This window comes from Physcomitrium patens, chromosome 26, assembly GCF_059467195.1.
Source record: "Physcomitrium patens ecotype Gransden chromosome 26, ASM5946719v1, whole genome shotgun sequence".
NCBI lineage: Eukaryota > Viridiplantae > Streptophyta > Bryopsida > Funariales > Funariaceae > Physcomitrium > Physcomitrium patens.
Window position 1 is genome coordinate 8,823,560 of NC_143435.1, and position 70,851 is coordinate 8,894,410.

Sequence of the window (70,851 nt, forward strand, 5' to 3'; positions counted from 1 at the left end):
AGTGTTTAATGAATTATAAATTTAATTTATTTGATGTAAAAAAAAATTATCTATTTTGAGAGAAAATATATTTATACTTGATAGTTGAGCTATGTGGAGAAATAAAGATAGATATAGATATAGAATTTTGAATTAGTATAATGAGTGATAATTTTATTAATTTTTAAATATTATTTTATGAAAAATTAAAAATTTCAAGTCTTTGGTAATAAATAAATGTGATAAATATCACTTGGTATAGCAAATGTAGATATTGATGTTATAATTAGTAAATATAATACATATAATTTACAAGTTAAAATTTTAGATGATAAAATAATATAAGAGTATAGATGAAATAAAGTGAAATGGATAAATAAATTTTATTTATGATATAATTGGTAGAACATAAAAGTTGCAAAGAATGTAGGATGGTTATAAGATATTCTTCGTAGAATTTGTACCAAGAGATTTTATTTAGTTGGTTAGTTATATAAAAGATATTATTTGATTAGATGATTTTTAGATCGTGAGGTGGTTTTTTTATATAATCAAAAGGTGGATGCATTTAAAAAAAAAATTATATTATGATTGTAAATATTTATTGAATAAAAAAAAATATATTAATTTATCCAAAAATATTTTAAATGTTATAAGAATTTTTGACCACTTCAAGACTTGCACCAATAGTGGATTGAAGTTTGAGAATTTATTGAGTGAGTTATTTTTCATACTAAAAAAATATTATTATCTAGTAGCAAGTTGTGAAAAAACAAATTGGTATAAAGAAGCTATCTAATTGAATAAAAAAGAGACTTTTAGAGAATTAGATTTGGACTTAAAATTATGTTGTGATATAGCAAAAAAATATTTTTTTAAAGTATTATTCCAGCAAAGTTGAAGACAATTCTTTTGCTACTTTTACTGCTACAACATGTAATAAAGTAAAAGAGGATGTTGAATTAGTACAAAAGAAGTTGATTTATACTATTAAAATAGAAGATTTTGAACATTGTCAATTAGCAAAGCATCTACTATAAAAAAATGGGAGATTTTCTTTGCATAGAGGGTGGAAAATTAGATGGTCTAAAACTAATGTCAAACATAAAGCATCTTGAAACCAAAAAAATACTCAAGTAAAAGAGCTTATGGTGAAGTATATGAATCAAAGTGGTTGGAACTAAAAAGATAAATTTTGCTTATAATAAGTTTTTTAAAAGAGAGGTGAGCATTCTAACAAATTTAAGCCGTTCCAATTTTATGATATATTATTTTATAATAAAAAATAGTGTCAATGGAAGTATTAAATCTTTTGAAGTAAAATTCAAAAAAAAAAAAAACATACATATATTGAAGTAGAATTGATGGAAAAGAACTTGAGCTATATGTTAGAAGGAAAAAGAGAAGTATCTTATGTTTTTTTTATTGACATTATGCATCAAATTACAAAAGGTGTGTATTACTTACATAACATGCAGATTACACAGTGTGGTCTAAAGTCTAAGAATATTTTGGTTAATAATATGGAATCAAAGATTAAAGATAAGATTATTTGATATGTTATTGTAAAATTGATTGACTTTGGAATATTGAAGATTGAAGTTGAAAGAAATCTAAAAGTTACAAAGAATAATTATCTTCATAGTAGTCTCAAATATATGGCTTTAGAGGCATTGAAAAATAAATGTCAAAGAATTAAAATACATCCTTTTGAACCTGATGATTATTCATTTGTAATGATATGTTCTAAGATTCTTTCAAAGAAAGATCTATTTGATAATGATATAGTAATAGAAAAGTGATTGAAACAAATTAAAAAGATAAAAGTTCAAAATAGCCATCAAATTGTAATAACTTAAATGAGCTAATTCAAGAATATTAAAAGTTGAATCCTTTATATTGATCAAAGTTTGCAAATATTTGTGAAATATTGAACCTACTAAAAGAAAAGTCTATAATTGGAATTGATATAGCAAATATACCATATTTTGGAGCATCAAGAATCAATTATCAATAAAATATAGAATTTCATCAAATACATAATAGATTACCATTGATAAGACTTACACTAAAGATTATATAGAGTATATAATAAATTAATTTTATTAATTATATTAATTATATTTTATACTTTTATACACTTTACTATGCTACAATAATGCTTAGATATATCTTTGTTGATATATGGATCAATATGCTTATTATAAGGGGATATATTTGAGAAATAAATATTTTGTAGAGCACAATATTTATCACAAATAAGTCAACAATGTGCAAATAAAATAAAGGCATTGTATCTTATTGGAATAGGTAGAATAGGCAAGACCACAATAGTAAAGTCACATTGAATAATGTCAAGCATATGTACAAGGCCTCATGCTTTATTGAGTGCATTCAAAGTGGTCATAATTGCCATGCAATTTTTTACAATATTTTAGAGTAATTTAAAGTTTAAAAAAACCAAGAGATTTAAAGGAAGGTCAACAAATGTTGAAACTATTTTTGATAAAGAATAAAACTATCTTAGTCTTTGATAATGTAAAGAATTAAAGTCAAATTTAAAATGTTTTATCTTTAAATAACATATTTGCAATAAGAGTATGTTGATTGCAACAACTTAAGATTCAAAAATCATAGAGTATTGTGGAAAGAATACTTATGTAGTAAATTTTGAAGAATTTGATAAAGGAACAAGTATAAAGTTTTTTATCACTTATTCCTAAGTATTACCAATTTGGATATAGATGTACTTTCTTGTAATTCAAGTCCTTCAAAAGAAGACTTAATTAGACCTTGATGGTATAGAAATTGTGAAAGATAGGCAATTCTTGGATAGCATGCATTCACATAGTTGACTTTGATGTCTATTGTATTGAGTGTGGTACTTGGTCAAAGCTCAGATGACAAATTTTTTATGACCTAAATAATGAATAATGTAAAAACAAACCTTATGGTCTTGCACAAGCTTCACCAAAAGAAATTTCTTTCAATTATTTGTGCTATAGAAAGAAAGAGGATTAGTCACCAAATAACAAGGTTTTCTTAGAAAAAAATTATCATTTTGTGTATTGTCTGATAGAATTAGGCACATAATTCCAAAGAAAAATAAAAGAGCTTTCTTGATACAATAAATATATAAACAGCTTAGACATTTTGGAATATGCATAATATATTTTATTTAGTTGATTCAATCTTTTACAAATATTTGTACAATCAATATTTTTGGATTGACATGTATCAATAAGTTGTCACATATATTTTACAGTGAGAAGCATGTCATCAAATCAAGTCATGTTTTAATACTTTATTATCTTAATACAAGCCTTTATCAATCACAGATTTAAGCTACCATTGGTCTTTGGACTTTGCAAGGCCACTTCTTAGCACCTCACATGGAGCTAAATACATGTTGGTGATGGTAAATCATTTTAGTGAGTACATTGAATTAGTGGCTTTGCTACAAAATTCTTCAAACTTAGCAACTATGGCTTTTTTTTATTATATATTAGTATACTTTGAAGCACTTGTTAAAATCTTAATAAATTAATAGAAGAAATTCTTAAAGATTTTTGAAGTTTTGTATACTAAAGCTTTAATAGATCATTGCACCACTTTTAGAAATCATCATGATATAGATTACTTAACTGAATTATTTGTTTAGGCTATTAAACTTATTAAGTTATTAAAAGTATAAATTATTTCATTGTAACCTTTGTAATTGAAACTTGATATTATTATAGATTATGATTGTTTATTGCTTTAGTAGATAGGCATATTTGACATCTTATAGTTCTTATCAATTGTTGTATGGAAAAAAGTCATTCCTATCAAGCTCATTAAGTAAGAAGCTTAAATTGTGGACTTAGATGACCTTGATATTTGGGCTTAATGTCTACATAATCAAGAAAAATTCTTTAAAAAGGCCATGTCCATGGCTATGGAAAACTTATCTATTATTCAAAATTGTGATACTTTAGTATATGCTTGCATTTGTAGTAGAACTTATCAATCTCAAGTGTGGAAATTTTGTAAGAAAGATAATGTATATTTGCAACATGAAGTGCTTACAAAACTTGATGTTAAGGCAAGGCACATAAATCTTTGTATGAAGGATGTATTGCTTGGTAGTATTTTGCTACTTGAAAGCAAAGATTGATAAGAATATTGAGAGCATTTAAAGAATTATGATCCTTATCATTTTTATATTAATGATATATATATATATATATATATATATATATATATTAAAATAGATGTTGTATAAGATAGATCTTCTTGTATTGTATGTGGTAATGAAAAAGGAATTGCTATTATGATATTGTGTAATTAATGCCAATGTAAGTTACATATGGCATGCTTGACACCACCTCTTTTGACTATTTTTTCAAAAAATTGGATTTGTTCATATTATATGAAGTCTTTTAGCCATGCCTCATATATTAATAATAATTGAAGATTCCTTCCTTTGAATTTGCCTTATATTTTTGGTCATCTAGCTACTAGAATATTGGATTGGTTGTATATAATTTTGCATCAACATCATTATCGCATTCTTCTCCAACCATGTTTGTATTGTATTCCTAATTGAGTAAAGTAGGTACTTAAGTGTGTATTGATTGTGCATTTGTATTTGGTTTAGATTGTATACTCTATGATTGATTTATGGCACTCGATCTATTTTTTATGACATTCTTTATATACACAACAACTATCATGTGATGTGCGATTAAATACCAAATCTTGTTAGATGTATGTAATTTAGTTTAATTTAGTAGTTTTTCATCTACATAGTTTTTTTGTTAGTTAACTTTATTAATGCCAACTAGAGTTTAAAGACTTAGGTGGAAAAATTCTCTTGACTTAATATTTTTGTCACAATAAGTCTAATGAGTGGTTTTGAGAGAGAATGCTAATGTTGTAAGGTTTGGCCTAGCTATGGAAATTTAGTCATTTAGTAAAGCTAAAGAATTTTTCTTTATTTAAACTTGCATCCTTGAATACCTTCTTTGTGGTGTAAGATGTAGCTTGACTTAATTGTGCATAGATTTATCATCTTTCCTTAAGAGTATGTTGGTTGTGCATTTTTATTTGATTTAGATTACATATTTTATGATTGATTTATGGCACTTAATATGTTGAGTATAAAAATCTTTATTTACATAAAACATACCTATAAATTGTCCAAATGATCAAGCTCTAAAGAATTTACCAAGTTAAATAAATAAATAAAAGATAATCACTTGGTTGTTTCCATGCTTTGATAACATGACATCTTATATTTAATTTTGTAGCAGCTAGATAAAGATTTTCTACCAAGAAAACTATTGAGCATGTTAATGGACTTTGTACAGAGGTGTTTTTGAAGCATTTGTATATATATTGGTGCATTGAATAAATATATTATGCATTGTTGGTTGTAATTTTTAAATTACTTTGTTTAGTGTTTTATTCACTTCCAACTAGTCTTTACAAAAAAAAAAAAAAAAAAAACTTTTGGCCTTGAGTTCATATGATGTCAATATATTCCAATCTATTCTCTAATATTAAAGATTAAATATCCATGTCTAAGAGACATTACTCATTCAATCAATATACTTTTGAAAATATCATGTAAACAATATTTTTCTTCTTTGATGATTTAAAATTTATATTTGGCTATATTCTAAGATACAAATACTTTTAAGAAAAAATTCTATAAATTTTTTATTTTACTTAATTCATTCCTATCAACTTCATTAGCCAATTTATATAAAATGGTGTATTTCGTAATCTTAATGTACTATTTAGCTAAAATAGGTGATAGAACATTGAATAGAAAGTATGTAGATGCTAGTGTTTTAGATCTTTTGCTATGTTTATCAAAGTTGTGATAGTCCTTTTGTCAAACATATTCCAAATTTTGTTCTAGATTTAATTATCCAATGGATATTTAGATGCTATTTGTATTTATTTTTTATAAATTAAATTTAATGCATTTTATATCTAAGCAAGGTGTACAAGTTGAAATATTGGACATGATATTTTTTTTAACATCTATTATGTTAAAAAATCATTAAGTGTTACTTCTAAGTCAAGCAAATTTAATCTTCTATTCTAAATGCATTAACTAACAATTATTTATAATATTCTTATTTGTATATTAGCTTATCAATAGGAAATCGTTTGAAATGTATCTAATACTTTCTATGCCTTTGAATGAATCATTTCACAATTCAATAATAATAAAAATTATAATTTTTAAGATAATATATTTAATCTCTAAAATTATTCTTGCTAAAGTTGGTTTTTACATATATATATATATATATATATATATATATATTCTTTAATCTAAGAATCAACAATAGCCTCTTAATCCTTCTTGTAGTCTACAACTTTGCAAACTTCTACCTTAGCCTATTGCTAATTAAATTTTCTCAATCATAGAATTTATTCTTTTTGGATCATCCTAAAGTTGCAAAGTTATCCTAATTTCTTTTGAATTCTAATGTCTTGTTGAAGATATATAAATTAGCAATAAGTGAGTCAATTTTCTATTTTATCTTCAATAAATATGACCAAAATTATACTCATATTAATTAATAGTTAACTACTCTAAGTTTTTTGGTTGATATAGATATATATATATATATATATATATCTTTTAATTAGTGTTGATTGATGGCATATTTGAGATTAAAATTGAAGAATTTATTAATAATAAAAAATAAATATTGAGTAGAGAACACACTTAGGATATTTCTTATTGAACTTAGAATTTATGAGATAGAACATCAAGCATTGCCTTAGTTCTATTAAACAATAATTTAACCATTTGTATGAATTTAGAGCCAAAGCCAATGGCTTTTATTGTTCCATTAACAATTTTCATGATATAGTGTAAAAGTCTTGATGTCTTTTTTTTTATTCAATGAATGGCTTTGTGCACTAAGTTTATATTATCTTATGTGTGTCTAACTAGAAAGAAGGTCATTGATCTTAATCACTTAAATTAAACAAGATATATTTATCCTAAACTAAAGCACTTTTGAATAAATTTTTTAAGTTGAGTCTTAAAGGTTGTCTCAGAGAGCAAAGAGTCTTCAACAAGTAATTATCTAACGTGTTCTATGAACTCAAGTACCATGCATAAGACATGGTTTAATAAGACAAATTAGTTTAAGTTATTTTTTAAAAAATAAATTCATACATATCTACTTTCTATGTCTCAGGATTTTAATGGATACAGCAACTTCACTACTTTTGTAAATAATTTTATCCTGTTTAGCAACAACGAAGACTTTATTTTTATTTTTTTCACCACACTCTAAGAAAGAATTCATTAAAAACTTAAATAGTATAAAATTTACTAAATAAAATTTATTGAACGGGTTTAACTGCCAACACAAATTGATTAAATACAAAATCTGTTGTCTGGGACTTCTTACTAAATAAATACATACATTTTTATGCAATTTTCTTTAAACGCTCTATGTTAATATTCCTCCACTATCTTGTGTTTGTATGAGTCAAAAATTTGAATACAAAGTCAGACAACTTCTTCGTTTGCACATTTGACATTAATGTATAAAATGCGTATGAGTCTTGACATCGCTGGAACAATTTTGTGAAAGTAGCATTATTAATACATTGAAAAATATTAATGAATGTGATCAAATGCTAATACAAACTAACATGCATGGGAATACAATTGATTAAGAAGTTTCAAACCAAATCTCATTCATCTAAGATGAGGGTGAGAGCGTATTATAACATCGATGTGTCTACAAAACTCACTTCCTTCTCTTTCGAACAAATTCTATTGCTATTTAAGTTCAACAAGTTACACCTTCTTTCTCAGAACATTTATTACAGAAGGTAATCTAAAAGTTACTGTTTCAAGCTTAAAAAATTAACTCACTAATAAACATATGATTTAGAATGCACGATATACATCTCTGGTTCAGGCTACATCATAAAATTCATACCCTAACGTACAGTTTACAAGTGATGGTATTGACTAAAACTCCGAGGAAGTTGAAGGTATTAATCCGGTTGATTCTAAAACATGATACAGTCAAGACAATCCCCTCCACTACTCGACTATCCCGAACTCCCCCCAAGCGAGGATAAATAAACCTTATAATGAAAGTCCACAAGGTATTGTATCCATGTAAACTCCGAACAGGAAGCTGAGGACATGAAACAAGACTAAACAGAGCTGACATTCATAAGACAAGACATACTATCTGAACAGGAAGAAGATCCTCACAAGTGCTGACTAACTCGATCACTTTACTGCATTTGACCCTACCAAAATGTGACCTTTTAAGCACATGACAAGAAAACACCGAAAACCACCTACAGCTCCCGTAAATAGGAACGTTGCTAATTGCCGGAGTCCTGCCTATGGCTATCGAGATCAGTTTACCAACGATCTCGACGCTCTGGACGATCTTCAGTGCGCTCTGGACGATCTTCTGTTGGTCTGCCACCGATGACAGGACGCTGCCCAAAGGACCTGCCTCCTCCACGATTGGGAGGAGCGTATACACCAGACCGAGGAGGCTCATTGGTGTCCCCACGTGCAGGTGGTGCATCATAAGTCCGTCGCACTGGAGGAGGCTCATACGCTCGTGGAGGAGCTTCAGGGTCGGACTGACGGGCTCGAGGCGGTTGATAAGCTTTGGAGGGAGGAGCATTGGCAGACTCTCTATCGATCGGCCTATCAGCATCACGAGGAGGAGCTGATCGCGACGACAGGAAAAGAGGCCGACGTTCCTCCACTGGTGGACGCACATCTCGACGGTCTTCCATGCTAGGACGCTTCAATTCCTCGCCGCTCTCCCTAAACTTTCGAAGCGAAGGAGGAACAAACTTTCCTGGTTTCTCTTGAAGCCTAGCTTGTAAAGCTTCCTCTCTCTCACGCTTCTCTCTCTCTTCGGCGGCAGCTTCCCTCTCACGTTGCTTTTGGGCAATTTCCTCCAACTTCGCAAGGCGTTCAGCTTCTTCTCTGCGTTTGCGCTCTTCCTCTGCAAAGAGAACAGTCATGGCGTCAAATGGTGCTCGAGACCCTATCGTTGCCAAATTATCTAGAACTGCAATACAGCATATTCAATGCATGGATGTCGGAATGTAATAGTACACACCTTCTCTCTTCCTAGCCTCCTCTTCTTCCTGGATCTTGAGAAGGCGCTGCTCCTCTTGTCTCTTGAAGTATTCTTTTTTGCGTCTGATTTCACGTTCATGAGATCTAATAGCACGCTCCTCAGCAAGTCTTTCCTCCCGCAAGCGCTTCAACCTCTCGAACTCTCCATGACGACGGCTGACAACTTGTCGTTGGAAAATTTCCTGATGATCAGAAGGACTCCAATGATGAGATATGAGCTCAATGCTAAGTTTACAATCTTTCAGAACTTGCATAAGGTACGTCAGAAGCAAATACCTTGTCTTCTCCCATCCGCTCCAACCGATGCTTCTCGACAACGTCAGTCTCATGCTGCTTCTTGCTCTGCTCAATAGCTTGCTGGAAAATGCAAATGGGGACAGGTTAGAGTATTTACAATGACCCCAAAGGTACCAAATACAAGATTTTTCCGCTTTGACTCCTTCAGGTAGATGTGAGCTCACCTCCTGCTGCTGCTGATAGAACCTCTCATCATCTTGAAGCCGCTTATGGTAAGCCTCCTCAATCAGTGGTCTCTCCTCCTCTCGCTTCGCGCGTTCCAGATAGTCCATTGTCTTGGCAAGCTTTTGAAGCTTCCGCTCCATCTCTTGCCGTTCTCTAATTTGCTCACTCAGAGCTTCTTCCATCAGAAGCTGCTTCGAGAGTTTACTGACTTCCTGCAATTCCACGTTCAAGATTACATCCGTTTAAATCTACATCTGATGATAAAACTAATAAAACTTATATTATTAATTACCAGAATTTCTTTAAAAGAAACATTGATAACTTACTCCATCAACACCTCCTTTCTTGCCCTTCTTGCCCTTTCGTTTTTCAGCTTCAGCAAGCAAAGCCCTCGCTTCTTCCAGTTCCTTTTCTTCAATTTCCTTTCGAATCCTGGCTTCCTCTCGTCTGGCTGACTCGTTTGCGAGTCTCTTGGCCTCAGCCTCTTCTGTCAAGCGTTGCTGTTTCAGTCTCTTCGACTCCTCTTCTCTCTCCTGTTGGATTAGAACCAATTCAAACACGATAAATCAATAACTGAAAGGTGACGAGTTCTAACTCTCAAGAAAAAAACGTGTAAATTTCCAATACACCATGTGCAACAATTCGCTGCACATACAGATATTCACACACCATTTCAAGCATTTGTCGCTCCTGTTCTTCTTTCCGACGCTCGATCAAAACCTTGCGAGCAAGCAACTTCTTGTGCTCTTTCTCTACGATGGCTTGAAGCTCAGCGTATGGCAAAATCTGCTTTGAAGACCTCTCGACAGTGGGTGGAGAGATCATGCTGCAGGCCTTCTTCAACCTCTTCGCAAGAATAGCAAGGTGAGTCTTTACTTTCTCAGACTCCAAGTCCTGCATAACCACGTATATTAGTCCTACTGCAAGGAGGCCGACTTCTATACGATTGAACTCAACAAGGACGGGCGTATTTTTTGAACAGTTGACCAGCAATAGAGCGTTCACCTGACTACCGAAGTTGACAACTTCTTTCAGATGATCAACCTTCATTTGCACAAAGTTGTACTTCACTGCTTCCACAATCAACTTCTCGATGACCGAGAAATCAAAAAATGTGACCATTCGAGTGAGGTCTGCAATTCTAATGGTCGAATAGACTTGAGATGCCTGCAGAACAAGCCTCGCAAGAAAGTTAATGATTTGAAAATATCATCACTGTACGATACCCTAAAAAGTACAATCACAAGCCTGGTCTGTTCCAAACTAACTTAGTTAGCCAACGTGCAAGATACAAACTCTACATCTCTTCACAAGACTTCACCTGCAGAAGAACTCGGAGAGTAGTAAGCCTTTCAAGAGCTGGAACATACTGCTCTAATCGCACTTCCGGAACCGGTGATGCTGAAGACAGCTTATCACTTAGATTTGGGAGTTTCGAGAGAAAAGGCTGAGCTTTCGCAGCAAGGTCAAGCGGGTGGAATTCATTCTCTAGCAATGTGTAGAGATCCTTGACCTCCGGTGAAACATACGTCATCACACCTTTCGCAACCTGCATACATGCCACCCAACTATGAGAAACTATAACCACTAGTACGAATGGAAATAACAAAAACCAAAATAATTCGCACCAGGCTAATGAGCAAGGTATTGATTTCGTATACAATAGAGCAAAAAGTAAAGAATAATACATAACATTTGAAAAATCAGGTACCACTGAGAGTAAGATAAACAACACAAGTCTTCGAGTTCTCTGCAGAACTCAACTTCTCTAAGACAAAAAATAACATTAAGAGAAATGTAGATAAATGCTTTCAATAATTGCTACAAATCCGGTGCTTAAGCATACACACATCAAATATGAACTTACAAGTTCAGAAAGTAGAGCTGCCCTGGATAGCTGCAAAAAAAATTGAAACACAGAAATAGAAGTAAGCGAATGGTAAAATGAACTACATGAAGAATTAATATGCTCTACGAAAGAAAAATTTAAAGAGAAATACATAATTATTATAACCCTAAACTGAAAAGATAGCAATACTATAGAAGGCTACCATGAAAAGCGACATCGCCAAGATCGAGGCATAATCAAGTAATTTTATTGAAGATACTTACGACTTCCCGAGAGTCTTTCTTTGCATCGATGTTGAATCCCAGAATGTTGGCCATTCGAATGTTCCGGTCCTTTTCCATCTCTAACTCGAAGTGGTGAGCACCATGCTTGCGGTCATAGGGGGGTACAGCAAGAGTTGCCAACACTACAGCTGACGCCATGAGTTGCAAATCCTTTGCTGTGAGATTCTTGTTATAGCTCTTTTGCAGGTTGTATAACTTGTACCATGCGTAGGCATGATATAAGTGATTGTCAGATACCCAGTAGATAAGTGTCAGTTTGGCATAGTAGACGGCCATCATTTGGGGCTTCGGCGTTCTCTTCACCATGGACATCAGTCCATGAATATCCTCAATCGAGCGGAACGCTTCCTGTGCAATTGGATCAGCACAAAGTTAGTTGCAATGCCCCACCATAAATATGCAGTAAATCATTTCTCAGAAATCGTAGGAAAATTTAGAAAATGACTTCTACTTCAGACCAGTATTCATGAAATATTCTAGACCTCCACAATCACTATCGACTAACACCATCGCACTAGGACAATATGCTGCTACTTAAAGTCTCACACCCTGCTACGGATGTGCCCCCAAGTCATCCTAAAAAGAGCAACATTTCCTGAAGGTAGGTTTCCACAATCAACCAGCATCCACAAACATGCACGCAAACTACGCCATCTCGAAAAAAATCGCACCTGCCATAACTCTAACTCTGTAGCGATCTTGAGCTGTTCAAACCTAGTCTCTAGATACAACTGCAGACTTTCTGGCTGACTGAGATCAGGCCTGTCACGCTGATCTCTGTATTTGTTCAGGTTGGTAAGATGATTGCGGAGAATTTCGCAGAGCCGTCGAAATTCTGTTGTGCGCTTATATTGGAGGCAAAACTGAAAAGCCCGATGGGCTGTCATCTGTTGGCATATCACACAAAAATAATCAGAGGGGAGTACACCAAACACGCTGTGATTAAACAAGGGAATTAACTAAGCTTCTTAAGTTGCGGAATAAATCGGAAGTTAAAAGTGACGCAGCCGCTCGCTAGCTATCCAATCGCAGTGATTCACAAATTCAGTGATTCAAACGCATTGCGTACAAACTGTTTTTAATTCAGGAAAATGCGATTTAAAAGCAAATAAATCAGAGAATCCCCGATGGAGATTCGGCCTTAATTTCAGAAACATGGAAACAACTCAACAAATAATGAATCCCGTTAAGTAGACGTTTACTTACGGCGTACAAGGACTCCAACTTTGAATTGTTCCGCAGAATTTCCAGTACTGTTCGATATGTTTCCCATAGAAACTTAAACCACGGAGTCACGGTTTCGCGATCAGAGCGTTCTTTCCCCCTCTCGCCGCTGACGTAACTCAACATCAAATCCTCCGGCCTTTTCTCAGCCTCCAAATCCTCAACATCCAAAGTTACCTCAGCAGCTGCTGCTTGGGCTTGCGCAGCCTCGGCACGCTCGCTGGACAGCTGAAGGAAGTACTTGATGACTTCCTCCAGCGAACTGACATTGACTTGCTGGCAGACTATCCGATACTGGATTAACCCATCCTTGGCAAATCTGCCCTTCTTCATGTCCACACAGAGCTCGACATACTTGAACATAATCTTCTCTAGCGTTTTCTGCCATGCTCGGTACCTTTTCGACGTAATCAGATCGTGAAGTGCTTGTAGTGCAGCCTGCTTTTGCCCAACATTCATCAACTCTGCCAGAAGCCAGGTCCAGCCAGTCAGCCCAACCAGAAAACGCAACCATCGATGAATAGAGACAAATGCTGCCTGGGCTTATCTAGATCTGGATCCAAAAAGACCAACAACCTTATCCTCACTTGATAATAGCCGTACACTGTACCTTAGCCTTGCAAATATGGGAATAACCACCAATTTCGAGCAAGCCATGTTACAAAATGACCTAGAAATCATGTAACCTAACGATCGACTGCGCATGCAAAAAGCCGGCAGCTCCGCCATGAAACTTCAATCTGAGGCGACGGATCCTGAATTCATTCCGGCTCTTGCTGCCAGAGTCTTTAGGGGAAATATTTACCGTGCATAATTCTCTACTACCACTCGCATGAAGATAGAGAGGCAACAGCAACGTCTAAGGAATAGGACTACAGAAAAAAGGACTTTAACCCTAGGTCGATACACCCAAGCCTACAAATCCTCACTCTTCACACACAACCACCGCAATTACAGGGCCTTAAACTAGTGAGCTCGGTCCACGAGAAAAGAAAAGGCGGGGCACAAGAATCTCCAGCTGCAAGCTACATTCATGATACACACAGCAGCTCGCGACGGAAACGAATTGAGCATGCTCCTACGGACAAACCTCCCACGCAAGAAAAAAAGGAAAAAACGTATGAGCAGAAACCCAAACCCCAAATCAGGAGAAGCAGATCATACCTTCTGCTCGCTTGAGAGCATTTTCAGGTTTCGCAAAGGTCGCCATGGTGGCAGGAGGCGAATCGCCACCGAACACTCCAGTGCAAAGGGGTCCCGGGCGATGTAGACGACAACTACTCCCCGAGTGGGAGAGGGCGAGGGGAGAGAGAGCCAACGAAATGGCAAGACCCTGGTCATGAGACCGCAACGGAGCAAAAAGAGCGGTGCGCACCCCCCGAAACCCTAATGCCAATCCCCCCCCCCGTAGGTTACCCTCCGCCGTGGATCCCCCTCCTCGACGGTCCAGATGTTGCGTCTCTCCCTCTGAGCACTTGAGCGCTTGCAGACCTAATACCGTATGTATTCCCTGCGTCGAATATTACCTCGTGTACTTATGTTTCGTTCGATGATATATTGGATGAACAGAGTATTCCACGATTAATACTTTTTCTGTTCGTAATGTGGTAGGGTCCATGTCACAGCCAAGGAATTTCCTTCTTCTTTTTTCTTTTCTTTTCTTTTTAATACTATTTCCTGCATATAAAGAAAAACTTATAAAATATACCAAAATATTAAGCACCACTAAAAACATGTATATCATTCATGAAAACAAAATGATAACATGAAATATATATATATATATATATATATATACACACAGAGAGAGAGAGAGAGAGAGAAATTATTTTTTTTAATAATTTTTATTTGTAAAAACAAAAGCTAAATGTTAGGTAGATCTAAAAATATTCTTAGATGTATTGTGTGAAAATAAAATTAAAAAATAGATTAATTTATTTTTTAGTGATATATGTTGACATTATAGACTTCCAATTAAAATAACATTTGGTTGAGGACCTTAGTTTGTTTTAAAATTTCGGAAGAAACTCTTTAAGTTGTTAAAAATAAATATTGAAATGTCTTCAGATTTTCATGTTCAAATTGATGCATGAATTCAGGATGTAAATCAAATTTTAGATCAATAATTGCAAAATGTCATCAATAAATTAATCCATATAAGTGTTATTATGAAAATTTGTCTAATAACCATAGAATATTATGCACAGGTATAATTCTATTCTACAAGAAGAAGAAAAAAAAAATCATTGTTTTAAGCAATATAAATTCTTTAAATATATCTACCTAATTAAAACTTGCATTATACAAAGACACCAAACTTAATATATGCACTTTCAATATAAATCCCTATTACATTGCATTGTCTTCTCATGAATGATATATATATATATATATATATATATACTTATTTATCGAGGAATGTTAAATAGACCAAGGTTTTTACTAATTTGATCTACACATGATGAAGAATATGGTTGGTTTTCATTGGTTTTGGATCTAGTACTGGAGAAATGAATGTAGAGGTTATTTGTTTTTTTATGATGGTTAGGATAGGTGGGTCAATTTAGCAAAAGCTTGGATCTACTTAACATTCCTCTATTTATACATGTATATGTTTTTGTATACTACATAAATACAAATTCATACACAATGTATATTGCTAATAAACTGAAATAATTTAAATTGAAATCAATGTAAATAATATAGATAGATAGATTTTTTTTTTTTTTTTTTTTTTTTTTTAAGGTTCTTTGGTTAAAATTTCAATCATGAGATTTTAGATTGTTTTAAGAAGAATAATAACAAATGTAAAAGATAATAGGTTTTTACTACTAGTTATTTTTTATGTAAACTAAATTAAAAATATATATATAAGATAGTAAGAAAAAAGTTACAAAGGATATTAATTAGAGTTGAAAAAAGTATTTAAAATTAATGTACTTTTAAAGCAATTTTTTAGAATATGCATCAAAATGCTCAATATTGGAGTTTTATGTTGAAATACTCTTACAATGTATAAGCATCTTAAATGTAGTATTAAGTCAGAAATATATTTTCTACAAAAGCATATTACAAAGTACATATCTAATTTATCAGAATATAAAATAACATGTCTAAATTTGAGTTCTCAAGTATAAAAAGTATATTATACTGTAAACATAATAAAATCTTTTCTTTAACATACATCTTAATAATTCTACATTCTTAAAAGCCAACACTTATCTTTCATCCAAAGTTTATTTCTTCAAAATTTTCAAACATTAGTCATTCACATCTTTTTACCAATTTCTAACATTACCATGTGTATTAAAAATAACTATTTTTTAATAGAAAGACAAGTAAAGAAGATGAACTCAAAATAAGTATGTGAGCAATCAAACAAGTAGGCTTGCATGCATACAAGCAATAAGTATGTATAAAGAGAGAATGATAACATTCTACACATTTTAAACAATTTCATGTAAAGAGTGGATAACTATGAGAATTTATTTATTGCTTCAACTTTAATTTTTAGATAATAACTAGAGATTTGAATACTTCTCATGAATAAGTATTTATCTACATAACATCTTTTGTTCCACCAACACATGAAATATCCTATCAATTTGAGAAGCAACTCTTGTGAACTTAAGCTAATATTCTAATTAACAAGAATCTTTTTTAAACCAATAAAAGGATTTATTTATGTCCTCAAATTATTACTCTCTTGTTTAAAACTTGACCTCCTTTATCCTATGGCTTTGAAAGATAATATTGATTAATGTACTAAACAAAAAGATTGATATAAAAGGAGCTTTATTCTATCACTTTGATAGATAAAGCTAAGTAATTAACAAAATGAATAGATTGATGCAATGGTATGTGTAGTTGGCACCCTATACACTATTCAAATGTTAGATACAATAAAACATTGCTTTTCAGTTGGAGGAAAAATTTATGCTTGAAGCATTAAATAACTTTGACATAGCACCAGGAACCCCCGAAGGTCAAAAGGCTAGTTCAGAAAAGTAGACGGTATACATGTATTTTTTATTTCAGGACCAATCGAACTCATTGTATTTTTTATTTTTAGTTGGTGTGATATGTAAAACTATAAATCGTACATTGAAATGCGACTTTCAAAACATGGCTCGGACTCTTACAATAAAAGCTGAAGATAACCCCAACTACACCTTCCAAGACGATTGAGCACTGGCTTCAGGGGCAATCAGAAGGACAGCATGAATATGCATAAATTAAATATATGTGAAGGATAAAAGCATGGATTCAAAGAGTGCTCTTAAACCCGGAAATATCTCCAGTATCCATTCGCACAGCGTTGAAAAAATGTACGGTCAGAAAAAAAGGCCACAAGTGCTGCATGACCTGTCACTTGCTTTACTTCTAACAGCTCTTCACAACGCCCAACCTCGGGTAACAGATTACAACCCTGACCTTCTATGAAATTGGAGTCGCTATAAAGAGTTCTTTTGGTGCCAATATGTTGGTGCCACTCTGGTTGACTAAGCAGCCTCGACATCCACCCATAGATGCTAGTCATGAACCTGCCAGAGATCAGAAGTTGGATGTAGAACCTTCTTAGACATGAACCCTTGAACAAAAACAACACAAATTTGCCTAAAATTTCAGTCGAAGTGAGAATATATCAATAAAAAGGTTACTTCCGCAGGCAGCATACCGACTAGGAAGAGTGAATCGTACACAAACCTGATCATATGCTATTCTCATGCACGATGCATATCGAAGATGGTCACACATGTATAGAATGAAAAACACTCGTTCCTGCAAATACAAATGAACACATGATCGAACATATGTGATGTGTGACTGCAAATCGGTAAGTTGGGATTGCAATATCAGGAACATTCACATAACTAGTCTATACAACAGAAGCTACAATAAGGTAGCACATGTTCAAAATCAGCAACAGGCAATGCGTTTTTATGGAATCGCACAGCCCGGATCTTCACAAAGACCTCCGAAAACACTTGGACAATGTCAACTGGGACTCGAATACCTTCTTCATGCAGCAATGTACCGTGTAATATGAGTGCCCTAAATCTTCACCCACGCTTGGAACGATGTGTCGTCCTCTGCCGCTCCCAGTCCCTCGTTAGACCCATTCTATCAGGGCGAGAAATTTCTCGGTACTTTGTGAAAGGGAAAGCTGGAGAACGTCTAGATCCCTCGACTCTATCACTCCGCTTACCCACAGAATACATCCCAGCAGGTGAACTTCTCTGATTCGATGAGGAATCACCCTTAACCTTAATGGGCCTCGATAAATCTTTACCACCCCTCTTAAAAACCTTCGCTGAAGAACCCAGTTTGAACTTGGCTGCATATGTCTTAGCCAATGATGACCGCATAATGTAGCTGAGGCGGTTGACGCATTGGCGTTTAGAATCAGCGAGATGGTAATATTCAGCAAGTCCCCTCAATATATTACCGACAACCTTGACAGACTTATCCTGAGGATACTGGTAATATTTGAAATTGGGTATCGGATTGCCACTCTTATCGCAGAACCCCTTCTCTGCCAGACGTCTAATCACCTTATCCATGTCCACAAGAAAGCAAAGAGTACCAATATCCTCAATCCTGTATGTAATCCACTTGTCACCCTGTCGACGACAAAATTTGCGAATCCTGTCGGGATTTCTGCTCATGAGGTATCCCAGAAATGGCACTTTGCTGTCTTTGGCTCGATATATTTCAAAGCTGTCAGGTGCAGGCTGCATTCCAAGCTTGACCCTCAAGAATCGGATAACTAGTTCCTGTATCCGCACTGCAAGAACTCGAGGTCCTATGATACCAATTAAAAAATCGTCAGCAAACCGGGTGTAGGTGATACGTCGTAAGTAAGGATCTTGAGGAGGCCCTAAGGAGATAGTTCGATTGTTTTGTGTCACCATCCTATAAGCAGTTCGATCGAGAGCCAATGCATTTCTTTGGACGTTGAAGACCGCAGGAGTAGCAGACTGGCGCCGTCCCCTGTCAACTATACTCTTCAGACGCATAAGAAAAGTGTCTACTTCGTGAAGCACTATGTTTGAAGCAAGAGGATCAAATCCGTCCTTCATGATCCCTCGCCGCGCTGATGCCCTAAGGCTTGCCATCAGATTTTTCTCCAAAGCTTTGACGCTCTTGGATTGGATCTTATTCTTCAAGAGACGCTCAACTTTGTCAGGTGGAATTTTATCAAAATACTTTGACAAACTATTCCCTTTTATATACCAAACAGTACCCTGGAAGTCACGACGTATTTGCTTGAGACAAGTGTGCTGAGAAAGGCCCGGTCGAAATCCATGGGAACATTCAAGATAGTGTGGTTCAAATATTTTCTCGTATTCAACAGCTGGGGAAATAGGTATAAGAGATGGATCGATGGACTTGCCTGCAATACCCCAGGAGAAAGCTTGAGCCACCACTCTAAATTCAGTCTAAATATATGCCGTCCAAGTTAGACATAACACTGGATTTTCTTTCATAATATTCAGTGTTTAAACCAATCAGATACTTCACATCATAATGGCATAAATTTCATCAGATCATATTTAACATAAATCTTTCCATATTCTCTGACAGTGAATATCCGAGTTTAATTACACTTGCTGGGAGAGAGAGGGAAAACTAAATGTAATAAAATTTCAAAACTAACCTCGGATAAATGTACCCTGCCGCATAAGCTCACGGTTAAGAGTATCCATAGCAGCCTTCAGCCAGGGCTCTTGTCGGACTTCCTCGGATGGATCAGATGGAAATGTTTTCCAATTATTGCCATCCTTGCCTACAACAAACAGAAGACCATACTTAATCCACGCGTTCGTGACAACCATCGTGTTCAAAGCTCAGTAAACTGCGTCAACTACACACCACAGACCTAGCCATTTGAATAATCTTAAACATTGACAATGATTGGAATGCCACACCATGACCAGCAGTTTCAACTCAACGAGTGACAAACACAAACGCGGATTAAAAAATCACCTCTACTGTCAAGCTTAAAGGTTGCCACCGAAACTCTTCGTTGCGAAACCAAGGAAACACCCACATTTTGCCGCAAAAATGATCTGAGGTGACGTACGATTCCGTGTCCAATGCTCATGATTACAATCGATGGTCCAATCCGCTCAGACGCATCAATTACCAGTCAAACCAACTACATTGCATCACGATTGAATCGTAAAGCCTGATCGCATAAGCCCTAAACCCTAAATTTTTGAAGAGCTACTTCTGCAGCTCTCTTCGCAGCAACATTCATCCACTGCTAGCAGCCAAAATCCAATAGTCAATCCAACTGACACACGAAGTCGGCAAGGTATACACTCCACAGCCTCCTGGTCTCTCAGCAATTCCGAAATCCGCATCAAAAAACTAGAGACTGAATTCTACAGATAGTGATTGGTAACACACTGAACTAATTCCGCGATTACGAATAAAACGAAGGTTCGTAGTCAAGTAGGAAATGTAAATTACCGCTAAAAACCAAGCGTTCGATGACAACATGGAAAACTGGCCTCCTCGCTTTACTGCAAAACCAAGTGAGCAAACCTGGAGACCGATTGCGATCTTGAACATCGCTAATTGGCCATGGAAGAAACGGAATCCAATTTCAATGAGCTAAAATTAAGATTCAAAGCGAGAAATACAAAGACAAATACTTGTTCGGCGACGAATTTCGAAGCGCTGATATAATTCACCGAGCCTTCGGTGCGTCGAAACCCTAAATCTAGTGCTGTCTTCACAAGTGTGCCGAATTTGGGGGCCTTGTGACCGTGTCGCCCGATCACCGGGCAGGATCCTCGAATCGTCTGTCCACGGAATTGGGTACTCTTTGAACATTCCCTTTCCTTCATAACTTTACTTTAAAGCTAGTTTTCAAATTTTGGTAACTTGTGGGGTTTATCAGTTTGATAGATGAAAAAATAAAAAATACAAATATTTTTTAAAAATATTTCAATCTAGAAGAATATTGAAAGTATTCATCACATACATTACAAATTCATTTCCAGATTTTGCTTATCCAAATACATTGTATACACAACTTCTAGTCAATTGTTTTTTTATTGATTTTGTTATATGTTAATAAAAAAAATCCTGTAATCATGTGTTAGAGAATCATAATTAAGTAAAAAAAAAATATTAGATTTTATTAATTTTAATAAATAATATGTGTACGAACATAAAATAAAAGTACCTATTTGAATTTTATTTATAAAACATAAAATATCATATCATATGCCAAGAGAAAACAAACTGGATTGAAAGTGGTATGTAAATATGGCTTGCTCAAAAATAAGTAAAACATTCCTTATAATATATTTTTTTCATTTTTCACAGTGAATCTGATTAGTTTTAGTTGAAGAAGATATATATATATATATATATGGATACATAAACTTTAATATGTTTAATGAATTCTTTAAGAAATAAATTTTTGTTTGTTGCTGTAAGAGTGTAATTTTTTCTATCTTCATTAATTCAAGAGAATGTACGATTCGAAGCATATGATAACAAATAAATCATCACGTGCTATGTTAAAGTAATTTTCATGTATAATGTAAAATATCTATTAACAAACAAACAAAACAATAAAAAAGAGGGAGAACGTGCATTTGAAAAATCATACAAAAAGAAAGTATTATGATGTCAAGTTGTGGCTCACATAGATATAAAATCAAAAGTTTTTAATTCAATGAAAAATCCTTCTACTAACTATTACAAATATATATAAATCCTTTAAACAACAAATTAGCTGTTTGAGATTAATTGACACTGGATTAATTCAAATCAATATATAAATCATAAGAGTATTACAATATTCAGCTTTGCAAGTACCAAAACTGAATATTTCCATGAAAATGATTAATTTTCCAGACTTACTTAACAAATTTGTTAAAAGAAAAAGAAATATGCTAATCTAAACAACTTCTGGTTAAAAATCATCGTTGGTTTAATTTTATTAAAAATACAGTCGAAAATAAGTATGCTAAAGATTCTTATAAAATTTCAAAAGAATTTTAAAAATACAGTAGTTGAGATTAAGGTGAAATTTTATTCTGGTGTTTAAATTTTTTGATGAAAAACCCTAAATTTTTTAATATTATATATATACTTACTCATTTGGTAGGTGCTTCGAATATTTCCTAAACTATCTATGAAGATTTAAGCAACTCTAGTGCTTAGCTCGGTAGAACTGCAATTGAGTGCATATGCTGTATAAATTCCTAATAAAACAACTATGTCGCAAATTGATTTCTCTTTATATATGTAATTTTACAGGTGTTTTTTTCCCAACAAATACAAGGTCACAATTTTAGATAATGAGGTTTGTAAGAATAATTTAAAATATAGATATTTTAAAAATAAAATAAAGAAAAATAAAATAATGCAAATAGTAGAAGTAGTATTATATGAAACAAATTTTTACATATCTATTATATAAGACAACACAAATATAAAGCAAAGAGACAAAAAAAGCCTTCTAAGTGGATGTGATGAAGGAAACATGGGAATAAACATAAGATTGAACACAAAACAAAAGAACAGAGGAATCAAAGAACATGAGAATTAAAGAACATGAGAATGACTGAACCAAAAAACATGAGAACAAGGGAACCAAAGAACATGAGAACAAAAGAACCAAAGAACATGAGAACAAAGGAACCAAAGAACATGAAAACAAAGGAACCAAAGAACATGAAAACAAAGGAATCAAAGAACGTGAGAACAAAGGAACCAAAGAACATGAGAACAAGGGAACCAAAGAACATAAGAACAAAAGAACCAAAGAACATGAGAATGAGGGAACCAAAGAACATGAGAACAAAAGAATCAAAGAACATGAGAATGAGGGAACTAAAGAACATGAGAACAAGTGAACCAAAGAACATGAGAACAAAAGAACCAAAGAACATGAGAACAAAGGAACCAAAGAACATGAAAACAAAAGAATCAAAGAACATGAAAACAAAGGAATCAAAGAACGTGAGAACAAAGGAACCAAAGAACATGAGAACAAGGGAATCAAAGAACATGAGAACAAAAGAACCAAAGAACATGAGAATGAGGGAACTAAAGAACATAAGAACAAAGGAACCAAAGAACATGAGAATGAGGGAACTAAAGAACATGAGAACAAGGGAACCAAAGAACATGAGAACAAAAGAACCAAAGAACATGAGAACAAAGGAACCAAAGAACATGAAAACAAAGGAATCAAAGAACGTGAGAATAAAGGAATCAAAGAACATGAGAACAAGAGAATCAAAGAACATGAGAACAAAAGAACCAAAGAACATGAGAATGAGGGAACTAAAGAACATGAGAACAAAGGAATCAAAGAACATGAGAATGAAGGAACTAAAGAACATGAGAACAAGGGAACCAAAGAACATGAGAACAAAAGAACCAAAGAACATGAGAACAAAAGAACCAAAGAACATGAAAACAAAAGAACCAAAGAACATGAAAACAAAGGAACCAAAGAACATGAAAACAAAGGAATCAAAGAACGTGAGAACAAAGGAACCAAAGAACATGAGAACAAAAGAACCAAAGAACATGAAAATGAGCGAACCAAAGAATATGAGAACAAAGGAATCAAAGAACATGAGAATGAGGGAACTAAAGAACATGAGAACAAAAGAACCAAAGAACATGAGAACAAAAGAATCAAAGAATATGAGAATAAAGGAACCAAAGAATATGAAAACAAAGGAACCAAAGAACATGAAAACAAAGGAATGAAAGAACGTGAGAACAAAGGAACCAAAGAACATGAGAATAAGGGAACCAAAGAACATGAGAAGAAAAGAACCATAGAACATGAGAACAAAGGAACTAAAGAACATGAGAACAAGGGAACCAAAGAACATGAGAACAAAAGAATCAAAGAACATGAGAACAAAGGAACCAAAGAACATGAAAACAAAGGAACCAAAGAACATGAAAACAAAGGAATCAAAGAACGTGAGAACAAAGGAACCAAAAAACATGAGAACAAGGGAATCAAAGAACATGAGAATAAAAGAACCAAAGAACATGAGAATGAAGGAACTAAAGAACATGAGAACAAAGGAACCAAAGAATATGAGAATGAAGGAACTAAAGAACATGAGAACAAGGGAACCAAAGAACATGAGAACAAAAGAATCAAAGAACATGAGAACAAAGGAACCAAAGAACATGAAAACAAAGGAACCAAAGAACATGAAAACAAAAGAATCAAAGAACATGAGAACAAAGGAACCAAAGGACATGAGAACAAGAGAATCAAAGAACATGAGAACAAAAGAACCAAAGAACATGAGAATGAGGGAACTAAAGAACATAAGAACAAAGGAACCAAAGAACATGAGAATGAGGGAACTAAAGAACATGAGAACAAGGGAACCAAAGAACATGAGAACAAAAGAACCAAAGAACATGAAAATGAGGGAACCAAAGAATATGAGAATAAAGGAACCAAAGAACATGAGAATGAGGGAACTAAAGAACATGAGAACAACGAAACCAAAGAACATGAGCACAAAAGAACCAAAGAACATGAGAACAAAGGAACCAAAGAACATGAAAACAAAAGAACCAAAGAACATGAAAACAAAGGAATCAAAGAACGTGAAAACAAAGGAACCAAAGAACATGAGAACAAAAGAACCAAAGAACATGAGAACAAAAGAACCAAAGAACATGAGAACAAAGGAATCAAAAAACATGAAAATAAAGGAACCAAAGAACATGAAAACAAAAGAATCAAAGAACGTGAGAACAAAGGAACCAAAGAACATGAGAACAAGGGAATCAAAGAACATGAGAACAAAAGAACCAAAGAACATGAGAATGAGGTAACTAAAGAACATGAGAATGAGGGAACTAAAGAACATGAGAACTAGAGAACCAAAGAACATGAGAACGAGTGAATCAAAAAATATGAAAATGAAGGAACCAAAGAATATGAGAATAAAGGAACCAAAGAATATGAGAGCAAAGGAATCAAAGAATATGAGAATGAGGGAACCAAAGAACATCATAACAAGGGAACCAAAGAATATGAGAATAAGAGAATCAAAGAACATGAGAACAAAGGAACCAAAGAACATGAGAATGAGGGAACTAAAGAACATGAGAACTAGAGAACCAAAGAACATGAGAACGAGTGAATCAAAAAATATGAAAATGAAGGAACCAAAAAATATGAGAACATAGAAAAGATGGAACATGAGAACATGAAAAAGATGAAATATGAGAATATGAAAAAGATAGAACATATGAATGGAGGCATCAAGAGACACGGAAACATAGGAAAGAATGAATATGGAAAAAATAAAGTATAGATGAATATAAAATGATACACTATATTTTATTTTTGATAATATATATATAATAATAATAATTTTATAATTTTATTAAATTTAAAATTTATTAGAAGAAATATTTGAGTTAAAATAAGAAATATTTGAGTTAAAATAAGTAATTTTAAGATAAAATTAAAATTGAATTATTTAATTATTTTTTGTCAAAATACATACATTTGCATCAATTTATTTGTCATACTTTGTTATGATTTCTTGAATTTTTTATGATATTAAGATAAATCAAATTAAAATCTAAAGAAATTTCTATATATATATATATATATATATATATATATCTTTGAATGGTGAGCTTTGAAAAATCAAAGAAACAACATGTTATCCTAATTGGTTTGTAAATAAGTAATATTATTTTTTTTTAGTTTATTTTTGAATAAAAATATTCATATGTGATTCTTAATTTTAAATATATAAACCAATACATCTTGAACTATACATAAGTAGTTTAAAATTTGTCTTAATCTTATGAAAACTTTCCAAAGATTAATATAAAAATTTATCTAGAAAATAAAAATAATTTATTTTATGTGTATTAAAAAAATATATAAAATAAATTAATAAAAATATATAGGATCAAAATATGCTTTAAGAGTATGTATATATATATATATATATATATATATATATATATATAACTTATAAAATAAATTTTACAAATAAAAATGTCATTGAAAAATTAAATATTAGTTAATATAACAACCATAAAATATCCAATAGACTATAAGATGCTATTATATATATTTTATAATATTTAAATACTTCACTTTTTAAATTATTCATTTGAGCTTATGACTCACAAACAAAGTATAAAATCATATTGTATTAAAATAATTCTAAATTTAGCTATTTATTTATTTTATTAAATCTTAAAATATAAGTTTTTTTAATAATTTAAGTTTTTATAAGTGCAATGAATACATTTTTATATTCTTTTTTCACTGTAAAACTAATATTTAAGGATTTATTAGAATTTATTCTATATTATTTTATTTTCATACAAGTATTCTTTAAAAAAATGGCTAACATAGAGAAAAGACATGGCATTAGGATGCATTAAATATAAAGAATCTATTAGTAGAAAATTCTTAAAAATTGACCAAACAAATAGAGGTGTTAGAATAGAAGGATGTGTATAAGATATTTATTTAGAGAAAGTTGAACTAATCAATAAATACATGGAAGATAGAAATGTTGTTGACATTCTTCAAAAGAAAAATCAACTATAACCTATAAAAAAATTAAATATATTTTTAAATATACTAAACTTAATAGATAAGTAGTAAGTGATTTAAATTCAAAATTGATTGTAATTCTTTGTTAAATAATATAAATAAGAAATTTAGAAGATACGATTTTTTTATTTAATTTTTTATATATCACTAAAAAATTGAAATATACATATTTTATACTTATGATTTTAGATATTAATCTGATAATTTTATTTTTTATTCTTTACTTAATTTTTATATTTGATTACTAAATAGAAGTTATTTTGATAATACTTCAAGTATATAATATACAAGTTAGTAATGCTTTTTAAAAACATCTATGCCTTATATGCAAGAATAATCTATTGCATTTTATTATAGCATAGGTGTTTTGATAATTATTTTTATTATTATTGTTTTTTATTACATAATTTTTATTTTGCAATTAGTACCATCAATATTGCTAATCATTTTTTGGATATAAGCAATGATAGTATTCATTGATAACAACAAATATATGTCAAGTTTTTAAAATAATTATTTAATATTATTATTATTTTAAATAATAAAAAAATAATATATTTTTAATAATTATTTGTATTCATTTATTATACATACAAGACATAATACATTTAGATTGTAATTTTTTAGATCTATAGTAATTTCTTTATAATAAAAATTTTAATAACTCAATAATTTTTGTTATCCTTGTCTTCAACCTCCATATTTTTAGTAATTTCAAGCAATATATCATCAAATAATTGTTCATGTTTCAATAATGCTTTTGCAGCAAGATTAAAAAAGAACTTCTATCAACATTGGATTGTAGATATATATTCTTTGAATACTATTCAAAAGCTCATTATTAGTATCATCTTCATTTTTATTATACTAAATTTTGTTTACAAAAATCAATGAACAATCATATATATTAAATGTAATTGGAAATTATTGATGCAAGCATAGCAATGTAAACAACTTTTATTCAGCTCATCAATATCAATTAATGAATTTTATAAATATGTGCTTCTTCTTGTTATCTTTATCATTTATACTTTATAAATAAAATTATTAATAATATTTCTTAAGAGCAATAATTATGTAAGTATTAATTGGCTATAATTTTGATATTGTATTTGGAAGAAGCAATGTTATTTCAACATGCTTAAGATTCAAATTACTTGATCCATGGAATAATATATTATCAAAAATAAGTTTTTATTTTATTTTTATAATCTTAAGCTTTTATTTATTTTTTGAAATCTTCTTAGTATCAAGGATAAGAACTTGACGAAGGCAAATAAATAAGTGAGACTTTTTTCAAAGAAAGATGACAAATTAAAAGTAAAGAAATATGTATATTAACAAGAAATTAGAATAGCTATTGCCAAGAGACAAAAAAATTAGAGATTCTTGAAACTAGACCAAAAACAAGAAAGGAGTTATTAAAAGTAAAGAAGGCTTCACTCTTTCCTTTATATACACTATATATCTAAGAGCTATGTGGCAATGTTCTCTAGGACTTCTAACACATATTCAATTTGCAAGATATATGTCATAACTTGCAATGCAAGTTTTTTATATGTGTGCCACATTCTTAGCTTCTACTAGAAGCTATCAATACATACAACATGTAGCTTACTTGTTGGCTAAGTTTTTAATCTATCTATGACCTATAGACATGTATAAAGATGAAACTGCATCTATGAAGCTTTTAAGAAGCTTTTCTGGAGGATATCATGAAATTAACCTACTTCTATTTATTCATATTACTAAGACAATTATTAGAGTAAACATGTATGATTGTAATATATATTTTTTTTTAGAAATTAGTTCCATGAGTAGTGGAAATCATATATTGATGAAGTTCAAGATGCGACAAATTGTATTTGTCACATACTTTGATTTTTATTTCTTTTGAATGTAGTTAATAGGTCCTCTTAGCTGTTGATAGTATTCTATTATAAGGTGAAAAGACCACCTTGTTATTTGATCATTTTTTAGGCCTTCATAACTTTCATGAAATAAAAAAAAATTATACTATTACAAGTATTCCTATCTCTAATAAAATCACCAAACATTGAAAGTCTCTTTTAAAGTCATGATACCAAATATGTTATAACTTGCCATCTATTTAAAGAAGAAAATATCATTCTAAATGATCTTCATCTCAATTATATTTTCTTAAAGGTTGTGGCAATGGCAATGTTTCATTTGATAAGTCAAAAAATGATGGCTATTGAACTAAATCTATTGATTATAGATTTAGTAAATATTAATATTATACAATAAAAATATTTATAATATAAGATAGAAAATAGAATTTAATTTTTATTGAACATCCTTTATTTTATAGAAAAGAATTACTTGACTCTTCATCTTGGTTTTTATAGATGTTATTGATAAAAAGTTTTAAACATTTATATTACATTTGTAAGATTTTTTGTTGCATCCCTTGTAAATTACTAATATTGTATCCACACCAATGAACAAGATATTCCAACATATTTTGGCATTATTTAGAATCTAAGACTTCTTCCAATCTAAAATTTTATTTATTGTATACTTCTATAAAAAGAGGTGGTATTTTTCTTCTTCCCAAATTATTTACTATCATATATGCCTCAATATAATATATGTAAAATACAAGATAGATATTCATAAACTCCAATAGATGTAATTGTTTAGTAATTGGATTGACTTCTTTACATTTAAGAAATTGTGTAAATCTAAAATAATTTAATTTATTATAAAAAAATAGTCTTAATATTATAATTAAATAATAATATCTTATTACCAACATAGAATTGAGCTTGTTTCTTGCAATAGGCATCCGCATTGATCTTTTGTTGTTCTTGAGCTTCTTTTAGATCACCTTTCAATATTATATGTAACTCAGATAAATAATTTGTCAAATATTTTATTGCAAGATTATTAACTTTTAAAAATTAAAAAGTATTAAATCATAGATAATAACCATAATTAGTAAAAAAAAGATGTTTATTTAGTAGAAAAATATATTATACTATTATAAGTAAACTTTGTTAATAGCAAATTTTTTGTCTAATCATCTTATTTGTAGTTGATGGTATACTTCAAATTTTGCTTCAAAACTTGATTTACATGCTTTATTTGTCCATCAATTTGAAGATAAAAAGTCAAAGATATTTTTATGTGTACCTTTAGAATTTTAATAAGAATTTTCCAAAATCTTAATACATATTGATTCTCCTTATCTAATATGATATCCTTAAGCAATCTTTGATAGCAATAGATATTGTTAAGAAAAAGCTTAGATGTTTCTTTATTACAAATAGATTTTATACATAATATAAAGTATGCCATCTTGGTGAAATGATCTACTATTATAAATATAAAGTCATAAGAAATTGGGATTGAAAAATCCATGATTAAATCTATAGAAATAAAAGACTATAATTGTTTTGAAATAAGTAATGGGTAAAGAAGTCCATAAGGTCAATGATGAGGAGTTTTTGACCTTGAACAAAAATCATATGATTGTATAAAATCTTTGATTGCCTTCCACATTTGAGGCCACAAAAATCTTTAGATATTAGCTTCAAAGTCTTCTTGTATCTAAAATATCTTATTGTTGGAAAGTTGTAACAAACTTGGAAAATATATAATTATGCTTCACCTTCTAAAACATGTAAGTAGCCTTCAAAATAAAATATATTATTCTTAAATTCAAATTTAGAAGTATTATGAAATTTTAAAGTTTTTTTTTCCATATCATGAATAAGAGGATCAGAGCACATATTTAACTAAATTTGCTTAAAAAAAGTTGAATCAAAAGTTAATATTCATTTCATTGTTTAAAGATGAAATTGCTTTGGCTTTAAGATAATTATTCATTATTGATTAAAAATAGTATTTTCTTTTGATATATAATAATATTATCTAAAAATATTATATGATAAACCTTATTATTTTTTTGATTGATCAATGATCTTGAATTCAAATCTTAACAAAGACATACTCCAATGGGCTTAACAACAATTCAAAACACATGCTAGTATAAAATATTTAAGATTCTTGTGATTCATATATAGTGACTAGATTAGAAGCATCTTCTAGATAATGGTATCATTCTTAAAAAGAATCTACAAATGTAAAAAGTTTTTTGTCATGGATCTTGTAGTTGATTTTGATTTCTGAAAATTTTCTTAAATAAAAAGTTATTAGATGAAATTTATCATTTATTCCTATTTGTGATAATATAGCTATCAAAGAAAAGTTTGATGTATCTATTTCTATAAAAAATGGCTTAAAAAATTTGACAAGATTTTGCTGAAGTTTATCTTTACAAGTCATATATATAAATAGAACTCCAATTTCAGAGAAGTTCTTGACAAAGATTCAATAGTAATTGGCAAATTCCAAAAAAAATTAGATATTTTTTATTATTTTTGAGATCTTTTAATCTATAATGATTTGAAATTTTTTATAATCTATTATGAATCCATCATTTTAAATAATATATTTTAAGAAATTAACTTAAATAATATAAAATACATACTTTTCTAGCTTGACATAGAGTCCTATATCTTTTAGTTTTTATAATACATAATGAAGATGATGTTTATGCTCTTGTATGATTTTAGAATAAATTAAGATATTTTTTAAATAGTAGACAACAAAATCGTCCAAAAACCTTCAAAAGATATCATTCATTAGATGTTGAAAAAATATTGGTGCATTTATAAAGTGCTAATGTTAGTGCATCAAAAAGGCATGCCATTGTATTTAAAATATCTATATTTGGTTTAGAATGTAGTCTTTCATTTTTTTTTTTTGATGTATACAAAATTATATCTTCTTTGTAGATCTATTTTTATATAGATCTTAGCTTGATTTAATTGATTTAAAAGTTTAGATGTCAAAGATAGTGGATACTTATTATTAATATTGATCTTATTGAGTTCTTGATAATCCACAAACATCTACAATAATCTATCTTTTTTTAAAATTTTTAAAGTTTTTCACCATTAAAAACAAATGTGGCATAAATATTACAAGGTAATCATTCTTTTGTAGCATACAAGAAAGCCTTGTATTTATAAATATAAGTTTGATTGTACTAAAATTATGACTTTTTACTTAATTAACAATATTTTTAGTTATACTTTGAAAAAAGATAAGATTATAAGAAATTCAATCTAATTAAAGATTATACTTTTTTACTCATGGTAAACCTAAAATGATTAAATTAGAAAAAAATCTAATGATAATAAATATTATAAAAACTATTATGATCATTAATGGCTATTTCTATAAGAAAGATTTCATAAGTAACATCTCCAAAAGACCATCTATGTCTTTTATATGAATAGATTTAGTTTTTATTATTAAATATATATTATATCTTTTAACAAACTCTTTATCTAAGAAATAAGCTAAGGCTCATGAATCTAGTAAGATAGATGTTGTGTGATGTTTAGGTCTTAAATTAACATCTAGTGTAAAATAAGGAGAAAGTTTGAAAGAGAGAATAGGACCTTCATTAGGTGTTGTACAAGATTTAATTGCTTAGATCCTATTTTAGCTAAGTAAATTTATTTTTTGATATATTATCTTCTTTGACATCCACACTCATCAATTTGTAGTTGCATCATTTCTTTGGACAATATTAAAGGATGTATTTAGGTCCTCCACAATATATATACAATCTTTTTTAATAACAATGAATCTTTTTTTATTCAATGCAAGGTATAAAATCTATTGCATCAATTTGTATATTCTTTACTTTCAAATGTATGTATTGAGAAGATGTTGGTATTGTTATTAAATTGAAATAATATTGAGGCTTATTTATGCAACTTTTGGATCAAATTTTAAAAAGTCAATTATCACACTTCGCAACAAAGTTGATTCTTGACTTAATGTTTGAAGGTCAGATGAATCAAGTATTAATTTCTTTACTTCATATTGTAATCCATAAAAAAATTAATTAATAAGTATTACTTGATCTTATTTGATATCAATTGCAAGTTGTCAAAATTGTGAAGCATAAAACATTATGAATTGATTTTCTTGTTGTAAAATATGGACCTTGTTTGTTGCAACATGAATTTCATTATGTTCTCTATTCATAGATCAAAATTTTGCCAAAAAAGTCTCAAAATTATTCAATATTGGATCATGTCATTCAAAAAATAAATAAAAATCATAATAATGTAAAACTTGAAAGAAGTGTATTGATAAATCTAACTTGTGATCTTAGAGTTGGATAGCTTTAGGATTGAAGTTCAATTGCCAGTTGTACTTGATTGATGAATCATCAAAATTTTGATTTTGTACCATCAAACTTCTCGGGCAAGGTGATTTTTGGTTTTCTAATGCTTGAAAAATATTCCACTATAGGAGGAGTAGTAAAACATGATCACTCTATCTTGAGAGTCTAAGACTCATCTAATCCATAGCCACATAAAATTCTAATACAAAATAAGATAAAATGGATTAGAACAAAACTAAATAGGAAGATGTAAAATCAAACTTTATTAAGAAAGAAGGTCCAAAGCCATACTTGACCAAATGCCTAAAAGGCCTTAATCAGTCGTATTTATACTTTCTCCTACTACCTTAGACTTTCTAGAATATTTTTAGATAATAGACTCTACTTAAATAACCGCCTTCAATTTCTTCTAGAAGTTTCTATGGTGGATTCTACATAGATAACCACCTTAAGCTCTTTTTAGAATATTTGACAGTGGATTCGACATGGTCCACCAATATAGTCCTAATTCTAGAAACTTCCATAACTTCTCAAGCATGGTTCCAACTATCTATCCTTATGTGTCAATAATACAAATATGTCATCTATACCCTGTTATAATTCATTTTCCTCCATTAATATAGAACATCCTTATTTCGCTTCCAATGGTATCTCCAAATTGTCTCCTGGCAATGGATGAGATTTTGTGTAGGTTTGTACGTTACATCATAGATGGAATAACCTTTCTAAAGAACTTTGTATTGAGGTTGTAGACGTCCATTGCCATAGTAAGGATAGCAATGCTTAAAAATACTATCTACTTCATATTCTTATTGGTTATTAATTACAACTGGTGGTATTGTTGCATGTTGAAGAACCATTAATATATGTCTTCTTGTCTCAAAGTCCCAGAGTATGTATTAGGCTTACTCAATTTTAGTGTAGAAAATATAGACTCCCTTGTCCTAAAGGCTTTTATTTGCCCTTGTAAAGTAGTTATCTAGCCTAAGAAGTGTTGTATTTGAGCCTCCATTTGGAATTACTCTGTCATATCTCTCATGTTGTAATTTCTTTGTTAGACTCCAATATTGTAATATCTTCTTATTTTTTCGTTGATTTTTTAAGAATAACTTGTGGTAGCCTCAATACAGTAGGTAGTGTGACTACAATAATTGACCTCAAACTAGATGATGGCTATTGATACACTACCAAAGAATAATCTAACACTTGCTTTGATACCAATGAAAGAGGATTAGTCTATCTTGAGATTCTAGGACTCTTCTAATCCATAGCAATATAAAACCTCATCATGAAGTAGAACAAAGTAGACCAGAACAAAACTAAACAGAACTAAATTAAATTGGACATAAAAGACAAAATTGTGTAAAAAAAAATAGAACAAAATAGAATTAAATAGAATGATGCAAAATCAAACTTTACTAAGAGAGAAGGTCCAAAGCCATACCTTATTAGATGCCCAAAAGGCCCTAGTCAGTCCTATTTATACTTGTTATGTTATCCTAGACTTTCTAAAATATTCATAGATGATAGATCCTACTTAAATAACCGTCCTAAATTCCTTTTAGAAGGTTCTATGGTGGATTCTAGCTACATAACTGCCATGTCTTTTTAGAAGGTTCCATGGAAGGCCTCACCTAGATAACCGCCCTAAATTCTTTCTAAAATGTTTTATGGTGGATCCTACATAGTCCACCAATCTAGTCCTAATTCTAAAATCTTCCATAACTTTTCAAGCATGGTTTCAACTATCTATCTATATATGTCAATAATACAAATATCTTATCTATACTTTGTTATAAGTAGTATAATTTGATGTAGATGTTGAAACAGCTCTAGTCATCTCTATATCTTTACTACTTGCAAATCTTATTATTTTTTGTGGTAATAAATTAGGTTGATGCATTGCAAATATTAATTCTTTTAATTATTTTTGCATTTGCACCATTGCATTTTTCATTTCAGCAAGCTCTACTATGATTATATAATAGAAAAGAAGATGACTAATATCTCTTAAGATAATTAAAAGAGATGATTAAGAAATAAATGAAAATTTAAGAACAATTTCAATTTAGAAGTAGGTAATCCACAACTTCTAATATGCTTATGTCTTATTAAAAAAAATAAAAAAATAAAAAAATAAAAAAAAGATAATCCGCTTTTAATCAAGAAAAGACAAAGCTTTGATATTGTACATGTATTCTTATCAATATGTCAAGGATAAAAACTTGATGAAGACAAATAAACAAATGAGACATTTTTCAAAGAAAGATGAAAAATTAGAAGTAAAGTGATATGTATATTAACAAGAAACTACAATGGCTATTGCCAAAAGATAAGAAAATTAGAAATCCTTGAAACTAAATCAAAAGCAAGAAAAGAACTTATAAGAGTGAAGAAGGCTTTACTCTTGCCTCTATATATATTATCTACTTAAGAGCTATGTAGTGACATTTTGTAGGACCTCTAATACCTATTCAATTTATAAAACACATGTCTTAATTTGTAGAGCAAGTTTTTCATATATGCACCATATCATTAGCTTGTACTAAAACCTACTAATATATGTGACATGTGGTTAACTTGTTGGTCAAGTTTTTAATCTATTAATCACCTATATACATGTATAAAGATGAAACAACATCTATGAAGCTTTTAGGAAGCTTTTCTAGAAGATATTACAAAATTAATCTACTTCTACCTATTCATAATACCTAGATAATTATTAAAGTAAATATACATGATGGTGACACTTAGCCATTTGTAAAATGAGAATCTAATCATCCATATCATTTTATTACTCTAATAATAAAATTCTACATATTTTCTTAGCTTATTATTGAAAAAGCATGATTTCATTATCTTATTAATGATTAAAGCTTCCAACTTTTCACTTCCATTTGTATTTGCTATCAATGTTATTATAAGTTGAACTTTATTTTTTTTATGCTTCTAATTTACTACCATTCAATTTTGTAGTTAAGTGCCATTTTAAAATAAAGATTTTTTTTCTATATTAAAGAGATCTTTTAGAAAATACTTTAATACCTTTTTTATTAAAGTAAGAAGTAATGAGACATCTATTTTAATTGACTTGTTTTTTTTCAAATTACTTGAATGATTTGAAAGATAAGCAATATTTAAAGATGTATAGCTAGTCATCAAAAATTCAAGGACCTTCCTTTCTCTTCTTAATGTCAAAGCATTTAGCAAATTGGTTCCATTTTCCTTTAATAGTTCTCATATTACTACTACTTTGCTTGATTGTTGTTGAAAGATTAAATTTGCCAATACTTACTTCAACTTGAGAAAGCTAACAACTTGTTCTCTTTTTACTAAAACTTGAACTAATTGCATACTCTCAAGATTCATATGTTACTCATGGTAAATTGTGAGGTAATTTCAAGAAGCCAAATCTTCTCTACATGCCATGCACTAAGTTCATATTATTTGTATTTTGGATTCTTTTCTTTAAACAAGTAAATCTCTAATTTTTGAAGTTTAATTAAAAACATATATTTAATAAACATTGTTGAACAAACCTTCTAGAGATAAGTTCAACTTAGAAAAGAATTTAAGAAATTACAAAAGTTTTAAATATTTTAAATTGTAACATTGAATATAATTCAAATGTAAATTCCATTGCTATCAAAATATCTATCTATTATAGAATAATTTACAATACAACTTATGTTAATAGTATTAGTGATTTTTCATACATGCATTCTTACTAGTGTATATATTGTGTTGGCAATGAGACCAACAAAACCAGGTAAAATTATACTAAGAATTTGATTGCACAAGTTGTACAATTTACAATTCTGAAATTCTGTGTTATGCTCAGACATGGAAGTGTGTAGCAGCATGGGAAGGGAATGAAAGAGGAAGAATGTGAGCTTCGGCCGACAAAACGCACAATCACAATCACAGGCATTGGCACCACTGGGATGGAATCTCTGCGTCGGTGCAAGTCCTGGACTCAGGAACTTCATGGTGCAGCATGTCGATGCCGCTCTTGGACTGGTGCTGCTCGGCCTCGTCGACCCATCTGTCGGTGTCGGCCGAGCCTGCTGCCCGAATTGCCTGCAGAGTTGCATACAAATCCAATCCTGTCACCATTCTTTGCTGGTTTTTTGTCATCAACTCATGGTGATTCTCTTGCGATGTGAACCACGGCGGCAACATGACTGCAAGCATTGGGTTCTTGTGCTCCACTGCTCCGTTTTGGGTCAAACCAAAATTGAGCCCCATGTGCAAGCCGTGGTCGGCAGCAATGATCAACGCTGTGTGGTTCCAATCCTGCTAGGTTAGCTTCCTCACAAACCCAGCCAAGGAATCGTCCAAGAGCCGGAGGATCTCGGAGCTAGCTTCGTGTCCTTCCATGATCCAAGCTGACGAGAATTTATCTCGGTCGGAATACGCAGCTTGAATCGATTCCAAGTACTGCAGGGTGTGTTCGTGGACGTGCTGACCCTTCAAGCACCTTGCAGTGATGGCATATGGCCCCTTGAAATTGCCCCATGGATTTGAACCCTCTGCGAAGAAATCTGAATGGCAAAACGGGGAGATGAGCTCGTGGTCGAAGCTGAGCCGGTCTTCCCTCGTCATCTGGTTCATGTGAGCAGCATTGATGTCGAAGCAGAGGTCGGCTGTGTGGAGAGTCACCCAGCCGGAGTTCGCAAAATCCTCCCACAATGGCGGCACCCAGATGGAGTTGTTTCGTGGTGGTACCACTCCTTGGAACATGGCTCGGAAGTTGTGCTCAGTTGAAAATGACATCATGTTGTGGCGGAAGAATTGATACAACCTCGTCATGCTCTTGGCGTCAGCTTCCTCCTGTGCGGACACTGTGCGCCGGAGGCGCCTGTGGAATCCCCGGCAGCTGGTTGCGTCCATGAACAGAAAGATGACATCAAGCTTCGGAGTGGTAGAATGGTTTAATGGCGTTGTCCGGTTTGAAGCTTTAGGATTCGGTCTTACTTGGGTCACCATTTTCTCCACTTCACCGCATCGAACTATAGCGGCTGGTGGTAACAGGATCTGCTGGTGGCTTTGTACGGGATCTCGCCCGCCTGTCGAATTTTGACCATCACAATCTTGTTCATCGGCATGTTGGTTTCACCCTCGTTGCTTCCTTCTATCTGATCGACCTTTGGCCAATCCACCGTAGATGGAAGCGGGGTATACGTCATGTGCCCTGAGGCACTGATTCTGAGGGCACCATCCACGCTGAAGTTGACGTGAAAATTCCAACTGGCTGCAACTTTTTGGTGCAAGTTGCTACATGCCATCCCCCCCCCCAAAATAAATAAATAAATAAATAAATTCTGGGTGCCATCCGGGAGAATATCCAATCAAGGAAGTCCATGGTCCACAGGTTTACAAGTGGCAGAATTAACTTTTCACGGTCAATATGCGCTCACCGCGGAATCCTCGATCCCAGACTTGGACTGCATTGTGTAGAGCTACCCTCATTGCAAGAGAGCCGCCGATGAAGATGAGTATATGCAGAGCAACTAGTTTCCTCCCTCCTACCAAGCGCCACAGCGCATACTCCACGCCACCAACGACAATCCCTGGCACGACGAACAGGACAAACAGGAGCATGTTATATGCTCCGCGATGCCTGAGGCTTTCGCCATGATCATACAGAAACATTAGGTTCCACGAACCGACGATGATCACCAGGAGCGGCTCTTGAACGCCTCGGGATGCCGGGGCTGAATATGGTGATGTAAGTTGCAGCAAGGAAGCATGGGATGCCGCAGAGAAAGTAAGCTGCAAGGCGCCCTAGGTTGTCCATGACAATGAGCAGATCGCCACCCGCCAGCGATCCCGAGTACAGACTCACCCATGCAACTGTCAAGATCAGCGCTGCGGCGACAAGATTTGAAGAACAGGACGAAAAGTTCCGGTCGTTTGCATTTCTCATGGCAGCCATGAACTTCTCCACTCCACCTCGTCGTCCCTGCATCCACGCTCCAGGATCGTGCATGAGAGGAACGTCTGGGTACTCAACATTGAGGCCGTCGTCGTCGTCGTCGTCGTCGTCATAATCAACCGAATGATTCTTCCGCCGCAACTGATACCAGAACTGCGCGGTTTTGAGTTGCACTACACCCAGTCTCCCCGTCACCCATTTCAGAAATCCCTCGCTCTCAGACCTCGTGTAGGCTCTGATCGCAACCCTTCGGTTTCTCATTCGTGCAGGTGTGTCGAATTTCTTGTTGTCTTAAACCGCCATTCTCTTTCAGGCGCGTGATTCTTCACGCATTGTGAAGCTTTGAAAAGTTCTTCACATCGCATCGACCCGTTACGGCAGCAGCGTCCTCGGCGTAAGATTTCTCCACAACAGCGTCGCCGAGAGCTAATTCGACAGCTCAACTCCCATTTGAGAATTTGCACCTTTGCAATTGGGAACCACCATCGCCACCAAGCGAGGGACGGATCTAACATTCATTCTGGCTATGGCGGTGGCGAAGGCGCAGCACGCTCACACTCACCGCCGCGGCCATGCGTCCCCCTACTTGGTTTTGTGCTCACCGCCCCTATTGCCGTTACAGCATGTTGGAAACGAGGATGCGCGCCTTTTACTGTTCCTGCACGTGTGAACGTACCCCTCACATTCGAAAAGGATATCATAAAGTTGCTTTAACTTTTTGGGACAGGTAATTTCGTGGAGTTGGGTAATCTCAAAGTATCCTAATTCAGTTTGTGAATTCACTTGGATTTGATTTGATTTTTAATATGGATTTCTAAATTTTTTAATAAGTAATGAGTTGGAAATAATATGGGATTTTTTATTATTTAGATTTAAAATTAAAAATATATTTTTGCTATTTCAAGCATGAGTTTGGATTGATGAATAGAATTCTTGAAATATGGTACAAAACACCAATATAATGATGTAAGTGTTTTTTCTAAATGTATTTTCTTACTAAATCAACGAGATTTAATGTTTTTGAAGTCCTGTACATGAAGCGTGTTTTCAATGAAATGTTTTGAAGGAATACATTATAAAATGCAACGAATTCCAAAAGAATAAAAATATACTGAAATAAAATAAAATGTCTGTAAGATTGACAACGCTGGTTTATGTTTACTTAGACATATTTCTGTGATTTCCATCTATATTTTTTAGGAATATAAAATCAATCATGATTTGGATTATATTGAGAATATATTTAAGTTTTTAAAAACCTTTTCAAACAAATTTTTTATACAGTTTTCAATTACGAAATATTTATTAAAATCATTACGATGCTTTACAAATACAAAACGCATTTCATCAAATCACTAAAAGTCAACTGATTGCCATGTTTTTAGGCGATAACAACACCAATATCTCCACTGCTGGCATGTTGCAATGAATCCCTTGTGAAATGCCTTACAAGCTGCCACGTGTGGCACTATTTAAAGATTATAAGCAATGGTTTAATAAAAACATTGATTTAAAAAAAGCAAAGAGAGAAGAGATGTGAACACAAATTATACATATATATATATATATATATATATATATTTGTTGATCTATTTATGTATACTTCTATCTATATATTTATCTACCTAAATGGAGGCTTCATCACTTGTTTAGTAAAAAAGTTCCCGCTTTCACCCACAACCCATGTAACCTCATACCAAACCCTAAAATCTAAAGTGCACATATCATAAATAGTGCACGTTAAAAGAAAAACCACGTGCCATATTTTTCTATGATCTCTTTCAAGTGGTTGCAAGTTGCGGTAGTTGCAAGTTGCGGTGATTGTACACAAAAAGAAACCCTAAAATAATAAAAATGAGTCCAATCGGTGGGCAGAACATTCCAGCTGAATGGGACTACAAGGATGGATACGAATGGACAGGGAGGGGCAGTTATTCATTCACAAACCACATCCATCCTGACTTAGGGAAAGAGCCAAGAGGTCGGAGGGTCGGTCCAAGGTTCAGGAGGAGGTTCGGGCGGAGGGTCGTTTAAAGCTATCGGAGGACAGGAAAGCACGGGTATGGGGGGAGGGTCACGAGAACATGGGTCGTTGAAGGGACGCTGGAAAGCCACCTCATCGGATTGGGCCAGCTCCCCCAGCGATGTTCATCCCGACTTTGTCGGCACCAATGAAATTGAGCCACGTTGTGGCAGATCAAGTGGGACTTCAGCAACTATTGGCTCGGATCATGGTGCCAGCGACGGAAATTTGTGTGATGGATGACAAAATTACGTTGTCTTATTCATCCAGTCGTTTTGGTCCTTTTCCTTTTGCGTTGGTTTGGGTCTTTGCTCGACTTCGACGTTTCTGTGAGGCAGTGTCGCAATCGCTCCAAATTAGTCCCATTTCATCTTCCATTGCCGATTGATCCCTTTTCACAGATTCCGGTGGTTATTGTCTTGTCCTTGCGGGTGTACGTGTGTGAGCGTGTGTTTTTTTTTTTCTTTTTTTTTTTCTTTTTTTTCTTTTCTGGTAGAGTTTCGTGCTGGGACGAGGAAGATTGGTTTTAGAGTTGTGTTTTGCGGTGTTCTTGTTGCCACCGTCTGTGAGGAGGATAGAGTCTTGGGGGTGTACAAGACCCGCCAGAAGAACTGGGGATATATGGTGGAGTTTGGCCGCTACGGTACACGGCGCGCACCATGAACGCAGGAGTCTCTGGATTCAGTAAGAAACGAGCGACGGAGCTCTCTGCGTGGGGTTGCGTTGAGTCGTCTGTGGACAGTGCTTGCTTGGATTGGCTATGCTAATTCACTGCCCTGGATATGTGGCCACTTTCTAGGTTCTCCTTAGGTTGATACATACTGGATTTGAAGTTTTAGAGGCCGTTTTCTAGAGATTGTGGCTCTTGTTCGTCGTATTCCTATCTAGTGCAGCCTTATAGAATGTCGTGCACCTACTACGGCTTAGTAAGCTCACTCCTTGCAGGACCGTTGTTCTTTTCCTCATTTGGACGCATCATGGTCACTTATTATATTCGTTTTTTTACAGATGCATCTGTGTTTAGGGACGGTATAGGTCGGACAGTTTAGGTGCATCCAATTTCTATCTCCAAACAGGAGTCCATAATCACAGGATTAAGGATGATTTTTTTAAGGGATTTTCTTTATAGATTCTAGGTCACCGTGATGTAGATACTACGTTAATCAACATTCCAATGGCTTGTTTTATTGTTCTATTAGCAAGCACTTCCTCGACACAATTATGGGAACCAGTGCCGGACATTAATGAATATATATTTCTCTTGGTTTCGTTTTTAAGACTAAGGGTATGACTTTTCTGGGTCGGGTAACCCTTCTCTTAGGGCGGTATAGCTTTATGACGCTACCCAGGTTGTAATTTGGAAGACCTTTGTGTCATGATGTGCAGAAAACGCTATTGTGACCAAGGGAATCGTGGTGACTTGTGGATTAGTATCCTTGGTATTAGCAGCTCGAGGAGATGCAAAGGCTTATAATCTTTCATATCAGGTACGTTTCTCTAAGAAAAATCGTGGATCTCGTACGAAGTTCATCTTACTGTGAAATGTTCTAGGTTCTGAATATTAGAAATTGGTTCTCCTATTCTTTTATTCACACTGCAAGAGTTTTTTCTCCGCTGACAGTTTCATTTTCTCAATCATCGTGTTTGCACAAGAAAATCGCGCAGCGACTGGAATTATGGCGGTTAGTAGTATCACCTCTGGTATTCACATCGTTACCAGAGCTTTTATTTGGGCTTTATCTTCTATACTTCTTCCGAGTTTTCGAGAGACAAGCTGGGTCGATTAAATACTTGGTTTGTCCCCCTTGCCTTCTGCTCTTTTAAGGCTATTAATGCTAAGTTGTGTTCATGCAAGTTCTAGTGTAAGCCGTTTGTCCTAAAAATAAGATAGAGGCGAGAGTATGTTAGTAGTAGGATGACTATTCTTAGATATCTTGAGCACCATTTGTTTGCGATTGAACGATATTTTCAAATACATTGATCGTCTTCCTTGAACTGATTATCCAGAAGCGGAATGATTTGTATTTGTGCATGGATTACATTTCAGAGTAGGTCTTTGAGACGCACTCATCCTTTATAAACCTTCTTTTGGCAGTTCTTCGTGTTTTTTACAACAAGTGTATCGACATTCTTGGAGCTCGTTTTTTTATTTACCTTAAAAGGTATTGTGTCCGGCGATCTATTTCTATTCTGTTTTATTCATGTATCATTCTTGGTAGAACACCATTTATTCAGCGAAAGTTATGTAGATTAAAGTTACGCCAATGGTTCTTGGGCACCAGGCATGTTTCGAGACGGTTATTTTGGCTACGGTCCTCCTCGTGTTGAGGATGGTCCCCGGGTTTCTGGGAAAGGCGGCGACTGGAGATTATTTCCAGCCTCACTGAGTTGGTTTAGTGACGGTAAGCTATCAGGTCATTGTTAGTAGTTTTCTTCACTAGCAGCGTAATGCATTGCCCATACTGCATTGTGTCACTGAGTTTTGGAATTCCTTCCTTTGTACGTAGATGGATAAGAATCTTTATTTGACACCATTTGTTTGTGGGTGGAAGCAGATTCATCATTCATCTCAAGCATCAGATTAAATTCTGGTCCTACAGGCTTGATATTTTCGTCTTTTGTGTTATTTTTCTTTGACGTTCCTGTTTCAATACGTTTTAAGCTCCTTGGGATCAAAGTATCTGAGAAGTCCTTCGTTTATTTGATCGGTCTTCAGGTTAGTAGTTTACCTTTTGCCTCCGTCTCAATCGTTGGACTCAAAAGCAGAAGCATAAAAGCGAAATGGTCGTACCAATCGTTGGATTCTAAATTATAATGTTCATACAGCAGAAGAGTTTACCTCCTAGAGTGTTGTAAAGATTGTGAGGTTATATGATTATTTAGGCAACTTAAGAGTTGATTTTTTTTTTTTTTTTTTTTTTTTTTTTTTTTTCTCATGGCTGCAGGGCATTTCAGCAAACGCAACTTGAGTGTTTTCTTTTTGAAAATTTTTAGCACCTAGTTCGTGGATATATTTGGTTTATCAATGCTTGTTATCATTTTTTGAGATGCTTTTTGATTTATCCGTTGATATTGGTTAAATTATTTCAGTTAACAAGTGTCCTTGTACTTGCAGCTTTTACTGTGGTCAAGGATGCACTCCATGATACCTGGAATTTGCGGAATAATTGCTGGGTTTATCTATAGATGTGATCTGGGCGGAATACAGGAAATAGGGGTATGAATTCTTTTCCTTCTTATGGGTCGGAGTAAAGTCTCTGGAAACTATTCACTGAAATTTTATCGATGTCTGCTGCTCAAGAAAGAGTGGATATTTTGTGATACTAGGCTTTTGTTAGTTCGCATTCTGCTCATTTGTGTGTCTATTATTGTGCCCAGAAATTCACATGACATAGGCGTGTGCAGTTTTCGTCAGGCGCCTTCAGGCGAATGGCATGGAGAGTGTCACCTTTCTTTTCAGGAATTTCTTCAGAGATGGCTTCAAGAATGAACAACAACAGAGCATCGGAGCCTGTTAATGAACCCACTAACAGGCCTCAAGAGGTGAGTTGCTTTAGCTACTTTTACTAGCGTTTGTCTTCACTGAGTCGATCATGTGCTATCATTTATCAAATGAATTGCATGATTCTTTACGCATGCGTGTCAAGTTATGCCATTTTGAAATGGTGCGAATGGTACAGTCATATCTTGATTAGTCGGCGCAACTACCTGTCTTTGAAAATTTGCAGAACAAATTCTGCAATTCTAATCTTCAAGATCTACTGCAAACGGTCACCTGCATCTGGTCTCGCTCCTTACTGCCTCCTAGTTGGCTATTTTGTCGATGAGTGTGCACTGTACAATTTGCGACTAGTTAGTGGCAATGTTTATGCCTTCTTCTGGTTTGATTTCTTGTTGTTCCAAGTACGGTGGAGTTTTTGGAGTTCCCTGCTCATCTTTTGAAAGGTCGTTTTAGTCCAATGTGTGTTGGGCAATGTACATCTAGAATAGAATCGGTTAGGTACACATTTGGAAGAATTTAAGATAGATAGGTTAGTTGCAAATGTGTTACGAATTGTAATGTGTGAACTACATGTGCAGATGAATGAGCTATATGGTTACCTTCGGCCTGGTTGGAATGCAGAACGATATGCCAGTTCGCGCAGAAAGAATTTTCGAGTTGATGGCTCAGGGTCACAGTCAAAAGGACGCAACCATGGCACTAATGCTCTGCCATAATGACTCAAGAGCAGCCCATGACTATCTGACGAGGAAATGATCGCTAGGTCGAAATCCGTAAGAGAAAAAAACTAGAGACAGGTCTGGAAGTATAGTCAAGTTTATCTTAGTGTACATTACAATTTATTGAAGAGTGTGAGCACCACCTGAGGACCTAGCAAGTATATATTTTTAGTTATGAAATGTTTGCTGCAGTTAGATGTTGCTGATTTAGACGAAGATCTTTTTCCCGCTCTCCACATGGAGTCTATGGTTGTATCTTGCTGCAAGGATGAAACCGGTGACTTTCCCAAGGTTCGAACAGCTTCTAAAACACGTTTTTCGAAGCTGGGTGTAACCAAAGAGAGTCTCTAGTTCAATCACCCTTTTTTTCGCTAAAGAGAACCCAAGCGTCTTGTACCTTTCATGCTTACAAAATCTCTGTTCTGGCTACGGTTGATTGGATTTGTTACTCGTGTATGTGAAGCAAAACGCATATTCACCAACTTAATTCCATACTCATCTCCAAACATGTCTTTGCATAAGAACCTTTACAACACATACTCATTCTACACAGCACGCTCTCCGTTATCGCGGTTGGTTGGGGATCATCTATCGAAGCACGGATGGTGCAAGCGACGTTGTCAGGGCGGTGTGTCGTTGAATAATCTTCACGGAGGAGAAAGGTTCCAAGGTCATCCATGTCAAAGGCTGATTCTTCGGCGGTGGCTTGCTTCTCGGACCTGCGCGATTCCGCAGAAGAACAGGTACCGATTATGACATCTGCATCCTCCACATTGAGCGACCAACTAACAGGATGTCCCCCGTGCCAGATTGAAAGCTGTCCCTGTTCCTCAGGAAATATCGCAACGCGATGTTGCCAAGTTGACTGCAGAAATGGTATTTTTTTTTTACTAACCGGATGCAATTTTTCCCGCCACTGGGGCAACCCTACACCTTTTCGTTGCTCCCGATTCTGCGATGCTACCTCTGCGGCGCTTATGAGCGATTGACGACACTTTTCGCCATGTAACCGACATACTCAATCCATTTGTTCGGTGGAAGCTGCCGCCTCTGTGGACTCAAGGTAAAGGAAAAAAAAACAGTGAGTCACTTTTACAGCGTCGATGTGTTCGCTGTCTTAACATTGTTGGAATCGAAGGAGGATGAGCGCCCAGCTGGCCGGATCGGATCGGGTTTCGCTGGTAGGAAACGCGGCATTGCTTCGCCCGGCAGATTGTGCCTCGGTCCTCCCTGATCTATGGTCTACCGCAGACGGACGGGGACGGCTCTGAAGCAATTAGTGCGTGGGAATTGCGTCCATGGGACTAGTGAGGGTTTTGAACGTTGCCGTCGAGTTTCGGTAACGTTTTGGCGCTTGTTGTGCACTCTAATGACGTAACTTGTTAAGGTTTGTGCAAAAACGGACGACGTTTGCAACGCGATTATGTCAATTTCAATATGTAGAATTCTGGTGCGTGAAATGGAACCGTTGCTAGTTCTGTTTAGCTGGAACAGATCTCGCGATTATGTTTTGTGTTGTTTTATCTAGGGGTGCAGAATTTGTTTTCTGCTTTTTGAAGCAACCTGGGAAGGCATTCACTACTGGTAGTCTTCGTGGTTGTGTAATAAGTGTAGAATTCGAAGCATTGACGGGATTGTAATTGTATCGATCTCGTGATTGGCTTCAGCGAAGAAGTCATTCTTTTTTTGTGGTATGCGTATTGCGTGATCGGGACGAGCCGCGCATATAAATTCGCGGCATCAGTTCGTGAAAATTTACATTCGTTCTGTGGGATGCTGTGATTATTGAAATTATGCATCGAGTTAGCTCTCTTTCATGTCTGTTGCGAATTGGTCCATGCTTTTCCGCAATTCTGGACGTGGTATTACCTTGATCATTTGGTTAGAGGATTGCATTCTGGTACAATTCTTATTGGCTTGATAGTTATGAATGTTCAATCTAGCTGAAAACTGGAAACACGGTACATTTTTCACGACTCAATTTGATATTGCAAGGACTGATGATCTATTCATTTTCTACATAATTGAGCATTTGTAAGAAACTGACCACGATAAATGTATACGTGATTGTGCAGCTAGTCAGTAGCGACTGATGTTAATAAGTGGAAGCTCAGCATGATGTATACCTGGGAGTGGAATATAGTAGAATGGCCGAATTTAGGTTTTGTTACGTTGGTGGAAACTGCTTTGTTAGTGCCACTCTGGGAATACCTGATTCTTGCGTTGCTTTTGGCCTCAATTTGGCTGTATTATATTCTAGATTTCCATTTCGTGGATGATCTTTTACATGGCTTCAGAGGCGAAGTTCCTCGGCTTCATTTCAGCTCAGCATCTTATCTAACGTCAGAAGTTTTGGCGACGTGCAAAATATTGAAGCAGAGGTACAGTGTAGTTTTAGTTCTTTTTGTAGTTGCTGTAAGCACACTGGTTTATCCAGCACGACGCGTCAATGTTGCGGAATCTCAATCGATGTTTGTATCATTTGGCGGTTTCTGGTTTGTACTTCTAGCGGCTATTCTAGTGATCAAGCCATGAATTGAGTTAGCTGTGCAACATTTCATTTCTTCGCAGTTCTAGCCTTTTAAACACTTGCTTGTACCGATTTTTCTGAAAAAATGCATAGGTATTTTGCCACCCCATGGCTAAGCAGCCCACATCTTCAAACCATGTTTCTTCATTTCAACGGCAATCCGCCTCCTGTCAAGTACCACCGGTGAGTACATAGATCATGTCGTTCTGCAAATTTTATTTTATGTCTAATTAAAGTGAATCCAACTAAAACTGCCTGTCTTAAGCGTTCTGATTTGCCGCATATCGAGCACACATCGATATCGGATGTAGTTTTATTCATAATTATCAAACAGTTCACATATTAGCGCTCGGCATAGTCGTTTTCTAGTTCAGAGTTAACGTCTCTTTGCATTTGTTTGAAGTTTCATCGCTTGTCTTTGACGTGGCAGACAGATCTATGTGACCCCTGATAAAGGGACGATTGCTCTGGACTGGGTTAAACATCCCCTCAGTAAGTATTGCTGCCTAATCCATACACTTTTCTATTACCTGATCGAAGCCTGTACAAGAGTGCAAGCTTGCTCCATGTATTTCGCTATTATATTAATTTTGGAAATTTGTTTGATCGCAGATGACGATAAGGGTTACGTCGACATCAATCAGGAGAATGTGGAGATTGATGAATCTCCAATTGTAATAATTATCCCTGGCTTGACAAGTGACTCTGAATCGCCGGTGAGTCAATAGTCTGCATGCACTGCGATAAATAAGCGATAGGATCACACTTTTCTCTGGTCTCACTCAATACATGCAGATTAAATGCGAAGTGTACAACCTTTCATGGTCGATCTTTCTAGGCACCCTACAGCTTATCTCAAGCATTGAGAGACTCGCCTTCGTGGACGTCAACAACGTAGTACCACTTCGCAGTAGCCAAAATCTCTAAGGGAGAGGAATGGGGTTTTGCAGTATATAAAGCATATAGCATATAATTCAGCTATGATGGGATGGAGGACGTTGGTCACAAATCACCGTGGTCTTGGGGGCTTATCTATGACTGTAAGTTTTCCTTTATCTCATAAGATTTTACCGAAAATTCCTATGTTTTAGCGCTCTACTCTTTATCAAGGTATGTCGACGAATTGCGTGTGCTGATGTAATGAGATCCAAAGCACTCTTGCTGTTGCACTTGGTGCCCTTCCTCATATTGGGTTTGCTGTTATGTCAATCACTTTACTCCTGCGGTTTACTGGGATTGAACACAATAATCATTTTCATAAATCAGATGTACTCTTATTGAGCAATTGTCGAGCTATCTATTTTTTTTTTACATGTTTGTGCATATTAAATTGGTACAAAATCCTCGGGTGCTAGGACCTCATCTGTTGATAGGCAAGCTAAGTGAAAACGGATAATTTTACAGGTTCTTAATGTATTAATAGAGCTCAGAGATATTTTTAGTCCGTGACTTATTTATCGGTCTTGCTATGTGTTGTTCAGTCAGATATATTCTACAATGCCGGATGGACTGAGGATCTGCGGAGAATAGTAAATTATGTTCATGGAAAGTATCCAAAAGCACCTATATTTACTATTGGTACAAGCATCGGTGCTAACATACTGGTAACTTTATCTGCCTTTCCATTCTTTTTCTGTATTGAGGTTGTTTTGCAATGACACATCTATTAACAACCTTGATAATTAGCTGATGAGCACGTACAGTTCATGTGATCGTCTTTCGACCAAAAGAATATAGGTTCACCTTCTCCGATTTTCTAGCAGTTTCTTGATTCGAACAACATAATTTGGCTTGATAATCTGGTGCAAATGCTTGTGGTGCAATAGGATGAAGAACCAATAGATAGTTTAGTCCTTCTGGTATTTTCTGAGTTTTTAATCTTGAACAAATATGTTGTTCGTAGGTGAAGTACTTGGGAGAAGAAGGTGATTCTACACCTGTTGGTGCTGCAGCAGCTGTATGCAGTCCATGGGATCTTCTGGTAGGTTTGACCCAATCGACCTGCTAAGGAATCATATGCTACATGTTGAAGGGATACATGCATGTCTTGTTAAACAGCTTCAAAATAAACTCTCTCCGTTTTGCAGGTGGCGGACAGGTTTATAAGTAGAAACAGAATGCAAAGACTATACAACAGAGTCCTGGCTATTGGTTTAGTAGAATATGCCAAGATGTAAGTATCTTAACGTCTGATCTTGGGCCGCATTGATCTGCGTAAAGTTTTCGTGCCGATCTAGCTAACTTCTGGATATGTTAATTTTGTATTTACCGTTATTTGCCATTTAATCATGTATGTCACCCAAAGCTGTGAAGAAACTATGGTTGTTTTCTAGATTATTGAGTGTGCTTTTTGAAAAACTAGAAGGCAATTGTGAGCGTTAGCAGATGAAATGCAATGTATGAAATGTTCTCAAGTTTCATAAAGTTGAATGATGGCATACAGCTTAGCTTATCGTAGTCACGCATTTTTGCAAATATTTGCACTCCAAGTGCCGATTTGCTCAACTTCATCCTAACCGTATTTGTTTTCTTTCTTGTGTTTTTTGACGTCTTTGAACAAAAGACACCAAAGCGTTCTGGCCCGTATTGCAGACTGGAGCTACATTAACAAGGTACAGAATAAGAATGATTTCGGAATTTGTAGTTCAATTCAGCATTTGAGTTCACAACCTGAATACTATGCACTATCTTAAATTTATATAGTGGTGTTGATATCTCTGGTGCCATCCTTCTCTTTTTCATCTATCTTGAATGTTTCATGACTATGGATTTAGCCAGTGTATACAAGTTCTAGACTTTCTAAGTAAATCACTATGTTTTATCATTTAGTTATTCACATCGTCGTAATTCAGAGCAAGACGGTTCGGGATTTTGATCATCATTGTACGCGGCATATCGGCAAGTATGAGGTATGGTCTCATCTTCGACCCAATTAGAAAGCAATTAATTAGTTGACCACAGTTTAAGGTTTTCTCTGTCATCCTGTTCTGGTAGCCTTCCATTGACCATCAACTGTAATAGGATCTTTATGGGCTGATCAACATAGTCATATTACAAAGCGACCCAGTATTACTATTTTGGGTACTAGGAGCTTCATATTTTCGAAAACATGCAGAATGGTATAAAATACTGCTGAACTTTTTGGGTTGCCAATTCTTCATTCCTTCCTGGGTGCTCATTAGAACATGCCAACCTCTTACTAGTCATTGTGATTGAATGATCTTGTAAGTTGGTATCTTCTTTATCAAAACTATTCGGTAGATACTTCATGTATTAAATAGCATGCGGATACCATCGTGAAATTGGAACTTTTGAACTATTTGTAGTATAACAAGATGAGGTATAAAGTGAAGGTTGTGATTTTAGGATTAGATGTCGTTTTCTAGAATGCAATATCAAGTGTTGTAATTCGTCCTTTGATTGAATCCTTTTTAGTCCTTCCGTTTGTTGGTTGCGTTCCCCTGGTTGTCTTTTGCCCTCCCTCACTTATGTTACTGGGAATTATGTTACAGACTGTAGACACATACTATAGGCGTTGCAGTAGTGCTGACTTCTTGATGAAGGTTAGAGTACCTTTGCTCTGCTTCAGCGCCTTGGACGACCCAGTCTGTAGTTCCGAAGCTATACCTTGGGATGAGATTCTGTAAGTGCAATACCTACCGGATTCCATCGTTAAAAGATTCACGTATTTTAGCCCGAATCCGTAGTTCTCTGTGAACGAAGTTGCATTTCCCTTGATGCGCAGTGAAAATCCAAATGTCGCTATGGTAGTTACCAAACATGGAGGTCATCTTGCATACTTCGAAGGTTTCACAGGCCGGACAATTTGGTATCCTCCTTTCTCTGTTAACGGCCTTTTAATTTCAAAAATACCTCTGTGATCCTTCACAAATTGGGTGGCTGTCATATGTTTTACTATCATCATTCTGAGTCTGTTAAAGGCTTTGGAGTTGCATATCTTTCACCAATAGACGTGCTCTTCTTCGGAATTGGCTGCTCAAAGTTTTTTATTTTTTTATTTTTTTTATCTTTATTTTTTTGTGTCTTTGTCTTTGTTTTTGTTTTTAATCCTGTGCAGGTGGACTCGTGCCTTGATAGAATTCATGACCATCATGATACCGAGTAATCTAATGCACACACCACAGAAGGTAGACCTGAACTGTTCTGAGCTGGATTAGATGAAAATGTAACTTTCCTTAGATACTTACGTGACTTGAACAATCATAATAGTCTTTGTTGGTACATCGCAGGTTTTCCTGATTCCGTTTCAAGTTTTGTAAAGGAATTGAAGCTAAAATACGGTGGTGATTTGTATGATTTTAACGGAATATGCTGGTTTGTAGGTTTCCGAGGATGAAAAAAAGTTTGACTTAAATGTTTGCAATGGCCCGTACGTAAATGTTTCAAGTAGCGGCCTTGTGGCAGCCGAAGACCTGAAACCACCAAACTTAGCGAATCTAGGTATATCATGCCAAGAGTTAATGGCGTAGTATCTCACATTATCGTTACCTTGAATCATTAATGCGGACAAGAACCAGTCTTACCAGCAAACTCAGGATTAAAGACAAGTTTGAATTTCTTTTTGATTGCGATAAATTATGACAAATTCTAGCTCTAATTTAACATAATTTTGGAACACAGGCCAGGAGGGCAACTTCAACGAGAGTGATATCATAGTGGAGAGGAAAGGTAGTGCGGACAATAAATTGCCAGACGATGTTTACATTTCTAGGGATTTCGGAGACGAAGACGGATCTTTGCAGCAGACATCAGTCACCCTTTCCTTTAAAGACAATACTGAAATCTCGTCGTTACATTCAGCCTTGTTACAACTACAAAAACAGGTCAGTTTTTACTAAATTTTCATGTGCTCTGTTAGCACTCATAATAATAGCTTCAATTTTACAAATCTGACTGAGCGTTTTCTACCTGTTCAAGAGAATAGTGTAGAGAACCGCTTCAGGTAACTAAATCTAATTGCATTTCCTGGGTTTGTTTTTTTTTTTTCCAGAAACTGATACTGCTTTGAATGTTGTAGTTGCAAGCTTTACCTCCAGTTGCGCAGCAGTCCCAGTGTGAGAGTCGCGGCTGTAGAGCAGACCAACATGATGCTGAGGTCAACTCCAAACATTCTACTCTTCGAGCTTTGCGGGATTGTGCAATTCAGGCTACCGAAATTCCTAAAAGTCCAGCTTTAAGGTCTCCATTGATAAATCGCAGAGAAATTGTAACGAAACGGGCGTTACCAGACAAATGTTACCACAGGTTTAATATGAAGGATTCCAAATTCGGCAGTGGTACTTTGAGTTCCCCTTCAAATCGTGTAATTGCAGAGAAGAGTACTCCTGTAGGCAATGGCGAGCAGAAGTCGGAGCTGAGAGCGTCAAATTTTCCAGGTTATACGTGGTTAGCAGCTCAACACAGAAGAACGCTTTGTCTCCTTACCTATATAGCGTTGGTGACAACTTGCCCTTGGCTAGGAACAGCAGTTTTCCTTTGGTGGCGTCGGAAAGCTGTTAACATCACAACCCGCATGCTGAGGTTCTAGTTTGCCAGGAAATTACAACTGAATTGGGTCATGGCATTAGTCAGAGATCAAGATTTATTCGTCGGTTTTGATTATCACTCAGAACCATTGGGCTGTAGAAGGCTGTGCACAATAAAAATAGGTTCATTGACAGGTACACGTACCTACTGGAGGTGAACAACCACAGCCACTACCTGAATCTTAGAAATGCTGAATGCATTACACTATCTAAAATCATTATGCCTAGTTCCTTCATTATAGAAATTGTGATGCTATTTGAACGACATTGTTCCCTAAGAAAAGTTCTTAACATGGTGAACATTCTTCATATTTAAGAAACCGAGAAGAATGGTTTTTGTTTCTTTTTTTCTTTTTTGTGCCGTTAAATATATTTTCTATCTTTGGCATAATCAATATTACGCATAACTTTCCTTGGTTTTTCTTGAACAGTTATCTGAAACGTGACGAAATCATCTAACTTTCACCACCACAGTTGGGTTCCCATGTTTTGCTTAATGTTGTGAATCAATTTGTAGTGCAATAAAGTAGTAAGCTTGTAAATTAATTAACTAATTGTTCAAGTAGAGTGCTGCCCGTTGTTATGTCGATGGATTCAATCCTAGAGATTTCTAAGAGATTGGATTGGTGAGCTAGATTATGTGAAGATTGTTTTAGCTGAAAGCAGACCCTCAAAATCCAGGTTATGCAATGCATGTTGAATAGTTGTTTTTTTTCATCACCTTGAAAAGCTGATGAAAGAAAAACAGTTGTAATTTTTAAAAGTGCGAATACAATAGGAATTGGACAAGATGGTGGATCTAGTAATAAATTCGGCACTAAATTTTAAGAAAAGATTCAAAATTTTGTCCATGTAAAGCCAAAAATTTATGAGGAATGAAGAATGTCAGAATGTATGTGATTGTGGAAAGATTTATTTCATTAGAATTGAGAAGTGGGTTCTTGATAATATCATACTGTCAAATCAATGCAAAATTTAATTGTATTAATCTGGTTTTGAATCGATACTAAAAATGAATTAAAATAATATAGAGCTAGTAAAACTTAGTTACCATGTTATCTTGTGTTTAACAACTAAGGTGATTTTTAGAATTGTATCAATCTTAATCTTCTAACTAAATACTAAAAGCTCATTTAATGATTAAATTTTATGCCAAGAAATTGACAACAAAACTGCATATGTGTATGTATGTATGTATGTATGTATTATAAAATACTACATTGTCATTGTATGTGTGTATATATATATTTACACATACAAACATACATACACATACTATTATCAAATTAAGCTAGTACTACATGTCATGAAGAAATTACTTTGCAGACTAAATAAAGAAATGTGTATTATGATTAAATTAGGATTCCAAGAAAAAAAATTTCAATTCTTTCAATATTGTTTTTTTATAAATTAGTGATTATATATATATATATATATATATATATATACTTATTTTTTTCTCATAAAAACATGACATGATTAATAAATTTTAAAACTTATGATGTTAATTTCAAAAAATATAAATACATTTAATTTTGCTTGTATGTTAGGAAAAATTCGTAGATGTTTTAGATAACAAATTCAAAACCAAAGACATCATGTTGAAACTATCATTCTGGCATATACTAACAGCAAATGTAAATCAATTTTTTGTGCTTAATGCATAAAATTGGCTTGCAAATCTCATGTATAAAAAGAAAAAAGTGTTATAAACTTTTAAGACTATTATGATGATTGGTATTATTAGTAATGATTATTTTTTACTTGGTATTAAAAAAATTATGGTTTAACTAATAACTTTATATACATAATTGTTAGAGTAATTATTTGTATACTTCGATTTACTAATTTAATAATAATGATTTTTTTAATTGCATTATTTTATCATATCTGATTCAGTAACGATATCAATCGTTAAAATGGAAATGACACGTGTATCATGTCTTCTATAGAAATCAAAGTAATTGCTTAGAAATCCAAATTAACATTAATAATTTTTGTTCATTCTTAATACTAACCGTCAAAAGAAGAATTGATGTTATATAGTTCATACAAAGTTTATTACTTTTTTATATTAAATGTATTAAGAAAAAATTAGTATTAACATGTGGTTGTATAAAAATGGTTAACAAAGCTTGTAAAGCAAAATATTTATGACCTTTAAAAAACAATTAGAACCTTGCCATTAAAATAATTGTGATTGTATTTATAAACATATTTAGTAGAAGAACAACTAATTAAAAAATATATACATATATACATTTTGTGATAACCTAAATTCCATTCCTTAAAAAACGTATGTATATATATATATCAAAATGTACATATGTATATAGAGATGATACTCAAATTAAGTATACAAAAATTATATATTTTTACTTTTGATGCTTCTGTAACATCAACGACATTTGTTGTTACAACTAAATGATAATAAACACATATATATAAATTATTTAACTCAACAATAAATTATTATTAAAAGTCACTGGAAAAATACAACCTAGTGTCTCGGACATGAGGTTCGAATCCATCAGATTCACATGGAAACATGCGGCAGTAAACACCAAGGAATTTCCGCAATTTAAAATTCGACAAATTTTTCAAACTCTCAAAATGTTACTTGCTCTGACCTTGTATCGGTATGAAAATAGAGTTAAGATACATTGCTGTATGCATTTAAAGGGAAGAAAAAATATGACTACTTTCTACAGGATGACCTATGATATACAGTACAGGGCAATTTAAAGGGACACGAGAATGTAATGCATGATTAACACAAGGATCATCTGATAAATATACTGAATTTCTACGAACCCCTCAACCCGTAAGCAACGCATATACGAATTCTCGAAACCGTAGCGGCTGCATGATGAGAGAACAAAACCTTGTCTATCGCTTACTGTCTTTGTTTGGAGTTCGCAAAGTCCCTTCTCCTGTTGAATTGGATTAAAAAACGAGCCATGATAAAGAAGGGAAATTAGTAAAAGAGAAATACATTCGCCCATAGAAATAGTAATTTGAGGGCCGCATCAAACACTCAAAAGAAAGTGCCATATCAATTCCTCTTTGCAATAAATTTCAAGTGTAGCATTTACCGCTTACAGATATATTACCTTGCCACTCCCACACTACTCGGGAATCCCCGTTCACAAGCTTCGGGTACTGATCAATTCGGGAGTCTTCTTGCACCAGCCGCTCTACCTGAACACGTGAAGTAAAGAAAGACAAGTATGCATGATGAATTGCCTTTTTCAATTTTGCGCAGCAGATATGAGCGAAAAATTACACCATCAACATAAAAACACCTACCTCCTTCCAAAGTGTTGCCACTTTCCTCTCGCTTGGCAGTAGTAGGTGATCTCTTAACCGAGAAGCCACAACCCATTTCGTTTCTCCAGAAGAACCCGTAGACCTTTCTTCTAGCACCTCACAGACCTGCATCGACACAACGTAAAGTATTTTTCAGTAACAGAAGATCAGTCATGTTTTTCCCGAAAATACAAGAACCTCAGACTAACTAGTGCATCTACTCAACAGGTTCATTCACAAGTAACCAAAGGAAAAGGTTCAGGGAATTTACTTACGGGGACTGAACTATGATGGAATGTTCATTATTAAATTCTCTATTAACAGCCTAATCCCATCATTATCACATGCAAACCTCAGACTAACTATCGGTATGCGTCACTTTCAAAAACAAAAGGTCCACCGTGTGATATGCTTAAGCTAGACGTCAGCGACTCCAGCGACAAACACGAAAAATGATGAGCATGAAGGGAACTTCACCTGCATATATAATTCTTCTGCTCGAGTCACGAGTCTTCTAGACTGCAGGTATCTGAGGATGTAAACTGAAACAAAAATTACCTGAAATGATCCGGAGCATTAGATATCTCCACAAACTTACAGGAAGTAATTGAACAATCGCCCAGTACTCCAACCAAAGGGTGAACCATAAAAAAATCAAAATATTCTACTTCTAAGCAACTAAATGATACTTCTCACAACCCAATTAAGCATCAGCCTATGAAATTCAAATGTGTTTGACACATACGATGAAACTAGCTATAAAGATGCCATATATGTTGGCTTTGATAAGCTTTCGGATTCTACATCCAATAGGTTGATACGTCAAAGCCAGCGCAATCGGACATCGAAATTCTCTCAACCTGTTATCAACCATCAAAAACTCTGTTAAGCTTCGAACGTTTTAGAATTGCAACGAAAGAACAAGAGTCCTGACAAAGACCTTGAGTTAGATGTTTCTGCACAATCTTGACACTCCGCAAATCCCTAAATGCGGCAAAAAAATGATCGGAAACTACTGAAAAAAGATTGAAAACAATATGAACAATGATGGGAGCCCTAATACAAATAAGTTCCTGAAAAAAGACTTCAGAGCTACTGTTGCTATTGAAGCCGTAAGGGCGGTAGTTCAAACCCAAAATCATCTATGCGGATGTTGAGTTTGTCACGCACTAGCTGCAATGCCTTCTCGTGCACAAGCAACACGTTCTCAGCATCTAGTCCCATTTTCTCTTCCTCGGAAGCATCCCAGATCTGGTGTTCTGGTATCTGTCAATTAGAAAAGCATCAGCCCAGCCTAACGTGATCCAGGCTCACCTTGGAAGGATAAGCAGCTAATCAAGGAAGCAAAGCTCTGCCAAAGAAGGCAACGAAGGAGGAAAAGATCCCAATCCAACTACACAAAGGACATGGTTATCATCAACAGAAAAGTGCTCCTCCAAAACAATGTGCTCTTCTCAACAGCAGATCAAACAGCAGTCAATCATTTCAAGGACTTGGTAATACCCATGAGATGTCCTCATTTCTGCAAAGCGAATCGCCAGAGATCTTACAAACTTTGTTGAGTACAAAATCTGCCTGCATATCATCCGCGTAGAGACATCAACATTGGTGCTCGGTCACTTGAATCCTCTAAACCTAGAAATATGCAGAGCGAGTTTCTCTATATGTACACGATGCATATACCAACTTCAAAATTTAACTCCAAATTTACAGTAAACCTAAAAAAATAGACGGATGCGAATACCAGGTTTTGAGCATTTCGATCAATCTGTTTGTCAGGAACACATAGAGCGCCTTGACGTCGAAAACCTGGAATACAGCGCAATTCTCCGCCCCGACAGATCCCATTTTCAGGGCAAGGTCTGCAATTATCTGCACATAAAGCCTAAAAATATCAGAAAACTTCACAAAAACATTGCATGATAACGCGTTCATACCCATGTAGTCCTTCTCCAATTACCAAAACACCCAGCAGTAAAGAGGGCTCGTTTCATTCACAAATGCCTGCTAAGTTCACCTTAGTTTGAAAATACAAATGTCCAAATCGCGACTAATAATGCAACATGTGGTAGCAAATTCAGGGTGTAACGGAGATTTTTCTGAATAAAATTTTAGTTTTATGGTACTAGGTGTCGAAGCAGCATTAGTGCAATTTAGAATTAGCATTATCGACTAGCATACTATGCAGTAAAAGAACTTGGAATTCATCTGTCAGTGAAACAATGAAAACCAGATGTCGAATGCACATCCATGTCATCACATTTACTACGCGAGATCTTGGGTTCATACCAGGCAAGCCTGTTTACAGCTCGTGTGCCAGAAAATACGTTGTTTCCAACCACTGTTCAAACTTCGACTCAAGGCCTACCTACGCAAACTTAGAGCGCATACTTTTGCACGGTTTCAGTTGGACTAATAAACGATGGTTCAATAATATTGCCTGAAATTTCACCATCGAAAGTGCTTCAATACACCTCAAAGCAGTAGGTCTAGACACCTGACAACGGCATGACGGCAAGTTACATTATATATATATATATATAAACTATGGAAAAATCAAAACTAAGCCACTTTGCGTAAACCCTAAAGCTTCACAGTTCAATGCAAGAAATTCAATAGCGAAGGCCAACCCCTGAAACTCAATTACACGAGTGTATTCCTCAAATTCACTGCAGAAGTTCAAGGCACCAAGTCATGAAAAAAATGGTTTGCACCTCGCAGGGGATCTTGCTGATCATCACAGAACGGCCGGCGCGCTTCCTCAAACCAACCAATAGCTGTAAGAGTCACGTTGTAGACGACCGCGGCAGTAAGCAAGATGGCAATGAGCTGGACGATCTGCTCTTTCAACGATAACGGTGTTCCAGACCGCTTTTTCCCTGAAGAGTGATGCTGTTTCTTCTTGTGCCGCCGGTCCTTATCCGGCTTACCGCTGCTCGTAGGAGTCGACGCCGGCTCGTACTTTGTCTCAAACTTGACCGGCGACGCGTAATGAGACGGCTTGGCGACACACACAGGTGAAGACTGCGGCAGTGGCATGCTTGATGAGGCGCTCTCATCTCCCTCTCCAATTCCAACAGATTTTATCTGGCTCACTCAACCACTTGCTCAAATCCCTCCACAGCTCCGCGCCACAAAAAAAAACCTTCAATACTGAGCAAAACTGCACCAAAATCTCCGAAAATTAGTCCAGGAACCGCGTCAAAAAAAAAAATTGGATAATCTGCTGCTTTTGTGTAAACTCTAACGAAGTCAAAAAATTAGCGACGGCCGAAGAAATTCGATCGATCGAGCGGAGGGGAACTCGATTCCTCGAGCTCAGAGCCCATGTCCTCGGCGATGACAAGTTCCAAGGCTTCTCCGCAACCTCATCCAAATATTGGATGTGGATGAATGAGTTATTGTCGTGATGAAAGTATCATTCGTTTTGGAGGGGAACGCTGGGCGCAGAGATTTCAAAATAATATATTAGTTTCAAAATAATATTATTTCAAAATAATATTATTTTCAAATATTATTTTCAATATATTAGTTTCAAAATAATATTTGAAAATATCGAGGAGTAAGAGAACGTTGTTCTCATGGTGATATGTTTTGTGCAGGAATACGTTTTTTTATTGTATTTCGTATGTTTGTATGAATGTACGCGAAGACGTAATCCGTTGCCCAACTCTTGTTCTATTCTGATGGTTTCATACAGGAAAAGGGAAAACGTCTTTGTATGAGGATGCTTAGCTTTTAATGTGGAGCTTATTTTTAATTATTTCTCATATTTTCATAACCTTTTTATTTAAGACATAAAATCTGATGGCTAATCCACAAAAGAGGTAGTTAATATCTTTATAATACTTTTATAATATTTTTATTCAATAATAAAATCCCCAGACAGAGTATTACTAAGAAGATTATGAATTTCCTTCATTCAATATTCACAAAAAAAGGGGGAGGGGCCAAAACATATAGAAATAAATTTACATGGGTTGTCATTCTTTAGATTGAAAAGAATACAGGACCCATTTAAAATATACGATAAAATTATTGCATAATATATGTATGAATATATATATATATATATATACTTGTCCCTAATGACAATATCTATGTATTTTATTTTACTTTTGTTTAGGGTTTACATATTGATAAACCCCTAAATCCTAAAACCAGGTTGAATGTACATATTCTCATTTTGATCATGATGTGCAGAATTCTAAAATTAGTCAACAATCTTGTGCAAGAATTGTGAACAAATGGAAAAAACCACACAAAACATAATTTTAATAAAATGATTTAGTAATCATAAAATATTCTAAGTTGAAGAATTCGAATTTTAAAAGTTTTTTTTTTTTTAGAATAATAATTATTGACCCACTTTTAAAATAGTTACAGAGAAAAACATCAATTTAAATTTACAATATGGATGCCATTTCTTAGTGTGCAAGTTTGTAAGATACCTCACAACATGTGTCAAAGCTATAGATGTTTATAAAATAATTTATAGGAATGAAGGAAGTGGTTAGTTTTGCACAATGTAATTAGGAATATGCACATTTAATTCATATATCATTGCAAACATTACAAGTTCTTCTTATTTAAATACCATTTTTCATTTAGGTTTAATGGGGAAAATATGGAATACATACAACAAAATACACCACTCTATTTTTTACATTAAATGTTTCATAGATAGTTATCTTCAAATTAATTGTAAAAGAACCTTGATGTTTTTTTGAAAACCATGCACAGCCTCACTTGTTTTCAGCAAATATTAACCAATAGATTGTTACATTTGATATTAAATCAAAGGATGTAAAAATATCAATTGTGAAAGCATCCACCCTCAAATAAAGTCTGATTCTTATTATGGCTGAATCCCAACATTACTCAAAGAAAATTAATTTTTTACACAATATCCTTTAAAACATTGGTGGATGTTTTTATCTTTTTAGTCTTGAAAGAACAATACCTACATCAAAGATATTCCTCACTCACACAATTTAAAAAAAAAAAAAAAAAAAAAAAAAAAAAAAAATCCACATTAGAATATCAAAAATATTTTAAGACACCTATTAAGAAAAAAGTAATGGTAATATTAAACATTGTTATTTTTTGTTACTTCTAAAATTAAAACTTTGCGTTTTTGAGATAAAATTAAGAAAGAGACTCTTCATGATGATGTAGGTGAGAGGGGAAAAAAAAAAAAAAAAAAAAAAAAAAAAAAAGTCAACATAAAACATGAAAATTTTTTATGTAGAAAGAATGTAGTGCCTACAAACCTCATCTAAAATATTGCTAATGCCACCATTACCCATCACCCTATTCAACATATTTCTTTAATATTTATATTCCAAAAAAAATGCTAATATTTCCAATATATATAAACATGATGAAAATTTGTGATAAAAGTAACAAAAAGAAAATTCCAACTAAAATTTGATTGAGAAATTCATAGGATTGTGGTGGCAATAGTAAAAATTATGGCGACGTAAGCAGTAGCCTTCGTTTAACCCTTCCATCCATACATTCATCCATCCATGAGATGGATGAATGGTCCACATAAACAACGATATTTTTCGGTCTCTGTCCATCTCTCTCTCTCTCTCTCTCTCCCCTCCTCCTTCATCTTTATCTTTCTATCAGTTATTTCTTTCCATCCCACCCCCTTTTTTACTTGTCCTTTCTTTCCCACTTCTGGCATGGGTGTTACAATTAACTAATTAACTAATAAATCAACCAGAAAGGGGCCAGAAAGGGGCGAGAAAGGGGGCTCCCCATACAAAGTAGTTGCGAGGGATGGCGATGGATGGTGATGGATGGTGATGGATGTGGATGGCGTTCGTTGTCCAGCCAAAAATCACCCCTTTTCATTCGTCCACACCTCCTTTTCCTTTCATGTTCATCCGCAACCCATTCCAGTTCGTCCCTTCTATCCATCTGTCGCCCTGTGGTGAAATGAAGCGGATGTACTATAAAAGGATGAATGAACAATCAGGGCTAGCGCACATCACCAACGCGACATCCATCCGAAACTTCATTCGTTTGACTCCCGTGCTGTGAGCTTCATTCGTTCCCCCATTCTTTTCTGACATACACACAAATCCCAATGATATAAACTGTTTCAATGGTATTTAATGTTGCTCCTCTTCCTCCTCATAACTGCACACCCTTTCCCTCATTCAAATTTATATCTTTGAGTATTTTAATAATGTGCCATTGAATTCGAAAAGATTGTGGAGGTGGGTGCTGCTGGCACACTGTTATCCATTAATAACATCATCCATCTCATCCATCCACCTACCATGGACGAACGTTGGATGGGGAATAGGAAGCTCGTTTCATCCATCCACATTCGTTCGTAAATGAGAAAGAGAGTGTACTAAAGTAACAGCAGTAGTAGTAGTAGTATTATTAATAATAATACTAATAATATATTTTTAGAAAAGCAATAATAATGATATCATGGCCATGTAAAGTAACAGCAACAAGGCACTTTTAATTCCCCCACTCGTTATTTATTTCTTTGAATAGTGTGTGTTATTTACTTATTCGTTTTTCTTCTAAAAATTAAATGTTTTTATTCTTATTATCATGATTGCACAATGAAGGTCATTACTCCTCATTCAAATTCCCTTCAACACTTGGAGAGTTAAAGAGTTTATTTGGGTTGTGGGGATGATCATGATTTTTTTTTTTTTTTTTTTTTTTTTTTAAATATTGATTGAATAGTTAAAACGTTTCTAGGCTAGATTGCTATGAGTTTTTATTGTATTTTATGTTTAAAATTTGTGGGTTCAAAATTTTTGTGTACAATCTAATGGCTACTGCATGTCATGTCGGCTTGCATGAATGTTGTCAGTAGAAGTATCTCCATAACATGTTGTGGCATAAAAGTTAAACACAATATCCTATATTGTTATTATTATTATTATAAAAAGAATAGGAATATGATGACTTTTTTTAATGTATTATATGCTTGTCGCCACTTTTGAAAAGTATATGCAATTCTTTCCATGACTTATACATGTATATATATATATATATATATATGCATTCATTGTTGGAGAGCAATTAGTTACAACATCATAAGTCTTTGAAATAACAACATGGAATTTCATACAATTTGAAATAATAAATTATCATTCTCTTTTATTTTATTTTACTTGTTTCTCCTTTTTTCTAAATTTTGAAGTTGGGAATCTGTAAATTTTACAAAATGAAAAAGAAAGATAAATTTTTGAGATGAATGAAGGAGAGAAACACAGATTCTAGAAAAGAATTAGAAATTGTAAAGTTTTGTTGAAATCAAAGTTGTTTTAAAATACTTCAGAGATAGAAGAAGAGAAACGAAAAGAAGACTATCATATCTATGGGCTTTGTATCTTTAAAAAAAAAATTAAATTATTCCTACTCTGTTAACATAAGTTAAACCAAGTAAATTTTAAAACTACAATAAAAATGAAAGTGAGAATCCTATCACAAAATTAATAATATATGTGCAATTTTTAATGAAGAAGTAATAAATAGTTACATAAAGGAACTGGAAAATATATGAAGTGATTTGATGTAGATATGAGTTGGATTATACATAGATATATATATATATATATATAAGTTAATATTAGATGTAAAAAATGCAAGGATTCAATACCATGTAAAATCATATTTATAATCTATTATTTCATTTATATTTTTTAATATTTAAAATCTATTTAAAATAAAAAAGGTTGTAAAAAAAGAAAAAGAAAGTGAGATATCAAAATTTGGTCTTATGGCATGATCTTTCAAGACGGACATGAACAAGATTGGTCACCATTTCAAGCATCCCATCCCATTAATGGTCAAAACCCCGACACAAGGCTCTTTCACACAACATACATACATACATACATACCCCAACAAAGGTCGTAATAATACTAATACTAATAATAAAGCCTTCATCTCTTACCCCAATAGTGAGAGAGAGACAGAGGCAAGCAGCAGTGACGAAAAAGAGCAGAATTCCAATTGCAGTGGTCCAACACAATTCCCAAGTTCAGACACTCCACACACACACACACACACAAATTCCACTCACTCACTCACACAGTCTGACTGACTTATTCAATCCACCATCCAGCACCTCCATCCCCCACATAACTTGGTTAGCCAGAGAAAGCCCACTTCGCTTCACTTCACTTCATCACTTCCCAGCAAGGCCGGACACACACACATAGACAGACAGACAGTTTGGCAGAGGGGCTTGTCACGGTGAGACAGTGAAACCCACGAGGCTGGGCTCCTCCCTCCCCACTCCTCCCCGTCCCCAGTCCTTGCACAGCACAGCGTGGGCACAACCCAGCACGCAGGCAGGCAGGCAGGCAGGCAGGCAGGCAGCTTTGCTACTGCAAGAACGACAACAATGCATGGAGGAGGATGGCCAAGGAAGGAATGAATGGCCAAGGAATGGAGGTAAGAAAAAAAAAAAAAAAAAAAAAAAAAAAAAAGGAGTGAGAAAAGAGATAAGAGAGGAAGAGAGAGCAGTGCAGTGCAGTGGGCCCATGTGGGCAGGACCATGCTTGAGCCCTGCTGGCTCACCACGGCTTCACTTTGTTCATAGCCCCCACTCGGCTTTTTCTACAGCCAGGTCAGGGGAGCACAGCACAGCACTTCCCTAGCATAGCCTCTCTCACTGTGCTAGTAGACTAAAAAACTAGGCTCTAGACCATCCATGCCAGCACTACTCCTCTCCCTCCCTGCAGTTAGTCTTTCACTGGAACTACGACCACGAAGTTGTGATATTCTTCTATTGCTCGTAGAATAAATCCCCAACGTAAGGGTAGTAGGTAGAGTTTGGGTTCTCGGAAGGGAATCGGACGTAGAAAGGGAGGGGAAGCAGTACATTATTTGTTTGTTTGTTCGTTTATTTATTTATTTATTTATTATTTTTTCAGCTTTTTAGTTCAGGTTGGAGTTCAGGTTTTAGGCGTGAAGGCGCTTTCGGCAGTGGAGATGTAGGCAGTGCAAGCTTGTGATGGATGCCCGCGAACGGTCAGAGGGGAAGGGGAAGTTGGAAGGATGAGAGCCAAGCGCTTGGAAGAATGGGATTAGGCCGAGACTCGAAACCAGAGATTATGTGAAATCTTGCGACTAGTAGTTCTGGTGAAGGGATCAGAAAAGGGAAAATGGGTCGTCGCGAGGGTGGGGGCAGTGGGGAGGAGGGCTTTTTCTTCTTCTTCTTTTTTTCAATGTTTTTTTTGGTGCTTTGCCACGTAGGATGAAAGGTGAATAGTAGCTAAATAAAGAGGCGTGCGGAAATAAACGCCATGCAGTGAGAGAGCGTGTAAATGGCCATTCTAAGCACCTGCAGATTCCTATAATGAACTTGCATTCAATCTATAGACTGTCTGGGATTCTTCCAAATGGGTTTACTTTTCGGTGCGTGACGAGATGGGTACCACAGCCAGCAGCTGATCACAGCATGTGAGGCAAAGTGACTGTTAGAGAGAAGGGGTCCTCGTCTGGCTCTCCCTCCTTCCCTTTTCTCTCTGCGGCTAGCTAGTTTCCTGCTGCACCTGACTGCCAGGCTCGCGCTCTCAAGCTTCCCTGCCTGACAACACTCTTTTGGTTTGAGCCGCATCGCAACTGCCCGTTGGCGTGAAACCAGTCGATGGAACCGGCTTTTTCCACTGCGATCGTACCTGCTCCATGGTCCGATCGGTGCTGAGCGAGCGCAAGTCGCACAGAGGGACGGTACGCTAGTGGCGGGCCTGGTTTCAAACCCATCGTACCCGTCTAGAATCGGTGCGGAAAAGACTGGCCAGGGTCTCCACTCATCGTCTTTCTGCTGCTTCTTTGACTCGTGCCGGGGAGCCAGCTGGTTGCGGCAGACCAGCGTGATTGACTTGCGGGCGACGAGTGTGGTGGCATTTGTTACGATCGGAGCTTCGCCATTTCGGGGTCGTTCCTTTGACTCTCGGCCGCTTGTGTGGTGGTGGTGGTGGTGTGAGAGAGAGAGAGAGAGAGAGAGAGAGAGAAAAGCGCGCTCGTGTGTTCTGTAACTGGACCAGCGAGCCAAGTGTTTTGTTGAATTTCAGCTCTGTGGCTTCATTGCAGGATGGGTGAAGTGCTTCCTCGATCAACTCACTCTTACTCTCATCCCCCTCAAGCTGGCTTTTCCAGAATAGTCATCTGAAAGCTTTGAGGTGGCGGTGCAGTGAGAGAGAGAGATCCATATCTGGTGATTGCTCGTCGCGGGCATCGCGCATTGCAGCTAGCTTGTGGTAAGCCGATGAGCCTTCAGCAATTTGTTGAGTTTTCTGTCATGTTTGTTCACAGCTGCGTCCCCGTTGCAGGCGAGACTCTGAATAAACTCGACTGATCTGGGTTTCATCTTATTGCTCTATTTCCTGGTATCCACTCGTTGGTCGGTATCCATTGCTTCGACAATCTAACTAAGAGTCTCTAGGTGGTTGCTTGCGAAATGGCTGTATTTCTGTAAGATTTCGGCTAAGTTTTAGCTTCCTTCGAGGAATAGTACTTCTAATTCTACACTGAGCGGTGACTATAGAGTATGATGCGTCGAAGCCACTGTGAAGTGGACTAACTCTCTCCTGTGATGCTGCGAGTACTGCTCGGCAACACCGTATAGTTTATGAAGAAGTAGAGTTATGTTTTTACTAGAGTCTCCTGCTGCAGCTTCTAATTCCGATGTCACATACCCGGGTTTGCATTTTGGAGAGTTATCCAGAATAGTCTGTCTCGGATAGTCTAGAGATTGCACTGGAGCCAGAAGCTTGTTACCCTGTTTTAGGGCAGATCAAGAAGAAATCTAGAATGCTCAGTGTTTGTGGTCACTCAAAGCTTGAGGGCTTTCAGCGATTCCCAGACCTCTCACCTAACCTTTCTATCTTTAGCCTCTCGGGCTTTTTTAATCGCCTCGAAATGTGTATCCTTCCGCCACGATGTTGAACTGGAACATTTCACCTGCTTCCCACTCAGAACATGCTCAAGTCTGATAGTACTCTCCTTCGCAGAGATTGGCCGGTTGAAGATGTTGATGAAGAGCTTGAGGCGATGATGAATCGTCATCGCACTCTGTTTCACTGAATCACGAAGCAGATAGGGACATAGTTCAAGAATTATTCTCGAGGCCTTAGCTCAACTGCTGGATGTTGCTGAAGTTGGCATCAGTAGCAGCAAACAGAGCCTTTCAGTCGTAGCCGAATTTTGACTACTTCAATCCAGAGAAATTGGGGGGGGGGGTGGCAAGATTGTGTGGACACAACTTCGAAGGAGACTATCAAATCGCAGCCCTCATTGGTGACTTCTGAGCATGTTGACGAACTTCAATCATAAAAACCTCAAGAAATCTGCCTGATCAGTAGAAGTTGGTGCTACCAATCTAAACGGCCAACACTGTTGAGGGATCTTAATTTTGTGTGTTGCTGCCAATTGGGTGGCAATATTTAACGCTATCTATGGTCGCCTGCAACCAGACTGGAGATGGCGGGCGGACAGTACAGGCCGATCAGGTAAAAGCAGCTCCTGGTACTCTAGTACACGATGTGGAGACAGAGAGTCTTCCTTATCCGAAATCCAGAGCTGGTCACAGAGCTCTCGATTCTAAGTCTTGCAACCCCTGCTCCACTCCCGCCAGCTTCAAAGAGGGATACCATCACCGAGTAGGGAAGGACAGCCCCACTCAGCATATCCTTCTCGGCCGGCTCCAAAGCGAAGACGAATCAGGTACTGAGAATTGAATTTCACTTTTCCCGGAGCAAATCTTTGTATGCACAGAAAACAGTCGGTGTCTGTTTTCTTTAGCTTACAATTTGGGTTGCACATGAAGGTGAAAGTAGCCCTACATGCGTGATCAAAAATTCAGCCATGCGGAGCAACTCGAGCAGTTCAACGATGTCCACGATTTCCAAGGCATCTAGTGAACCTGGCAGAGGCCGAGAAGGAAGGTACAGAGGGACGAGGCGTGGTGGGATATCGACCCCAGACTATGACGACGAAGCCTCGCCTCGTGCATTTCCTGCATCGGAGCCACGCAAAGTAACGTACCTTCTGGGGCAGCAGCTCATTCGCAAACTCGGTGGCTTCCTCTTGTGAAATTTTTCTGTCCGCGCATTTGAGACATCTGTTGTCTCTCTAGTTAGTTTACTTTGTTAAGAACTGTGCGTCGTATTCACCTCGGAACACGATCCAGCGAAGTGATCAAATGAATGTCCTGATTGATTTCAGATTGGAGATACACGAAGACTTGAGAAATCTGGCTGCACCATCCCCACAAGGCCGATCCTGAAAGGTCATTTTCTGGAAGAATCAAAGCGTTTTGCAAGTTCTGTTATTGCCAGCATGTACACGCCATGGTCGATGTCGAGGCATGGCTAGACCTTGTGGTATCAGTGTGTCTCGAATTTGCTGCCATAGCGAAGTTTGTTGGGACGTAAAAGCAGGGACATGGAGGGCTGTAGTTTAATTCTGTAACGTCTTGCAGGAGCGCCGCTTCTCCGGCGAGTAGAGACCGATTCCAGCGCTGCCAAAGAGAACGGCTGGTCGATGGCCCACGATGATTTGCGAGGAGAAGCCAAGGAATCCCAAACGGCTCCCTTCAAATCCATCCAGTCTGCACTCGCGGACAAGACTGTGGAGCCGGGTGCGCGGAAGGTGAAGCGCGGTGGAATTCCCCTGACCAAAACGCCGCAATCCGCCAGCGTCATGAACGGATCCGCCGGGATTTTCAGCTTCAACGCAACTTACATGCCTCGAACTGGATACGACTCCAACTCCCTTCACGAGCTTGATGGAAAAGCGACAGAATCGGACAGCCTTACCCGCGTGCATGCGCACAAGACTCTCAGGATACCGCTCCTGAAGCCCACACCCTCCAAGTGGGACGACGCTGAGAAGTGGCTGTCGTGTGGTGACACGCCCGCGAAGACGACGACCACGACCACTCGTAGTACTAGTGGACCTCTGTTGGCTCAAATGGTTGCGAGCCAGGCCGGGATACTGATGCCGCGGCGAGGACCTCTTAGCTCGCAATTTGATCGGTATTACTCAGGTCCCTTAACAGGATTCGCATTCCAGCAAACCACTGGATTAACCGAAAATGTGGACGTTGCTGAGAAGAAGTCGTCGGCAAGGTCGCCAGGTGCAGGCGGCGTGCTGCTAGACTTCTCCCCGGACGAAAAGGAGAAACTAAACTTGTTGCTAAATCGGTACAGTTCCATGGAGGGCGGGGTTGAAGCGGCTAACAATGGAAGCGTCTCTCCAGAGTGCAATGGCAGCTTTCTGAAGCTGGCGCGGCGAGGGGCAAGACCAAAAGTGGAATCCCCACCCATAGACTCGGAGCTGAGAAATGAGTTCTCTCGCATTGCTGCGACACGGGACATGGGCACTGCGATGACACCAATCGTGTCGGTCGAGGCGTCTCGCACAGGTACCCCGATCAGATCCACCACTCCCGAGAAGAACCCAGTGAATAATATCCAAGCGGGGCCTACGATCATCGCCACTTGTAATGATGATGCGCATGGAGCAGCGACGGAAAACAAAGCTGCTGCTGCCGAGTCTCCGCGTGCGTGGAGTGAGAAAGAACTGCAAGAGAAAACGAGGCAGGAGATTTTAGCGCTGGGGACACAATTAGGGAAGGCTAACATCACTGCGTGGGCGAAAGGGGAAGAGAAAGATGTTGAAACCGTGCTCGAAGGTAACAAAGGTGCGCAAGAGTTGGAAAACCTGCAGAGGTCAGTCCTGGCAACTCGCGCTGCAGCGTGGGAGGAGGCAGAGAAGGCGAAGTATATGTCTAGATTCCAGCAGGACGAGGCCAAGATACGGGCCTGGGAGGAACATGAGAAGGCCAAGGCGGAAGCTGAAATGCGCAGAGTCGAGGTAAGATTTGAATATCACCTTCTGGTGTGTGAGTTGGTCGATCATTGTCTACTCTTTTTTTAATAGTTGCTGAGGATTAATAGATATATAGAGAGATAGATAGATAGATAGATTGATTGATTCATTGGTATGCGAGTTGCAGGTCAAGGTAGAGCACATGAAGGCTCATGCTCTGGAGAAACTAACAAACAAGCTTGCCATGGCGCAGCGTCAAGCTGTGGAGCTCAGAACCGCAGCCGAGGCACGTCGAGCCAAGGCAGCTAACAGAGCAGCAAGGAAAGCAGAAGCTATGAAGACTCACGGCAAATTCATCAACCTTCTCTTCTTATCTTATCTTTGCACGTAGCCGAATAAGTCACCTATCTCTTGGACTCTCAAAAGTTTTGATTCTTGTAAAATACGAGAAGCGTGTACATGCCCAGACCAGATTTGGCACAACCCCCACCTGAAATACCCGCTATCAATTGTTCCAGAGTTATGAACAACACCCAACTCCTCTCGATTCTCACTTTCGCAACGCTTTTTTCTACAAGCCTTTTGGCGATGAACGAAACTCAACGCAACTCAACCTTGTGTGTCAGTCATCTATCGACCCCCATCTAGTGAGCGATAACGAATCACA

General features: G+C 35.6%; 6 protein-coding genes across 24 annotated transcripts; 3 read left to right on the forward strand and 3 right to left on the reverse strand.

The window, feature by feature from the left end:
* Positions 1–7,974: 7,974 nt before the first annotated feature.
* On the reverse strand, positions 7,975–14,290 carry LOC112277869 (eukaryotic translation initiation factor 3 subunit A). Its single transcript, XM_024510665.3, has 13 exons — positions 14,111–14,290; positions 12,929–13,410; positions 12,394–12,609; positions 11,702–12,070; positions 11,457–11,486; positions 10,911–11,138; positions 10,595–10,756; positions 10,259–10,483; positions 9,916–10,122; positions 9,589–9,801; positions 9,404–9,484; positions 9,108–9,309; positions 7,975–8,990 (listed from the first exon to the last, which is right to left on the reverse strand). Exons 1-13 carry the CDS (start codon positions 14,154–14,156, stop codon positions 8,386–8,388), a joined length of 3,066 nt encoding a protein of 1,021 aa, XP_024366433.1. The 5' UTR covers positions 14,157–14,290; the 3' UTR covers positions 7,975–8,385.
* Positions 14,291–17,142: 2,852 nt separating this feature from the next.
* LOC112278170 (putative mitochondrial protein ymf11) lies at positions 17,143–20,693 on the reverse strand. Of its 2 annotated transcripts, none has more exons than XM_024511342.3 (6): positions 20,426–20,693; positions 19,937–20,213; positions 19,608–19,736; positions 17,964–19,343; positions 17,654–17,728; positions 17,143–17,490 (listed from the first exon to the last, which is right to left on the reverse strand). In XM_024511342.3, the coding sequence occupies exons 2-4, from the start codon at positions 20,052–20,054 to the stop codon at positions 18,010–18,012; spliced, it is 1,581 nt and encodes a 526-aa protein (XP_024367110.1). In that variant the 5' UTR covers positions 20,055–20,213; positions 20,426–20,693; the 3' UTR covers positions 17,143–17,490; positions 17,654–17,728; positions 17,964–18,009. The 2 variants fall into 2 exon arrangements, with proteins under 2 accessions (XP_024367110.1, XP_024367112.1); XM_024511344.3 differs by having other exon boundaries at positions 17,985–19,343; positions 20,426–20,638.
* A 20,377-nt stretch (positions 20,694–41,070) lies between these two features.
* Positions 41,071–45,383, forward strand: LOC112277678 (rhomboid-like protein 20). 13 transcript variants are annotated; one of them, XM_024510284.3, is made up of 10 exons: positions 41,071–41,432; positions 42,135–42,235; positions 42,402–42,542; positions 42,844–42,910; positions 43,031–43,150; positions 43,304–43,464; positions 43,864–43,965; positions 44,154–44,291; positions 44,477–44,532; positions 44,872–45,383. In XM_024510284.3, coding segments are annotated over exons 1-10 (912 nt in total). In that variant the 5' UTR covers positions 41,071–41,407; the 3' UTR covers positions 44,873–45,383. The 13 variants fall into 13 exon arrangements, 11 of the variants coding, with proteins under 11 accessions (XP_024366052.1, XP_024366047.1, XP_024366051.1 ...); XR_016501233.1 differs by having other exon boundaries at positions 41,077–41,432; positions 44,144–44,291; positions 44,829–45,383; XR_002968457.3 differs by having other exon boundaries at positions 41,077–41,432; positions 44,144–44,291.
* A 510-nt stretch (positions 45,384–45,893) lies between these two features.
* LOC112277677 (uncharacterized) lies at positions 45,894–53,388 on the forward strand. Of its 4 annotated transcripts, none has more exons than XM_024510278.3 (17): positions 45,894–46,032; positions 47,045–47,350; positions 47,593–47,682; positions 47,930–47,991; positions 48,112–48,215; positions 48,450–48,539; positions 48,981–49,103; positions 49,403–49,480; positions 49,587–49,672; positions 50,063–50,111; positions 50,352–50,408; positions 51,012–51,142; positions 51,245–51,328; positions 51,578–51,647; positions 51,843–51,960; positions 52,141–52,343; positions 52,538–53,388. In XM_024510278.3, exons 2-17 carry the CDS (start codon positions 47,085–47,087, stop codon positions 53,045–53,047), a joined length of 2,121 nt encoding a protein of 706 aa, XP_024366046.1. In that variant the 5' UTR covers positions 45,894–46,032; positions 47,045–47,084; the 3' UTR covers positions 53,048–53,388. The 4 variants fall into 4 exon arrangements, with proteins under 4 accessions (XP_024366046.1, XP_024366045.1, XP_024366043.1 ...); XM_024510277.3 differs by lacking the exon at positions 45,894–46,032 and adding an exon at positions 46,189–46,308; XM_024510275.3 differs by lacking the exon at positions 45,894–46,032 and adding an exon at positions 46,193–46,419.
* A 2,253-nt stretch (positions 53,389–55,641) lies between these two features.
* LOC112277675 (uncharacterized) lies at positions 55,642–59,686 on the reverse strand. The gene is made up of 9 exons (XM_073531777.2): positions 59,069–59,686; positions 58,099–58,226; positions 57,858–57,929; positions 57,487–57,620; positions 57,100–57,214; positions 56,832–56,912; positions 56,351–56,480; positions 56,159–56,242; positions 55,642–55,978 (listed from the first exon to the last, which is right to left on the reverse strand). The coding sequence occupies exons 1-9, from the start codon at positions 59,391–59,393 to the stop codon at positions 55,935–55,937; spliced, it is 1,113 nt and encodes a 370-aa protein (XP_073387878.1). The 5' UTR covers positions 59,394–59,686; the 3' UTR covers positions 55,642–55,934.
* A 6,631-nt stretch (positions 59,687–66,317) lies between these two features.
* Positions 66,318–70,667, forward strand: LOC112278002 (uncharacterized). Of its 3 annotated transcripts, none has more exons than XM_090248133.1 (6): positions 66,318–66,610; positions 67,364–68,075; positions 68,179–68,387; positions 68,577–68,640; positions 68,833–70,229; positions 70,372–70,667. In XM_090248133.1, the coding sequence occupies exons 2-6, from the start codon at positions 67,808–67,810 to the stop codon at positions 70,573–70,575; spliced, it is 2,142 nt and encodes a 713-aa protein (XP_090104259.1). In that variant the 5' UTR covers positions 66,318–66,610; positions 67,364–67,807; the 3' UTR covers positions 70,576–70,667. The 3 variants fall into 3 exon arrangements, with proteins under 3 accessions (XP_090104259.1, XP_024366717.1, XP_024366719.3); XM_024510949.3 differs by having other exon boundaries at positions 70,438–70,667; XM_024510951.3 differs by having other exon boundaries at positions 66,439–66,610; positions 67,826–68,075.
* The last annotated feature ends 184 nt before the right edge of the window (positions 70,668–70,851 follow it).

Excerpts from the sequence above, each read along its gene's own strand:
- LOC112277869 (XM_024510665.3), bottom strand. The coding sequence starts at position 14,156 with ATGGCGACCTTTGCGAAACCTGAAAATGCTCTCAAGCGAGCAGAAG. Across the intron at positions 10,123-10,258 it reads AGCGACAAATGCTTGAAATG|GAGAGAGAAGAGGAGTCGAA; the intron begins GTGTGTGAATAT and ends CTAATCCAACAG. Across the intron at positions 9,485-9,588 it reads TCTATCAGCAGCAGCAGGAG|CAAGCTATTGAGCAGAGCAA; the intron begins GTGAGCTCACAT and ends TGCATTTTCCAG.
- LOC112278170 (XM_024511342.3), bottom strand. The coding sequence starts at position 20,054 with ATGAGCATTGGACACGGAATCGTACGTCACCTCAGATCATTTTTGCGG. Across the intron at positions 19,737-19,936 it reads CTTTAAGCTTGACAGTAGAG|GCAAGGATGGCAATAATTGG; the intron begins GTGATTTTTTAA and ends TGTTTGTTGTAG. Across the intron at positions 19,344-19,607 it reads GCAGGGTACATTTATCCGAG|GCAAGTCCATCGATCCATCT; the intron begins GTTAGTTTTGAA and ends GGGGTATTGCAG.
- LOC112277678 (XM_024510279.3), top strand. The coding sequence starts at position 41,408 with ATGAACGCAGGAGTCTCTGGATTCA. Across the intron at positions 41,433-42,134 it reads CGCAGGAGTCTCTGGATTCA|AAAACGCTATTGTGACCAAG; the intron begins GTAAGAAACGAG and ends CATGATGTGCAG. Across the intron at positions 42,236-42,401 it reads CTTATAATCTTTCATATCAG|AAAATCGCGCAGCGACTGGA; the intron begins GTACGTTTCTCT and ends TGTTTGCACAAG.
- LOC112277677 (XM_024510278.3), top strand. The coding sequence starts at position 47,085 with ATGATGTATACCTGGGAGTGGAATATAGTAGAATGGCCGAATTTAGGT. Across the intron at positions 49,104-49,402 it reads GCATCGGTGCTAACATACTG|GTGAAGTACTTGGGAGAAGA; the intron begins GTAACTTTATCT and ends TGTTGTTCGTAG. Across the intron at positions 50,112-50,351 it reads ACTGGAGCTACATTAACAAG|AGCAAGACGGTTCGGGATTT; the intron begins GTACAGAATAAG and ends GTCGTAATTCAG.
- LOC112277675 (XM_073531777.2), bottom strand. The coding sequence starts at position 59,393 with ATGCCACTGCCGCAGTCTTCACCTGTGTGTGTCGCCAAGCCGTCTCAT. Across the intron at positions 57,621-57,857 it reads GAAATGAGGACATCTCATGG|ATACCAGAACACCAGATCTG; the intron begins GTATTACCAAGT and ends TCTAATTGACAG. Across the intron at positions 55,979-56,158 it reads AGTAGTGTGGGAGTGGCAAG|GAGAAGGGACTTTGCGAACT; the intron begins GTAATATATCTG and ends CCAATTCAACAG.
- LOC112278002 (XM_090248133.1), top strand. The coding sequence starts at position 67,808 with ATGGTCGCCTGCAACCAGACTGGAGATGGCGGGCGGACAGTACAGGCC. Across the intron at positions 68,076-68,178 it reads CCAAAGCGAAGACGAATCAG|GTGAAAGTAGCCCTACATGC; the intron begins GTACTGAGAATT and ends TTGCACATGAAG. Across the intron at positions 68,388-68,576 it reads CTGCATCGGAGCCACGCAAA|ATTGGAGATACACGAAGACT; the intron begins GTAACGTACCTT and ends GATTGATTTCAG.